We start from the raw sequence: 72089 nt of genomic DNA on the forward strand, positions 1-72089 counted from the left end.
AGGGGGCCGAATACTTTCGCAAGGCACTGTATTACACGTATGTTTTATCATTGTGAGGAACAGTAATATCAAGGAACAAGCATATGACATAAAGATACTGGATGGCTTCCATGTTACTATGGTGAGCACAGCTTTTATATTCTAGTGGAAGCTAGAGCTGTGTAGAAGTGTTTTTCCCCTCTTCTGTCAAATCTGCAGGCTGTTGTCAGCAAGTAACACAAGAACCAGTTTGGGGACATAGATTACATGTTACATTATTGCCATCTAGTGTTTGAAATTGTTCCGTTTTCTCCGTGATACTGGGGAATTATGGTTACAGCAGTTCATCCCATGTGATATACAGTGAACTTGACTTTTTCTGCATTTTTTTACTTTACAGCCTTATTCTAAACTTGATATTTTTAATCCCTCATCATTGCACACACAATACCCCATAATGACAAAGCAAAATCAGGTTTTTAGACATTTTTGCAAATGTATTGAAAATAAAAAACTGAAATATCACATTTACATATGTATTCAGACCCTTTACTAAGTCCTTTGTTGAAGCACCTTTGGCAGCGATTACAGCCTCGAGTCATCTCGGCTATGACGCTACAAGCTTGGCACACCTGTATTAGGGGAGTTTCTCCCATTCTTCTTTGCAGATCCTCTCAATCTATGTCAGGTTGGATGGGGAGCTTCGCTGCACAGCTATTTTCAGGTCTTTCTAGATGTTCGATCAGGTTCAAGTCTGGGCTCTGGCTGGGCAACTCAAGGACATTCAGAGACTTGCCCCAAAGCCACTCCTGCGTTGTCTTACCTGTGTGCTTAGGGTCGTTGTCCTGTTGGAAGGTGAACCTTCGCCCCAGTCTGAGGTCCTGAGTGCTCTGGAGCCGGTTTTCATCAAGGATCTCTCTGTACTTTGTTCCGTTCATCTTTCCCTCAATCCTGACTAGTTTCCCAGTCCCTGCCACTGAAAAACATCCCCACAGCATGATGCTGCCACCACCACGCTTCAATGTAGTGATGGTGCCAGGTTTCTTCCATTTACATTTACATTTAAGTCATTTCAGACGTGACGCTTGGCATTCAGGCCAAAGAGTTCAATCTTGGTTTCATCGGACCAGAGAATCTTGTTTCTCATGGTCTGAGAGTCCTTTAGGTGCCTTTTGGCAAACTCCAAGTGGGCTGTCATGTGGCTTTTAATGAGGAATTGCTTCTTTGTGGCCACTACCATAAAGGCCTGATTGTTTGAGTGCAACAGAGATGGTTATACTTCTGCAAGGTTCTCCCATCTCCACATAGGGCCTTTTTCAGAGTTACCATTGGGTTCTTGGTCACCTCTGTGACCAAGGCCCTTCTCCCCCGATTGCTCAGTTTGACTGGGCTGGGCCAGCTCTAGGAAGAGTCTTGGTGGTTCCAAACTTCTTCCATTTAAGAATAATGGAGGCCAGTGTGTTCTTGAGGACCTTCAATGCTGGAGAGATTTTTTGGTACCCTTCCCCAGATCTGTGCCTCGACACAATCCTGTCTCGGAGCTCTAAGACCATTTTCTTCGACCTCATGGCTTGTTTTTTGCTCTGACATGCGCTGTCAACTGTGGAACCTTATATAGTCAGGTGTGTGCCTTTCCAAATCATGAATTTACCACATGTGGACTCCAATCATGTTGTAGAAACATCTCAAGGATCATCAATGGAAACAGGATGCATAGCAAGTGTCTGAATACTTATGTAAATAAAAATACATTTAAAAAATATCTAAAAACCTATTTTCGCTTTGTCATTGTGGGGTATTATGTGTAGATTGATGAGGATTTGTATTTATTTAATCCATTTTAGAATAAGGCTGTAACATAACAAAATGATGAAAAAGTCAAGGGGTCTGAATACTTTTCTGAATGCACTGTAAATGTCACGATCGTCGTCCTCCTCATCTGAGGAGGAGTAGTTGGAAGGATCGGAGGACCAAAATGCAGCGTGGCATGCACTCATCGTGAATTTAATGAACAGAGAACACTTGAACAAACTATACACGAATAACGACCGTGAAGCTATACTAAGAACTGTGCTGACACAAGCAACTAACATAGACAATCGCCCACAACCCACAATGACAAAAACAGGCTAATAAATATGGTTCCCAATCAGAGACAACGACTAACACCTGCCTCTGATTGAGAACCATATCAGGCCAAACACAGAAACAGACAAACTAGACATCCAACATAGAATGCCCACTCAGATCACACCCTGACCAAACAAAACATAGAAACATACAAAGCAAACTATGGTCAGGGCGTGACAGTAATATACATTACTGTTCAAAGCTTGGAAAAGGGTTTTTTTGTCCATTGAAATGACAGCAAATTGATCAGAAATAAAGGATTATTGTAGCTGGAAATGGCTGATAATTAAAGAAATATCTACGTAGGCTTACAGAGGCCCATTACCAGCAATTGATTTTGGATCAGTAGGAGTGAGATTTTTGGAAAGAGGCGATTCCTGCTTTTCGGCCGACCCATACATTGTTTCAAGCTGGATAAAGGACCAACTGGGAATGGTCACATATTTGATAGTTTTGAGAAGTGGAATTGTTTCAATTTTTTGTGTTTCAGCCTCCCAGAGGAAGTGGGCGCTTCGAGTCATGCGGCTAGGGGCTCAACCTGTAGTGTGTTTTGCTATTCTGTGAGGGCTTATGTTCTGAACCTGCTTCACTGATTTAGGTGCTAAGGATTCAGACATGTTGCAGCAGTGTGTAAGAGATTCCACAATGTGAGATATTGCAGGAGGGCATAGTCAGAGGGAGTTTGCAGTTGGGATAGAGAGTGCACTGTGTCAACTGTGGGGGTGCCCATGCAGCTGTGGATCAGAAGAGCCCTGTGAGAGAAAGACAGGTTGAGATTGACAGAGTTTGAGTGGGACAGAACGTTTCCTATGCTGAGGCAGTGAAGAGAGTAGAGGATAACCCAAGGATGAGTGAGTCGACTGGGAGCCCTCACAGTGAATAGTCCTGTAGAGAGAGTTTTAGTAAGATTGGATTTCTTGCGTTTATAGAGTTGGTGATCAACTGCATTGCACTGATGGAGCGGAAATCATCAAGATAGATGTGGTAGTTGCAGCAGCAGATAAATATTTTGGTGTACGAGATTTTAGTGCAGATCTACAGAAAGTTTTGAGAGAAGGGGTTCCATCCTCCCAGGCCGACGGCTTGGTGTAGGATTGTTGAGGTCTAAGTAGTGGGATGGGGTGGAGGGTTTGGGGGCTAGTGTATAGGATGGCAGGTAGGTGGAAAATCTGGTGATGTTTCCTTGAGCAAGGCAAGGCACCCTGTTTGCTCTGGATAAGTGTGTCTGCTAAATGGCTGAAATGTAAATGTATATTAGGTGCAGGGTGAAATGGTGATGCAATTTAAGGTTTTCCCTTAATTTTTTTATTTTGTCACAATGTGGAATGCACATTCCGAAATGAGAAAGGAAGCAATACGCCCCCCAAAAACGTCTAGTCTACCGGAAATTCACATTTTTCTGTGTGTGTCATAAACAACTTTATATCGGAGGGCCTGCACATGCACAATGTGGTGCAATATGACAGACCCTATACGTATTTTTAAATGTTTATTTTTTATTATCACCCAATCAATACAGAAAGTACACGAGGGAACACAAGTATATATCGATTGTATACAATGGACAATCGAGCTAGGGGGGACAATATCACATTACATTTACACAAGGACCTTAAGGGACATACATACACTGACAATGCTAACAGCTTTTTTGTTAGTAGAGTATTTAACTGTCTTAAAATACAGTTCAATTTATTTTTGTAGGGTAAGAAAATGTGTTTTGTTGTTTGTAAATTTACATTTGTGTATATGAAGTTTGGCCAAAATAATAATTAAATGAATTACATAAAAACGTTTCAGCTTATTTCTATCATATGTAAAGAATCCAAGCTGTACATCTCTCCACAATAGTGTAAAATCTTCCTAAATGTGTTCAATTATAAATCTACTGATGTCTTGCCACGGTTTTCTTACATGAATACAATGCCAAAACAGATGCAGCACTGTTTCTGGGTGGTCATTACAAAAGGAGCAATTTGAGTTCATGTTTTCCTTAAACTTCTTCATATAGTGGTTAATATTTATGGATCATTTTAAAGGAAATTCCTTAATTTAGTTAACAAGTAGGTATGTGTGGCAACATCCTAACTTTTTTTCCAACAGATATCAATAAATCCATTCCAATTAGGCATGACATAAGGAAAAGCTACAACATCCTGCTGAAACAAGGTTCGTATCGCTCTACCGGAAATTCACAAGAAGAAGAAGTCTGTCTCTCACTGACGTCAATGCAGGACTAGGTTGCGCCATTTTGAAAGTACAACAGGGAGGGGGAAATTTTGCAAGCAAGCAGCCAGCTAAACAAGAGGCTTTGCAAGGTGTTCCAAGGGAGAGTTGCTGTTTGTCAAAGCACTGCTAAGCAAGATAAGTGACATGAGAAGTTGAAGAATAGTAGGGGGAAAGCCACACACTCTGTAGCTTTACGATTCACCTGTACTCATCGAGATTCTGCTTGTACACACCCTAGCACGGTAAACTGGAAAGATAAGCAAGGGCCCCAACCAAGGCAAGCCCTCCTCGACAGAGATTCCCTCTCCACCATGGCAGGTAAAGTTAGCAGGCTACTAGCAGGCTACTGTCGTTAGCTAACTATGACGCATAAATAAAATTGTCAAGTTAATCGCCCATAAAATCTATACTTTTTTTTTGTTGATGTAACGTTAGATTGTCCGCTTTTTTGATATTTAGAGATAATCTAGCTAACTAAGGTTAGCGTAGTACGTCTACGAGTTGGGAGTGTAAACGTTGCTCTGCATGTGTTGTCCAGCGATAGTGGAGGCTTCGGCTAGGTTAGCTAGCTAACTCTACCATCGACATTTAGATAGCTAATGTTACCTAACTTTATATCTGTGTTAGTTATCACTTCCACTCTGTATTGGAGCTAAAGTTAGCAAGCTAGGATGTCTATTTTGCTCAATAGTTCTCTTGATGATGTTTTATGGAAAGTACCTACAGTAGTCAGAAGATTATAAACAAAGCATGCTGATCAATACGATTCATATTATCTTTGACATCAGAACCATGATGATGCAGCTTTTGATTTTCAAAGCATTGCTGTTTGCGGTTCTAGGAGCTGGCGGCGGAGGCAATGATGTGCAGTGGTGTTTCTCTCAAGTCAAAGGAGCGATTGATGACGATGTGGCTGAAGGTATGACTGATGATTCAGACTCTAGACTGCTAACTAGCTAGTTGATGTAGTGTGCAGTTAGCAACGACAGCCACCGACTCACTTTCACCTCTCCTCTCAAAACATCATACCATAACTTCAATTAAAATCACGGAACACAACAAGCGCTTTTTAGAGACAGGCATCTATTAATGCATACAGACGTTTGCTCATTTGCATAGCTAGTTGATTTTGTTTAGTTCCTGCATTCACTTCAAGCATTTTAATCAATCTATGCATTGCCTGCACTTTGTTATCATGTACACACAGTGTCAGTCATTGAGTCTTAGTATGCCTATTTTGAAGTTGTTGACTGTTTTTGTGCTTGCCAGTTAACATTAGCTTGCTGTTATCAGCCAATGTCTAGCAGTTTCTTACTCGTGATAAAAAAAAAACAGATTTCCATAATTAAAAAAAAGTCATTATTGAATGATTTAATGTAACACATGAAACTTTAAACCTGGTAATCTATTCATGTTAACCTGTAAACAATTCATTTAGACAAAAGGTTTATTTGCTGAAATGTGTGCCTTTGCCCAGCTATTAAAAGGGACAGGTGGCTTTTTGAGACTGTTGAATTGAAGGTTTACGTTACCCACCAAACATGTCAAATAATAAAGGGATGTTAATTTTGCGATCAGATGTGATGGTGCATAATTGATTGTCTGGAAATGGTCAGTGGCCCAAAACGAAAGGTAAGATGATGTTGGGTGATTCTCATGACGGAGCTATAGTCTGTCATGCCATGCAGTTTTGGTCTGTAGCCTTCATCTCATGATGCAGGTTAGTAAAGCATTGGTAAAGAGCCCATGTTAACTGTTGTACTTTTCCACTTAAACTAATTAAGATACTGGGAACACTGGCACTTTTGCTTTTTAATTTGAGAGCTAGTAGCTTAATTGGGTTTAGTCTGCATAGACTGTGCGCTTAGTTGCACATATAGGGATCTGTGTATGTCTGTAGCTAGGTTTCCATCCAGTTGGCAACAGATTTTCATGTGAAATGTAAAAAATATGCATAAAAACAATATGAGCATTTTCCAGAGATGTTTCCATCAGATGTACTTGTTGTGGATAAAGGCTGTGCGTGATGATATAGTGCACCTAAATACAGTTGAAGTTGGAAGTTTACATACCCCTTAGCCAGATGCATTTAAACTCTGTTTTTCACACTTCCTGACATTTAATCCTAGTAAAAAATTCCCTGTCTTAGGTCACTTAGGATCCCCACTTTTATTTTAAGAATGTGAAATGTCAGAATAATAGTAGAGAAGAGTGATTTATTTCAGCTTTTATTTCTTTCATCACATTCCCAGTGGGTCAGAAGATTACATACACTCAATTAGCATTTGGTAGCATTGCCTTTAAATTGTTTATCTTGGGTCAAACGTTTTGGGTAGCCTTCCACAAGCTTCCCACAATAAGTTGGGTGAATTTTGGCCCATTCCTCCTGACAGAGCTGGTGTAACTGAGTCAGGTTTGTGGACCTCCTTGCTGGCACACACTTTTTTTAGCCTTCCACAAGCTTCCCACAATAAGTTGGGTGAATTTTGGCCCATTCATCCTGACAGAGCTGGTGTAACTGAGTCCGGTTCGTAGGACTTCTTGCTTTTCAGTTTTGCCCACAAATTCTCTATAGGATTGAGGTCAGGGCTTTGTGATGGCCATTCTAATAGCTTGAATTTGTTGTCCTTAAGCCATTTTTCCACAAATGTAGAAGTATACTTGGGGTATACTTTAACTAGCTGACTGATGTCTTGAGATTTTGCTTCAATATATCCACATAATTTCCCTTCCTAACAATGCATCTATTTTGTGAAGTGCACAAGTCCCTCCTGCAGCAAGTTTCCTCCATACATAACGATGGTCATTATGGCCAAACAGTTTTATTTTGTTTCATCAGTCCAGAGGACATTTCTCCAAAATGTATGATCTTTGTCCCCATATGCAGTTGTAAACCGTAGTCTGGCTTTTTTATGGCGGTTTAGGAGCAGTGGCTTCTTCCTTGCTGAGCAGCCTTTCAGGTGATGTCGATATAGGCCCTGTTTTACTGTGGATATAGATACTTTTGTACCCGTTTCCTCCAGCACCTTCACAAGGTCCTTTGCTGCTGTTCTGGGATTGATTTGCACTTTTTGCACCAAAGTACGTTCATTTCTAGGAGACAGAACGCATCTCCTTTCTGAGTGGTATGACTACTGCGTGGTCCCATGGTGTTTATACTTGCGTACTATTGTTTGTACAGACGAACGTGGTACCTTCAGGTGTTTGTAAATTGCTCCCAAGGATGAACCAGACTTGTGGAGGTCTACAATGATGTCAATTAGCCTATCAGAAGCTTCTAAAGCCATGACATGTTTTATTTTTTTCCCCAAGCTGTTGAAAGGCACAGTCAACTTAGTGTATGTAAACTTCTGACCCATTGGAATTGTGATACAGTGAAATAATCTAAACAATTGTTGGAAACATTACTTGTGTCATGCACAAAGTAGATGTCCTAACCGACTTGCCAAAACTATAGTTTGTTAACAAGAAATTTGTGGAGTGGTCGAAAAACGAGTTTTAATGACTCCAACCTAAGTGTATGTAAACTTCTGACTTCAACTGTATAACATTTATGGTTAAATTACCATGTACCTGTTTAAAAAGTACAAGTTCAATTGGTTTCCATCGCATTTTCAACTCTACTGATGGTTTTGTCACACACAATAAGTGCATTGTATAGAAAATGTGACCACTCTGGCCTTGGCACATGCGCTCTACGCTCACAGATGTATTCGGGTTTTACCTATGTGATGAGATTATAATAGACAAAAGAGAGTGTTTTTATTTGTCAAACAGCCAATCATCGATCCTCATGTCACCAGAATAAGACCCTCAATATTTATTGGAAAAGGAGCATCAAGGTGATCTCAGTGTACTTTCACCACCCTGTGAAGTTTGTTGTTTATTTAATCTGTAGCCTAATAAACTGCATGCTTTCCCAAGTCGTAGTTGGAGGACAACACAATATATCATCACGTGACTCAAAAGTTTGCTTCGATATGTTAGTTATGTCGACATTTGTGCATAAGTGTTTCCACTGCCGTTTCTCTCATAATTACATTTACAGACACACAAAAGTCCTATCTTGTCTAGTGTGTTTTGTCGACATTTGGAACATTTTCCAACAAATTAGCAGTTTCCATCAGGCCTGTCACTTTTTCCTGACGTGTACTTTACTCGCATAAAAAGGTTGGATGGAAACCTGGTTGCTGTGTGCCTGTCCCTTTAAGTTCATCTAAACAGACTTTCAGACATGCGAAAGGCTGCAAGACTCAGACAGTGGCAATGTGGGACACGCAACCGTTTTCATGCTGCTGCAAAATATAGTTTATTCTGCTTGTTTCCTTTCCCCTTTGTCTGTTCCTATTGGAACTGTGTGGAGACAGTGTGTGGCTGTGACAGGAGCTGAGTCAAGCACTTTTCCATAGCACTCCTGTTGTGTTGGGGATAGCACTACCCTACACTCAGGCTTGTGCCAACCTCAGTCATAAGGGAGAGATTGTTGAGCTAAAGGCAGCGGGATGAGAATTCTATGGAAGAGGTTAGCTGCCGATGCTATGTTTGTTTTACGTTTTTCCCTCTGGTGTGGTTAAGTAGGTCTATACCTTGCTTTCCACAGCTTCTCAAAATCACATTTAGGCTACTAATATTACTCTCTGTAGTGAAATCAGTGTTGGGCACTAGATGCATTGCTAAATGGAGAGCCCCCCCCCCCAAAAAAAAACATGACAAATGTTGATACATCTATTATTTTGCAATAAGCAATTTAACCTACTACTTGTCATGTTATTTGTAACAGCTGACATCATATCCACTGTGGAATTCAACCACTCTGGGGAGCTACTAGCCACTGGGGACAAGGGGGGCCGCGTTGTGATCTTTCAGCAGGAGCTAGAGGTAAGTAAAGGATCCTGCTCAACACAGTCCACTAAAATCAATTACTTGACTGAATCTTGTCTCAGAATATGTTATGCATGTTGTCATTGAGTAGAGCAAGAACCAGCCACAGTGCCGTGGGGAGTACAATGTTTACAGCACCTTCCAGAGCCACGAGCCCGAGTTCGACTACCTGAAGAGCCTTGAGATCGAGGAGAAGATCAACAAGATCCGGTGGCTGCCTCAGAAGAACGCTGCACAGTTCCTCTTGTCCACAAATGGTCAGCAGAGCAGTGTGTGCATGTAGCCTTATCCTCCCCAGCCCTTCCTCTGGTGAAGATGGGGAAACTCTAGATAAGCGGTTTTATTAATTTGATTCATTTGTATGATTTGAATAGGAGAGGGATCAACAGAAATATTTAGCTTGTGCAGAAGCAGTGTGACATACATGTGCGTTGTCTTGCAGATAAAACTATAAAGCTGTGGAAAATCAGTGAACGGGACAAGCGACCAGAGGGGTACAACCTCAAGGAAGAGGATGGGCGCTACAGAGACCCCACTACCGTCACAACACTACGGGTGTGTAGACCTTCACGTACCCACTACCTATACCCTACACACTCAGAGACCCCAACACTGACACAACTAAGAGTGTGTAGACTCACCCTATACACCTAATCCTATACACACACACACAACTCATACTACAGAACCTGCTAAATCTCTTCTTCACCATAGGTCCCAGTGTTTCAGCCGATGGACCTGATGGTTGAGGCCAGCCCCAGGCGAGTGTTTGCTAATGCACACACCTACCACATCAACTCCATCTCGGTCAACAGTGACTGTGAGACCTACTTGTCTGCTGATGACCTTCGCATCAATCTCTGGAACCTAGAGATCACTGACCGCAGCTTTAGTATCCTCTGTTTGGTCATCATCACTTTTCCTTTCAGTCTGTCTGATGAACACAGTGTCTGATGAAGGTGATCTTAATCGATCTCAATTTCCTGCTGTCTGATTTATTTTAAAAAATCTGTGTGTGTGTGTAGACTTTGTCTTGGATAGTACTGTAATCAATTTCACTGAGACAGTTCAATAAAGCACAATTCAAGTAATTTGTGGGATAGGGTAGTTCAGGAGCCCCCTTATCTGTGGTGGTGTTATTTTTGCCCTTGACCTCACTGACCTCCTCAGACATTGTGGACATCAAGCCAGTCAACATGGAGGAGCTGACAGAGGTGATTACAGCAGCAGAGTTCCATCCAAACCAGTGCAACACATTTGTCTACAGTAGCAGCAAGGGCACCATCCGCCTCTGTGACATGAGAGCATCAGCTCTCTGTGACCAGCACTCCAAACGTAAGTGGCATCTGACAGTGGAGTCAAAGATTTTAGTTTCAGACAGAAGAATGCTGTGCCCTGTGTGGAGATGACTAGGTAAAGTGACTAAAATGGTATATTGATTGAAATGACTACTACATGTACCCAGTTTTCCGGAGACAGGTTAAAAGTACTGAGAAGCCCAGAAATTTCAGAGACCTTGGAAGCAGATGTTTCAAGAGTCCATTCCTGTCATTGACTACTCAATCAATCAAATGTATTTATAAAGCCCTCACATCAGCTGATTTCACAAAGTGCTGAACAGAAATCTAGCCAATGAACTGACTAAGTGAGCACACTTCTCCTTGTCTCATTCAGTGTTTGAAGAGCCTGAAGATCCAAGCAATCGTTCATTCTTCTCTGAGATTATCTCTTCCATCTCTGATGTCAAGTTCAGCCACAGTGGGCGCTACATGATGACCCGGGACTACCTGTCCGTCAAAATCTGGGACCTCAACATGGAGTCCCGTCCAGTAGAGACTTATCAGGTCAGCTGGTGTCTGTGTGGTGGGAGATGGTGGCATCATGGATGTTGCGTCCAAAATTCTATTTGCTTGTCAAATCTCTAAACTTTAGTTTTATATATATATATATATATATCTCAAAGTCTTCCAGTAGGGGGAGATATAGTGTATACATGTGTCCTTTACGTGTACACCTGTCCTGTATTGGCCTTTGTTGTATTTGATGGTTTTCAAGCAAGGATACATTCAGTTGATTATTGTATCATTTGTTATCATTTGACATTCGATGGTATGCTTATATTAGACTGATCCAATATATTTTCTGTGCAAATATAATGTACTGTTTTCAGTGTCTCGATAAACTATAATTTCCTCCCAACAGGTCCATGAATACCTCAGGAGTAAACTGTGCTCACTCTATGAGAACGACTGCATCTTTGATAAGTTTGAGTGCTGCTGGAATGGAAACGACAGGTGAGAGTCAAGTTTAGCAATAGGTTTAGAATTGTGAATAGCTGTCTGACATTGATCATGAAGTTGATGCTGTATGATACATTATATCAGGGATGGGCAACTCCAGTCCTCTGGGGCTGGAGTGGTGCCCCCCCCCCTAACAGATACAGCTTATTTTAAAAAAGCATTCTAAACTGAAGATCATGATTAGTTGTTTATAGGAGTCTGGTGTGTTAGCGGTGGCAATCAATCAGGCCCCTGAGGACTGAAGTTGCCCATCCCTGCATTAGATCAATGTTAGACATTGAGGACACATTAAAGAGTAATAGTTGTATTTATTACTATGTTGTACATAGTAATGTTATGTTCCATTTGGCCTACAGAAGAAAGGCTGTAGATACTGTAAGATACAGTACATGGGGATATCCCCTCATCTGAACTGAGCGACACAGGCCTTATCAAAGGCTTCCTTTATCGCTGTCCAGCAGAACTCAAGGCTCACCCTTGCATTTTCATGTGACTCCGCCTACAGTTTGATAAACGGCATTGGCACTTGGATTGGAACCGGTTGCTATGGTCAAGATTACATGAAAATTGAGCTATTTGGCATTGAAAAACAGACACATATGCAGAAAAGTACCTCATAGCTACAGCAAATTATGGTGGTGGAAATGGTTAATTGACTACAAAATCAACATATTTGCAATGGCCATCTGTCTCCGGACTTGAAAAATCTGTACTTTGAATTGAAGAGGGCAGTCCATAGCAGCAGACAAAGTATATCAATGATCTGAAAAGATTGTGTATGGAATGATTGTTTAAGATCCCTCCCAACATGTTCTCCAATCTCAACATTTTAGAAAAAGGCTGTGCCATTATCCTCTCACGGGGAGGGTGTTAGACTACTGAAAACATGGGTGCCAATAGTTTTGACCTGTATCTTTTTGACTTTTAAAAAATTACTTGTTAAACAATATCTCTTTCTCTGAGCTATTGTATTAGTATAAAAAATATGGAATTTCCCCCATTTTGCATACCGTATAGGTCTGTTTATTTTTAAAATTATTTTTGCTTATCTTTATCAAGGGTGCCAATAATTATGGACCTGACTCTACATTTATTTTTATTTAACTAGGCAAGTCAGTTAAGAACATATTCTTATTTACAATGACGGCCTAGGAACAGTGGGGTAACTGCCTTGTTCAGGGGCAGAACATCAGATTTTTTCCTTGTCAGCTCGGGGATTCGAACTAGAAACCTTTTAGTTACTGGCCCAATGCTCTAACCACTAGGCTACCTGTCGCCACAATACAGTTGAATTTTGTACGGTCTTAATGTGCCTGAGATAAATAAGTGTTTTGATTCTGTGATTGAAAGACTGATGTGAAACCACTGTCAGTCTGCCACTACCTCAGTTTCATTCCCCACCCTTGTCCTCCTCAGTGTTGTGATGACGGGCTCATACAACAACTTCTTCAGGATGTTTGACCGAGGATACCGGCAGGATGTGACTCTGGAGGCGTCTCGGGAAAGCAGTAAGCCTCGTTCTGTGCTCAAGCCCCGCAAGGTGTGCACAGGTGGGAAGCGCAAGAAGGACGAGATCAGTGTAGACAGCCTGGACTTTAACAAGAAGATCCTCCATACGGCCTGGCACCCTCAGGACAACATCATCGCCGTGGCCACCACTAACAACCTCTATATATTTCAGGACAAACTGTAACAAATATTTAATGAACCCTTCATATCCCAGATCCCACTTTAGCCTCGCTACTCTGGTCCCCAACATCTCAACTGGAGAAGTGCAGCAAAACACCTCTGTTTTGATGGCTTTCTTAGTCTTATTTCCTGTTCAGGGGGCTCCAACAGTACCACACTTCTTCTGCCACATTGCAACTGTTGTCCACTACATCCCAAAGGGAACACTTTTTTAACACTAGTCTTTGAGATATTGATATGTTGCTAATTTAACGGTTTTGGTGCCACAAGCATTTTTTATATATACAAGCAGTTTTTTCTTTTGATAGGAAGTTGTTCCCTCCATCGTTGACACAGATCACAACATTGCTATTCTTCACTGACCAAATTGACAAGCTGACAGCTCTCAATTTTTGTCCCAGGCCATTTGTCAAATTTCCAAGTTTGCTCACCCTCTTTAACATACAATACACACTTACTCTAAACATTGATTTAGACACGTATACACACACACAATAGCTCAACTCAGTTGGTGGGCTGGGTTGGGGTCTGGGGGTAATTTCGAGACAACTATGTAGAATATAGTTAGCCAGTCTGAGACTACAGACGAGGGTTAACCGTCTGGTAAGCACAGTGCCCTTCTCCAGAGGTAGCCTACAGTTTGAAGCCATTGCTTTTCCAAGTAAACGGTAGTGGGCAGAGGCATTGCAGCCTAATCTCCTTCTTGCACTTAGAGTGCCACCATGTACAGCTCAGCACAGAGGCTCCAATTGCAGGAGAAAGACAGGCCTGCCTTGGCTGACCTGCATGACTTGTCCGTTTTTAAATGTAAGCGCGGCACCCATTTGTACCTCTGCTGCTCAGTTCCATGCATGCGTCTTGACTTATGCTTCTTGTGAATTTTTTAGTTTTCCCTCTGGATCAAGTTTTTTGTTTTTTTTAATGATGTTTTGTACTTCAGATAAAGAATAATCACTATAATTAGTTTATTTTTGTATGAATTAAGAAGACAGAAATATTGATTGATATCCTTTAATCCCTTCGCACTACTTGGTGTAGTCTGATCACTGTTGTCTATTAAGCTGTAGGTTTTGGACTGGTCTATGGACTGAAGGATTACTTGGACTGGTGAAAGTTATTGTGACTTACTGTGTTAAATTCACGTGGGCTGCGGGTTTGAAGATGGAGTGCATATTAATGTGCCATTAAGAAAGGCTTTATGCATGTTGGATGTCCAAATAAGTATTTTCAGGTATGTGTCACTGTGGAATCATAATGGTCATTCGTTTTTGTATTTGGGTTACTGTAACCGATATTGACTGGAATGGATTTGGGTGCTTCTGAGTTTAAGCTAGTTAATTTGCGCTAATTGTTTTAACTCCGGTGTGGATCTGTGTGCATCTGTTTGTTTGCCATGGCTGTGTTTTCAAAGAAATTGCACTGAGTAAAAGATCATTTTATTATTAATAGCCCATTGTACATTGAGAATGGGAAAGGCATTATCTGTTTGCTTCAGTTTGACTGAAGAAATGCTCTTAACCGCACGTTCACTGAGTATCAGGTTTATTGACTAGACAGGGTTGCTGACTTGAAATATTTTATGAAACAATATTTTCTCTCTTTGATTGTGCGTAAGTTCTTTATGCAGGAAACAAACAAAATTGTTAAGTGAGTTGTGTTAGTGGGTATCATTGGATGGAATTACTGGGTAATGTCAGCTCAGGGCATTGGAGACAGTATTTCAAATAAACGGCATTTCCAGCGTTTGTACTGTATTTAGTCAATGTGGCATTCTTTGTTGATATTTTGGGAGGTAAAGTATTTTTTCTTCTGTCTGTAGCACATGGCTACGTGAATACTTGATTGACGAGATACCAATTGTGAGCCATTTGATCGTAATAAGTTAGCATTAAGAGTATCAATTGAGTCTCATTTACTAGTAAGGCTACCAATAAGCACTATTGCAGACTGCAATAAAGGTAATTAGCTCTACTGGTGTTGTGAGGGTCACTTCCTCATGTCCTTGTTGAATACTTAGATTTTCTTATGTTTGTTTTGTGGACAGTTTATAATGGCTGTCACTTATAATAGCTGTTGTGAAAATGTGTCATGACATGAGGAACAAGAGTAGCCTACTACTAGCCTAATGTTTAGGTATGGTTAAGATGTAAAATGCTCAATAGGAGAAGCAACACGTGATACCCCTAACCCCATACCGCCATTACTGTCTTGGCATTAGAACATCACGGCTCAGTTACGGTACAAATGTAATTGTTGCCACAGATCGGCTCTTATTTGATATATATATATATATATATATATATATATACACATACATACAAATATACATACATACAGTTGAAGTTGGAAGTTTACATACACCTTAGCCAAATACATTTCAACTCGGTTTTTCACAATTCCTGACATTTAATCCTAGTAAAAATTCCCTGTCTTAGGTCAGTTAGGATCACCACTTTATTTTAAGAATTTGAAATGTGAGAATAATAGTATAAAGTGATTTATTTCTGTCTTTCATCACATTCCCAGTGGGTCAGAAGTTTACATACATTCAATTAGTATTTGGTAGCATTGCCTTTTCAATTGTTTAACTTGGGTCAATCGTTTCGGGTAGCCTTCCACAAGCTTCCCACAATAAATTTGGGTGAATTTTGGCCCATTCCTCCTGGCAGAGCTGGTTTAACTGAGTCAGGTTTGTTGTAGGCCTCCTTGCTTGCACACACTTTTTCAGTTCTGTCCACGGATTTTCTACAGGATTGAGGTCGGGGCTTTGTGATGGCCACTCCAATACCTTGAATTTGTATTCCTTACTCTGTTTTGCCACAACTTTGGAAGTATGATTAGTCATTGTCCATTTGGAAGACCCATTTGTGACCAAGTTTTAACTTCCTGACTGATGTCTTGATGTTGCTTCAATATAGTCCCTCCTGCAGCAAAACACCCACACATGATGCTGCCACCCCCATGCTTCACGGTTGGGATGGTGTTCTTCAGCTTGTAAGGCTCCCCCTTTTTCCTCCAAACATAACAATGGTCATTATGGCCAAGCAGTTCTATTTTTGTTTCATCAGACCAGAGGACATTTCACCAAAAAGTATGATCTTTGTCTCCATGTGCAGTTGCAAACCGTATGTCGATATAGGACTCGTGGATATAGTTGCTTTTGTACCTGTTTCCTCCAGCATTTTCACAAGGTCCTTTGCTGCTGTTCTGAGATTGATTTGCACTTTTCGCACCAGAATACATTAATCTCTAGTTAATCTCTAGGAGACAGAACGCCTCTCTTTCCTGAGTGGTTTGACAGCTGCGTGGTCCCATGGTGTTTGTACATATGCGTACTATTGTTTTTGCAGCTGGACGTGGTCTGAGGTCTTAGCTGATTTGCTTTTGATTTTCCCATAATGTCAAGCAAAGAGGCACTGAGTTTGAAGGTAGGCCTAGAAATACATCCACAGGTACACCTCCAATTGACTCAAATGATGTCAATTAGCCTATCTGAAGCTTCTAAAGCCATGACAACATTTTATGGAATTTTCCAAGCTGTTTAAAGGCACAGTCAACTTAGTGTATAAACTTCTGACCCCTGGAATTATGATAGTGAAATGTCTGTAAAAAAAATTAGAAAATTTACTTGTCATGTACAAAGTAGATGTCCTAACCGACTTGCCAAAACTATAGTTTGTTAACAAGAAATTTGTGGACTGGTTGAAAAACAAGTTTAAATGACTCCAACCTAAGTATGTAATCTTCTGACTTCAACTGTATATCTCTGCTGTCAGTTTAGACTAAAACAATACTTGGAGACACCTGAACAAAATAAAATAATACTTTCCTCCACATACTCCTGTCTTCACAACTCTTGTCTAAAGCCACAAAATGTCATGCAGAAGGACCTAATTGCCTTTTTCATAGCAGAGGAAATTGGTTAAAGTACGTTTCCTGAAGTGATTGGCGGCTTGTCAGGCAGGAGAATGCCCAGGGGAACTTAAATATAATGTATTCACAGGACTCACAACAGAATGCACTTTTTATTTTTGTGAATTTCTTTTATTTGTATGTTTTGTTTTGAGGGACTCTTGATAAAGATTGGGAAATTCTGGGTGATTTAAAAGAAAAAGGAACACAGCGGTTTTAAAGGTTCACAGTATAGGTCTGTTTGCATTTGTCAAACAGAATAAAATACAGTTTAGGTTAATGAGTAATAAAGAATGAATAAAATAATTGTAATACGTTTCTGACTTCTTTTAGTGAGTTGACTTGTATTTGTATAATGTTCTCATATAGGAAAGGGTCTTGTCATTACATACACAAGCACCATTTGAAAATTGAGAAAATAAAGCAAGAGGAGACCATTTAAATGCGAAATACAAGGAATACACATCACAAACAAATGTTTATTTGCGTTGGTGCATATTTTGCACAACAAATTAAAGTTCTTGAAATAATTTGGTGACGTCTCTTCTCAGGTGAGCCAATCATATATGATACGCCTGCGCGCGCGGTCGCTTGCGTGTCATGTTGACAAACGCTAAAGACGGAGCTGGCAACATGTCCGCCACTGCTGCTGCTCAGCAAAACAATAACGAGGAGCCTAGCCTAAACGGTAAGTATCACCGACAACCTTTTCGAACAATCAAGAGTTTTGAATACATGTCCAACAAATGTGCTTGCTTTTCATGGTAAATATTTTTAACAAAACATCGCAAAAGTTGCCTCCTAGGTTAGAATTTTTTTCTGCTTCCTTAGGGCGGGAGGAGCTCTTAATTATGTTTAAACGTCATCCTTATTGCTCCAATTGATTTACTTTGAATGTTTGAGTGACAGGATTTCAATCAACCATGGAAGGATACCACTGAACGAGTTTGTCTTGGGGCGGGATAAATCCATATCAAAACATGTCTGAAAAGAAAATGATAAATTAAATGTGTCGAATCAGAACAAATTCCCTGTTTTAAATAATGTAATGTGTTTACATAACTCCAGCTACTCATCAGCTTTTATGGTTTGAGTTGCACACATTCAGTGCATTGTCGATTTTCTGAATCCACACACAGGCGAATGGAATGCACTCACTAGACAACGTTTTTGCCATGCGAAACACACTTCTAGACGTTTGCATACAGCATGTCTACGTATGTGCGTTTTCCTGCAGAGAACGTGTGCATATAATATTTTTTTTAAATCCAAGAGGTGGGACCAATTCGCTATTATTCGAGTCACAAGCAAGTCACAAATCGAGTTCCAATTAGAACGGGTCAAATACAAGTCTTGCATTCTAAGGGCAAGTCCAGTTGTCTCAAGTTTTTTTAAATGTAAATTCTCAAGTCAATAAAAAATGTACTATACAGGCAATGAATTGTTCAAATACAATTGTATTTGTCACATGCGCCGAATACAACCTTACAGTGAAATGCCTACTTACAAGCCCTTAACCGACAATACAGTTTTAAGAAAGGGGGGGGGGTCTAATTATTAAGGAGCAACAATACAATAACAGTAGCAAGGCTATATACAGGGGGTTCCGGGACAATATGCTGGGGCACCGGTTTGTCGCGGTAATTGATTTAATATGTACGTGTTTAGTAGAGGTAAAGTGACTATGCATCGATAATAAACAGAGTAGCAGCAGCGTAAAAATGTGGGGTGGGGTCAATGCAAATAGTCCGGATAGCCATTTGATTAACTGTTCAAGAGTCTTATGGCTTGGGGTTGAAGCTGTTATTAAGAAGCATTTTTGGCCTAGAGTGGCTGGAGTCCTTGGGGTCTTCTGGTATAGAGGTCCTGGGTGGCAGCAAGCTTGACCCCAGTGATGTACTGGGCCGTTCACACTACCCCCTGGTGCCTTGCGTCGGAGGCTGAGCAGTTGCCATACCAGGCGGTGATGCAACCAGTCTAGATGCTCTCTGGTGCAGCTGTTGAACTTTTTTGAGGATCTGAGCAAACATGCCAAATATTTTCAGTCTCCTGAGTGTGAATAGGTGTTGTTGTGCCCTCTTCACGACTGTCCTTGTCTATTTGAGACAACCATACAGCCATTTTCATTATTACATTTACATTTACATTTAAGTCATTTAGCAGACGCTCTTATCCAGAGCGACTTACAAACACATTTTTGATTGTTGTTCATTTTTACTACAAATTAAAATGTGAGCTTCGTAGGTAAATGCTCAATTTCAAGCACTTTTGACATAACAAAATACCAGTAGGCCTATGCTAGTAATTGTTGCTTGATGCCCCATTGCTGGTGAGTTTGCAAGGTAAACAGTTCATATTCTTGATCACCGAACAATTTTGGGATCTGCATATTCATTTATGGCAATCCTATCTCCATACAATTTGATGTTTACGCTGCACCCGGTCCTATTGCTGTAAAGTAAATCAGCAATCTGTTTGCTAGCGCAAGGATTTTCTAACTTTTTGACCCCCACAAAGGCGTAGTTCAAAGCTTACGCACAACCACTGCACAGATGTAGCCTGTCATTACAGCCATAAATAGTGATGCAATTTTCAAACAACAAGATTTCGAAATTAACAGTTTTACACCCGCATTTTGAGATGAGTCATTCAAGTAAGCAGTCAATATCAACTAGGGATATCATGTCACGTTGACCACGTTTAAATGCACACATTATTCCAGATAGTAGCTCATATCCCGCTTAAGGTCTAATACTGTATAAGCTGTTTACATACATGCACCTTTTGATATCCCGCTCACTGAGTATCCCTCTAACCACAAATAAACAGAATATTCCTAATTTAAGTTCATTTGGGTTAAATCGAATAATAACTGATATATGGACACTGACTGTAGGCCTATAACATCTCACATGTAGTCTAATATATTTTCTTGCAGTAAAATGATAAAATAAATGTTAATTTTGTCTCAGGAACAGGAGTGGAGAAATGTGATTTATTTCAGCATCTCTTGAGAGAATGTGTGTGTAATATTATCTTTGACACTGTTCTGCAAGCAGACAATTTCAACCTTAAAATATGCACCCAGTACGAAACAGAAGTTTTATTAGAAATGTTTTTCTCCTTAAAACTGGTCAAACTGATGACATTTCTCACAGGACCAATCGTTCCACTGTTTTTTTTTAATTACATTTTTATTCATTTACCCTTTTATTTGGCAAGTCAATTAAGAAGAAATTGATATTTACAATGACGGCCAAACCCTCCCCTAGCTGGGCCAATTGTGCGCCACTCTATGGGACTCTCGATCACGGCAAGTTGTGATAGTCTGGGATTGAACCTGGGTCTGTAGTGATGCAGTGTCTTAGACTGCTGTGCCACTCGGGAGCTCAAACGTGATTGTTTTTGAGTTATTGCTTTTTCTCACCGGTCCCTAAACGAAACAGACAACTTCACTGGTGTTAACTAGCTTACTAATGCATTTATTATATCGTTGTAAGACATTATTCTGGTAAGCACTACTTTATTTAGTCTTCTGGGGCAACAAGTTATAATAGAAGAAAAGCTGCGTGTATCAAACTATAGTTGATAAACAAATGTAAGTTATAAGTTCTTATAGCCTTTTGCCTTATCCTCCTCCTCCTCTGTTCCTCTGGTGATGTAGAGGTTAACCCAGGCCCTGCAGCCCTCAGCACCACTTCCATTCCCCAGGCGCTCTCATTTGTTGACTTCTCTAACCATAAAAGCCTTGGTTTCATGCATGTTAACATTAGAAGCCTCCTCCCTAAGTTTGTTTTATTCAATGCTTTAGCACACACCGCCGACCCTGATGTCCTAGCCGTATCTGAATCCTGGCTTATGAAGGCCACCAAAAATCCTGAAATTTCCATCCCCAACTACAACATTTTCCGACAAGATAGAACTGCCAAGGGGGCCGGAGTTACAATCTACTGAAGAGAGAGCCTGCAGAGTTCAGTCATGCTATCCAGGTCTGTGCCCAAACAATTCGAGCTTCTACTTTTGCCGCTTGTTATAGACCCCCTTCAGCACCCAGCTGTGCCCTGGACACCATATGTGAATTGATTGCCCCCCATCTATCTTCAGAGTTCGTACTGTTAGGTGACCTAAACTGGGATATGCTTAACATCCCGGCCGTCCTACAATCTAAGCTAGATGCCCTCAATCTCACACAAATTATTAAGGAGCCTACCAGGTAAGCCCTATATCTGTAACCATGGGCACCCTCTTAGATATCATCCTGACCAACTTGCCCTCTAAATGCACCTCTGCTGTCTTCAACCCCGATCACTGCCTCATTGCCTGTGTGAATGATGGGTCTGCGGTCAAATAACCACACCTCATCATTGTCAAACGCTCCCTAAAACACTTCAGCGAGCAGGTCTTTCTAATCGACCTGGCCTGGGTATCCTGGAAGGATATTGACCTCATCCCGTCAGTAGAGGATGCCTGGTTTCTCTTTAAAAGTGCTTTCCTCTCCATCTTAAATAAGCATGCCCCAGTCAAAAAAATGTAGACTTAAGAAAAGATACTGCCCTTGGTTCACCCCAGACTTGACTGCCCTTGACCAGCACAAAAACATCCTGTGGCGTTCTGCATTAGCATCAAATAGCTCCTGTGATATGCAACTTTTCAGGGAAGTCAGGAATCAATATAGTCAGTTAGGAAAGCTAAGGTTAGCTTTTTCAAACAGAAATTTGAATCCTGTACCACTAATTCCAAAAAGTTTTTGGTCACTAACGTCCATGGAGAATAAGAGCACCTCCTCCCAGCTGCCCACTGCACTGAGGCTAGGAAACACTGTCATCGCCGATAAATCTACGATAATGGATTATTTCAATAAGCATTTTCTACAGTTGGGCATGCTTTCCACCTGGCTACCCCTACCCCGGCCAGCAGCTCAGCACCCTCTGCAGCAACAAGCCACCCCCCCCCCCCCCAATTTCTCCTTCACCCAAATCCAGACAGCTGATGTTCTGAAAGAGCTGCAAAATCTGGATCCCTACAAATCAGCTGTGCTAAATAATCTGGACCCTCACTTTCTAAAATTATCCACTGAAATTGTTGCAACCTCTATTACTAGCCTGTTCAACCTCTTTTGCATCGTCTGATATCCCGAAAGATTGGAAAGATGCCGCTGTCATCCCCCTCTTCAGAAGGGAAAAAAATAGACCCAAACTGTTATAGACCTATATCCATCCTGCCCTGCCTTTCTAAAATCTTTGAAAGCCAAGTTAACAAACAGATCAACGACCATTTTGAATCCCACCGTACCTTCTCCACTATGCAATCTGGTTTCCAAGCTGGTCATGGGTGCACCTCAGCCATGCTCAAGGTCCTAAACGATATCATAACCGCCATCGATAAGAGACAGTACTGTGCAGTTTTCTTCATTGACCTTGCCATGGCTTTCGAATGTGTTAACCTGTGTTAACAAACCTCCAGACGAGCTTCAATTCCATACAACTCTCCTTCCATGGCCTCCAACTGCTTTTAAATGCTAGTAAAACTAAATGCATGCTCTTAAACCGATTGCTGCCTGCCCGACTAGCATCACACCTCTGGATGGTTCTGACTTAGAATATGTGGACAACTACAAATACCTAGGTGTCTGGTTAGACTGTAAACTCTCATTCCAGACTCACATTAAGCATCTCCAATCCAAAATTAAATCTATAATCGGCTTCCTATTTCGCAACAAAGCCTCCTTCACTCATGCTGCCAAATATACCCTTGTAAAACTGATCATCCTACCAATCCTTGACTTCGGCGATGTCATTTACAAAATAGCCTCCAACACTCTACTTGGCAAATTGGATGCAGTCTATCACAGTGCCATCCGTTTTGTCACCAGAGCCCCATATACTACCCACCACTGCGGCCTGTATGCTCTCGTTGGCTGGCCCTCGCTACATATTCTTCGCCAAACCCACTGGCTCCAGGTCATCTATAAGTCTTTGCTAGGTCAAGCCCCGCCTTATCTCAGCTCACTGGTCACGATAGAAACACCCACCCGTAGCACGGACTCCAGCAAGTATATTTCACTGTTCATCCCCAAAGCCAACACATCCTTTGGCCGCCTTTCTTTCCAGTTCTCTGCTGCCAATGACTGGATTGTATTGCAAAAAGTTAGTGAGGGAGATAGGTCTCTCACTTCAGTGACTTTTGCATCAGCTGTCAGAGCAGCTTGGGGGGCTTGGCCACTGTACCTGTAGACAGCCGATCTGTGAATAGCACACCCACCTACCTCATCCCGATATTGTTATTTATACTCTTGCTCTTTTGCACCCAAGTATCTCTACTTGCACATCACCATCTACACATCTATCACTCGTGTTAATGCTAAATTGTAATTATTTTGCCTCTATGGCCTATTTATTGCCTTACCTCCCTACTCTTCTACATTTGCATACACTGTACATAGATTTTTCTATTGTGTTATACAAACGTACAGTCAATATGTGCCACTCTGTTGTTTTTGTTGCACTGCTTTGCTTTATCTTGGCATGGTCACAGTTGTAAATGAAAACTTGTTCTCAACTGGCCTACCTGGTTGAATAAAGGTGAAATAAAATAAAATAAATCAGAAACTTATCTAAATTATGGGTGAATGTAGCAATTATGCTCTGCGGTTCAGTACGGAGTATCAGCAAACTGAATTATGGTGGATTGAACTGCGCAGGTAGGTAGTTATTTTTTAAGTGATTTGTTTGACAATCAGATGAAAACATCACACAACACTCATAAAATGCAAAACTCAGCATGCACAGACAGTGTAAAGCAACAGTAAACATGATAAAATGTTCACATGCCACAGTATCCCATCTAAGATCAACATATCCCAGGCATCTTATCCGGGTTCTCATAACCGGGATACAAGCTTCTTTTTTTAAAGGATATGATGTTTACATGTGTCCACTCAAAAGCAGAATACTTGAGATCCCGAATAATAATGGGATATTGGTTTGCATGTTAACATGGTCATTGTCACTTCTCTGGAGTCCAGAGCAAGCAGGATCATACTTGTAAGAAGCGGATGTTGCAGGATTGAGTGGAAAGCATGATCTGTCTTTAGCCATTTTTCTTCCTCACAAATATCTTAATTAGTTTGCCAGAATGCTACATCTTCATATCAAAATAATTTGAAGGGCGTGTGATGTTACAGCTATCTTTAGATGTAATATAGCCAGTACCACCACTGAGGTGTATAATTAACCCACCCAAACTAGGCCTATCTGAAATATGATCAATTAAATCACCAGGTAGCCTATTGTTGCGACAAAGATGTGTCTGTGGCAGATTGCTAAATGGTACTTAATATGGATTAATGTAGGGAGGCTACATTAATGGCAGGCAAAACCGGAGAAAATTAAAGTACTTTCTGGTCACTAATCTGAATATGTGTGCCCGCCTTTGCGCGCCAATGCTGATGATTGGTCAACAGTCAAGATGCACAACTTTTTGGTTCTGAAGCACAGATTAGATGATTTTGAAACAAGAATTTAGTGACCAGGTTGAATAAGCGAAGGTATAAATATAAAATACAAATGGTAGGCTCCACTCACAACCCACCCAAAACCTTTTCACTGAGCAAGCTCACCTGATCTGTGTTGACTGATAGTTTGCTGGTCCAATTAGAGGGCCAAGTGTGTGTTTCACTTTTTTTCCTTTTTTTTTTGCAAGTGTGATACTGTGGCTGCATGGAGAGTAATTCACGGAGACTCTATGCCACAAAGTAAGTGACAAAACATTATAAAACCTGGCCAGATAAGTCTCCAGTCAAATAAGAGTCCCGAGCATTAAGGCTCCAAGTTATTATTATTTTTTATATCATGTTGAGTCTCAAGTCATCAAATTTGTGGCTCAAGTCAAGACTCAAGTCCAAGTCATGCGACTCGTCCACACCTATCAATTGCCCATAATACTTAGTGATAGGTTACTGTGTCATCATACCTTATCCTTACAAGGCTTTCTCATAATAAGATTGATACTAGATAGGCTTCTCAATGTCTCAATCTAATCAGTAATAAAAATGTTAGGTTTTTTTTTTGGTAGGGGTGGTAAATCTGTTTAGGTAGGAACTGTCAAAAGTAAACCTTGCAGATAACGCAATAGGTATATTGTCTACTTCCACCCACAATGACTGCTACTGTATGCTGAACAGTCAATATTGACATGGCCATCAGATGCAGTTTCTAAACTGCCCACACAGTCCACGTTGGAGGAAAAAGCACAAGATTAAGATGGTATAGGTTTGTATTATCGGTGTCCTTGTATAGTACTTTCTGTTCCTTTTTGTCCCTTTTTATACAGTATGGAGATGCAGAATGGGTTTCTGGTAGAATGCACAGGGAAAGTCCTAGAAGAGGTTTAGTTAGTTGAATGTTGCTCAGGCGTAACTGGCTAAATAGTCAGGCCCTGGATTTGATGGCCCTGGATTCGATGCTTAGCTTGGTTGCAGAGATTGCATAACTCTCCTCCCTCCTACCCGTACATGGGAGCAGTTTGGATTCCATTCAGGCAGCCTGCTGTTAGAGGCAGTAGCACTATCATTATGAAATGTAGGCTATCATCTGGATAGTGTTTATTTATAGAGAAGCAATCAAATGAAGCAAAATGATGAATAAGAGGCATACTTTTTCAGATGATGGATAGACATAACATCTCTATGCTATGTCTATGTTTTATAGAATATGCACATTATGTAAGGGCCTAGATTGGCAATGGAACCACATAACCTCACTGACAGTGGCATTCAGGCCACCCCTACTAACCTTGTCCCCAGGCTCGAATTAGAGGGAGAGCTGGCTGGTGGATGAGATTACCCCATTACAAGTCCAATTGATGTCCCCAAGAGAGGAAGTCAGGAATGTTTTGCTTAATAGCCGTGGGTGCTTTTTTATGACTGTGAGCAAAGACTGAGAGCATGCTTTGTTCCAGTTTCGGCTTAAAGCATACTAGACTTTGAGTCCAGTGCCTTTTTCTAAACTGAAATCTACGGAAGTCTGCTATACTATATATACAAAAGTATGTGGACACCCTTTCAAATAAGTGGATTTGGCTTTTCAGCCACACCTGTTGCATGGCATACAGCCATGCAATCTCCATAGACAAACATTGTACTGCCAATGGCTTTACTGAAGTGCTCAGTGGCTTTCAACGTGGCACCGTCCTATGCCACCTTTCCAACAAGTCAGTTAATCAGATTTCTGCCCTGCTAGAGCTTCCCCGGGCAACTGTAAGTGCTGTTATTGTGAAGTTGAAACATCTAAGAGCAACAAAGGCTTACTCGCGAAGTGGTAGGCCACACAAGCTCACAGCTGGACCACTGAGTGCTGAAGCACATAAAAATCGTCTGTCCTCAGTTGCAACACTCACTACAGAGTTACAAACTGCCTTTGGAAGCAACGTCAGCACAACAACTGTTCGTTGGGAGCTTCATGAAATGGGTTTCCATGGCCAGGCAGCCGCAAACAAGCCCAAGTTCACCATGTGCAATGCCAAGCGTTGGCTGTAGTGGTGTAAAGCTTGCCGCCATTGGACTCTGGAGCAGTGGAAATGCCTTCTCTGGAGTGATGTTTCACTCATCACCATCTGGTAGTCCGAAGGATGAATCTGGGTTTGGTGGATGCCAGGAGAACACTACCTGTCCGAATGCATAGTGCCAACTGTAAAGTTTGACGAATGCCCTTTCCTGTTTCAGCATGACAATTCTCCTGTGCACAAAGCAAGGCCCAAACAGAAATGGTTTGTCAAGATTGGTTGTGGAAGAACTTGACTAGCCTGCACAGAGCCCTGACCTCAATCCCATCGAACACCTTTGGGAGGAATTGGAATGATGATGATGAACCAGGCCTAATCGCCCAACATCAGTGCCCACCTTTACTAATGCTCTTGTGGCTAAATGGAAGCAAGTCCGTGCAGCAATGTTCCAACATCTAGTGGAAAGCTTTCCCAGAATAGTGGAGGCTGTTATAGCAGAAAAGGGGGGAACAACTCTCTATATTAATGCCCATGATTTTGGAATGAGATGTTTGCACAGGTGTCCACATACTTTTGGTCATGTAATGTATGTTTGTTTTTGTTAATGAAGGCAATCATTTCAGTAACATGCACATGTAACCTTAGGTCTACAAAGATACTCTATTGGTGTCCTTAACATCTAAAACCCATGCATGCATGCATGTCTATTTTCTGTTTTACAAAATGATTCTACTTTCATGTATATGGAGTTAGGCCTAATCCTCGGCAGCATAGGGTGGCCATCCACTGACTCTCCTTGTTAACATGCAATGCTGTATGTTCCATACAGTGACTTCATTACACATACTGTGAGTGGCTGAGACAAACAAGGCCAGAACAATCACAGACATGTCTCATGCATCTGAGATAAAAGGGATGCATTCCTCTGCCAGGGGCTCTCTGCTCTAGACTAAGATGAAATGTAAATGTCTGGATCTCTCTTCGGGCTCAGTGAGTCTTTGTGTCATGATGATTTCTCTCTTTGTTGACTTTGTAGCTAATTGAAAGCACTTACAGCAGCTATTTGGTGTTTTCCCCAAGTACCACTGCCTTCATTCTCCAGCTTGCTCATTTGAATTACAATAGTAGCTGCAAGTTCTCTTCTCAAAATGCAATGTTTTTGGTGATGGTGCAGTAAGCCATGCATCGAATTTGAGAACGTCACTTCATCTTTACCATTAGACTTATGTCACTAACATTTGTACTAATACACATACTTCCTCTAAACCCCACTGCCATCTTTGTTTTCAGGGTCATGGGTGGAGCTGGAGATGAATGGAAACAACAGGAAACAGGCCCTGCTGCCAAACTCCACCACACCCTCTCCTGCCCCGGGGAACGGGAATGAGGGGGAGAGTCAGGCCCCTCAGGCCCTGGAGGTGGTGTCAGAGGAGGTGGAGGAGAGTCTGACAGCGGCGCTGGAGCATGTGCCCTCATCCTCCTCTATCCACAATGGAGACATGGAGAAGATCCTGCTGGACGCCCAGCACGAGTCCAGCCAGAGCAGCTCCTCCTGCGACAGGTAAGGGAGTGTCATGTTTTTAGTGTACTCCCTAAACTCTGTCCTCCATGTTGAGGTGTTTGTATAATTTGTGTATTCATTTCCTCCTGTGTTACACCTCAGTCCTCACAGACCTCCCAGTCCAGATCAGGATGACGGCCAAATCACCTTTGATGTGGAGATGTCCAGTCGGAGAGGGAGCCAGGTAGAACAACCCAGCCTGCCCTCATGTCTCTCTTCCTCCATCCATGCCCCTGTCTACACTGTTACACTATAGGCATACAGTAATTCTCTGTTCACATGTGCTCTCTCTCTCCCCCATCTGCAGTTAGAGGAGGAAGGTCCAGAGAAAAACGAAGAGGATATCATGATGAACAAAGTTGCAGATTGGTCCAGTCGGCCTGAAAACGTTCCACCCAAGTAAGGAGACACACGGCACACTCTAACACAGTGTTGGGCAAACTACGATCCGGCCCGCGAGCCCATTCAATCCAGCCGGAGGGAGATATAAAGTATAAACATAGAAAATGTAGAAATTACATTTTCCTAATAAATATATATATATATTTCTTTAGATATCTGCTCTTTTTCTTCCCCAGCAAAAAACTGTACGGCCCTTTCAAAATCCCTATGTGGCCTTTAAAGTTTTCCCACCCCTGTTCTAACACAAAACTGCTAGCCTAAATCATAGCAAAAATAGACACATGCCAATTTTCTGTGGGATAACAATGCAATTTGTTTCAAGATGGTGAACATGTTCAGTGATTTTTTTTGTGTTTTATTTTTGTAGGGAGTTCCACTTCCGTCACCCCAGACGCTCAGTATCCCTAAGCATGAGAAATAGTGCAGCCATGAAGAAAGGGGGTATCTTCTCTGCTGACTTCCTCAAAGTCTTCATCCCTTCCTTACTGCTGTCTCACATTCTTGCCCTTGGCATTGGGTGAGTGACTGTTCCATCTTACACAACTAGCAAATCAAATGGATATGTGAGTATTTGTAGATTGTCTGCTGTTAAATCATTGTCATTAGTGCTGAGCGATTAGTGTTCGATTATACGTTTTTTTGATTTTGCCCTATCACAATAAAACAATTCAAAGTCCCATGGTAGTGACTGCCCATTACTACTTATTAACCATAATTTTTCACGTTACGTTAGTTTTATTTGATAACTTGAAATTATATAATAAAGTCATATTTCTCTAGAGCTTCTGCATATGCTGTCTGACAAAATCACTTTTGTATTTCTTAAATAAGGCATACTTTTACGACTGCTGAATACCAAACTATCAATCACTTAGATCATGTCTTTTCAGGTAGACATACCTTTGCAAAGCAACAGCTGCTCTCTATATTCCCACACGATCGTGTATTCTTCTGCCTCTTCTGTAGCAGGCATAAGAGACTGGACAAGGTAGATAGATGCGCAATGGATTACGGTCAATGTAGTTGATTACCATGTTTTTGCACTAAACAATGTGGAATATTGGCCTGTCGGAAACTACAACTCCCTACTACATCACACAGTTCAGGCTAGGTCTGATTTATCTTTAGAGAAAATGTTCAATGTGCGCATTGAGCTCACAGAAGGAAAAACGGAATAAAATGAACCATCGTCACTCAATTAGCTGTTTAAAAAAACTGTCAGTTAATCGCTCAGCATTGTCATGCTGTACTTATTGTCTCCTTAGGGTTTACATTGGGAAGAGACTCCCCACGCCTTCCACCAGCTCTTTCTAAACCCAAAGTGAAGCAGTACCTGGAAGTCGCATCAAAATTATCCTGTTGACTAGTTGTTACAATGTCTTCATGTGCTTAAATGTCCTCTTTTCCTCTGCATCCATTGTATGTCTAGCTATCTCCTTTCAACTGTTTTTTCCCCCTTTTTAGTTATTTGTACCACTATCTGACAATGACTTACCCAAGTGTTTTGATGTAGCGTGCTTTTGGAGGGTTCATAATTCTGAAATGACTGGGAACCTTTTACCTTTTGACACAGATTGGCTTTGAACGGTAATGACCACTAGCAGCACATAATAGTTCACAGCACCTACCTGAATCTGAGTGTTGTACTTCTGGACAAAATTATTCCTCAAAAGCTGTTTATACTGTACTGCACAAACACTGTGACTGGTATTGGATGGCACAGGGCCTGGAGGTTTGGGAATTTCTCTTAGATTTCTACACAGATTACTTGGCTTAGACCTAGAGATTGTGCTTTGAGAAATCAAGAATTCCTCTACTGCTCCCTACTCCAAGTCAGTAAATTTCATGGTGACTTTTACCTGAACCAAAATAAGCTACATATCTGCAGTACGTCTTTCAATTGGCATTGAGAATTGCAGTAACTGTGAATCAAGTGGTATTGTTGTTCGGATTTGTTATTTTATTACATGGTTTGGAATAATATTCAGCCCAGACTTATCAATTCAGGAGAAGTGTGCTTGTAATTCCAGCCTATTCTAGTTATACCTAATTTGTGTCATTTAGTAGCCCCAAATAATTATCTGAAGGTGGTCTCTTGGTGAAAGGGTGTGAATAGTGAATCTAGTAGCTACTGCAGATTTCCATTGATTAACAGGAAAACATCCCAGTAGATAGATGCAGAAAGAATAGTACATCTAAATGCAGTACAGGGTAAAGTACGGGGTAAGGGAAAGTTTGAATGAAGACTTTATGTACAGTAGTTGATACCAATATATACAACCTGCCTGTTGTTCAACAACTCGTGTGTCAATGCCACACATGCTTTTGTTTTTCATATCTAATTTATTTTCTCCAAGCTGATTCTATAAACCTTTTGAATGTAAGTTTTCCTGTGTGGTAACACGCCCTCAGTGTATAGGTCCAGCCACCATACAGAGTAGGGTGTATTGGTGGAATGATGTTATAACTGGCCACAAATAATTCAGTTTTGTTTCCTTTTGGTACACAAAATGACTACTGCATAGTGCCAAATATAGATTTATTTTAATCTCAGCACTTTCATTACAAAGGTAACATGCACAGTGATTTGTCAACTATTGGATAAGTTTAACTAACACAAACAGTTTCATGCACTCATATCTCCAGTCCTGATAAGTCACCTACCTGGTTTTGACATGTCCTCCGGTGAACATTTTGTGTATGCATGAAATATGTTTCCATTCCCCATAGGCATACATTTCCATAAAGCAGACCATATGTAAGTAATGATTTTTGGATAAATCTTTAACAATGATCTATTTGGTACTGAAATAATTTTATGTAATCTGATAAAAGGACCCTTTTTCTTTTTTTTGCAATAGTAAAAGCTTCTTTCTTTTCATACACTAAGTAATTATTCTCACATAGCGTGCGATAGGAACTCCTGAGAAAGTATCTTTACAAAACCAGCACTCCACCCCTGCTTGGTTATTTAGTTTTTTTTTACTTTGGGGGGGGGGGTGTGAGTGGACAATGGGGATAGATGTGATGATTGTAGGAGGGTTATTTTTTTTGAGTGGGATTGTTTTGTGCCTCTGTTCTTGGTTTGTGCCAACTCAAAGTAACTCCCATTGCATGCATGCCTTTAGCTTGTAATTGACATTGATTAACTTATTATCATTCATGAGATGCCAAAGGCTGTCATAGCTTTCATTTAATATTGTCAAGTCCATCCTGTATCTAACACAGAAGTATGTGCATTATCATTGGTTTCATTTTTTTTCTTTGATAATACAAAATACAAACTGAAAGATGCTTGGTCCTTTCCCTTGAACATGTTTTGTTTGTGATATTGATTCTTGTAGCAAGACCCTTCAGCCTTGTTTGATAGTTTTTCCAATTTGACAAAAATCTGACATTAAAATGAGAAATTAACCGCAATTCACTCCAATGTGGTTTTTGAATGGTGACAACGGATATAACAGAAATGCATTGTAAAACATTGTCAACAGAAGAGGAAGGTGGGTGATGGATTAGTGTCAAGTACTCTTATCTTGATGCATGAAAAGTAGAAAGAATAGGCAGTGGCAGAGGTGTTTCATATTAATTGGCAGATGTTTATTGAACCTAGACAGCGACTGGGTAGATGTAACAGTACCGTCTCTCCATATTTTCAAACAGTGATGCACTAAATCAATAATATGGTCAAATGAACCACTTTACATTGATCGGAATATCTGTGAAAAGGTTGTAGATTATTGTTGCAAGCAAGGTTTATTGCTGTTATTTCTGACTTGAATAATTTAAACAATGTCAAGTCAACCCTTTTACCAAGTTACTTAACAGTTGAGGTTTAGGGGAAATATTGTGTAAATAGAAAAGTACTATATTAAGATGTCTGTCCTCTTAGCCTCAGCATGCTGTCTCTAAATGAATGCTTAAATTTTTCTCTGTGTATGCCGAAACACTGTTTTGTAAGGAACAGATCCCTCTTGGTTCATCCCATTAATTCATGTTTTTATTATACTCTGAGGGATAAATACCTCTTTTAACCCATGGCAACAGAGGAGAGATTTGGGGATTTCAGACATCTTGATTGGCTTACAGCAGTTGTTCTGATGTTGAAAGAAGTGGTACAGTGCATTCGGAAAATATTCAGACCCCCTCGACTTTTTCCACATTTTGTTACGTTACAGCCTTATTCTAAAATGGATTAAAGTCTTGGGTGTGATTCTACAAGCTTGGCACACCTGTATTTGGGGAGTTTCTCCCATTCTTCTCTGCAGATCCTTTCCAACTCTATCAGATTGGATGGGGAGAGTCGCTGCACAGTCTGAGGGCTCTGGAGGAGGCTTTCAAGGATCTCTGTATTTTGCTCCATTCATCCTTCCATTGATCCTGACTAGTCACCCAGTCCCTGCCGCTGAAAAACATCCCCACAGCATGATGCTGCCGCCATTTCCACACCTACTCAGTCTAGACTGGCATACAGGGGTTGTATCTATAATAATTAATGGTTCAAAAGATAATTATAATGCAGTGTGTGTTTTGAGAAAAATATTTTATCTGAGAAAAGATCTTGCTTATTTCAGGTTTATTACCAGTTCATACCAATGTAATGTCACCACTTGCACTGCTATAATAAACAAATGCAGGGTAATTGGTGAAATATGGAACGCCAGTTCATGCGCTCATGTCAATCGACTTTGCTTGTCCTTTCTAATTTAAGGAAGTTGCATTGTTTCAGGCAAGTCAAATAAGCATCAGTGTCACTCCCAGCCTCCCATCCATCCTCCACACTTGGCCTGCAGCAGGTGAGTGAAGAGGCAGGGTGGGGCATTGCGCATGCACGGTGACCGTGGCTCTCATCACCGTTTATCTTATCGCTTGGTGACTGCTGGACAGGCTTGGCGCAGCATTGGAACGTGAGGAAAGGCTGTCAGACCTTTTAAGTTCGTTCAGCAAACCTAGTTGGAACGGATTGAGCTATTTCACGAATTTAGTCAGGCGATAGCCGGAGACACAATTTTGTCTGGGCGTCGACTGGTCTCAACGCATCCGAGCATCCATCCCTTTCATTGCTAGCGGTCTAGCTAACATCAGTGAGTTGACAGCCATAATCGAGGACGCTGACAACTCGCCGCTAAGATGTCCGGATACCAGGGAAAGAAAAATATACCTCGCATTACAGTGAGTAGTGTTTTAAATGCTCATAATTTAACAATATTGTGTCAAATCTATACCTATGAATAAACTAGCCGTAGGGATTAGACAGCTAGACTGTGCTAACTGTAGTTATCACGCTATCTGAGAAGGATGGGGGGGGGGGGCATTCATACTAGTGCAATGTCACCACTTGCTTTGCAATAATCATCAAAGGCAGGGTAATTGGTCATAATTGGAACTCCAGTTCATGCGCTCATGTCATTGGAATAATCGTCAAGACGCTTATCTTATTGTGTGCATGCTATTTTTTTTTAGCCATTCCATATCCTACCATGTTAGACGATTTAGCCCACCCGACAGGATCAGGAACAAGAATGGATGATTGGGACAAATCTTTTATATTTTCCATCCATATATTCAGATTGATTCTAATATACTTGTAATGCCTTATTGGTAATACTGTAGCTATAGACTATGGGGATACCACAATATAAATTAAAATATGGGGAAAATCTCAGCAACAATAATACAATGTTTTTTGGGGAATATATATTCATTTATTGAATACATCTGTATTTGTCACAACAATTTGTCTTATCAACCCAAGACAGCAAAGGGTTGATTTGCCATGATGACATTTAGGGAGGGGGTCATAACCTTAGTAGTTAAAAGGGCAAAAACCTTTAATGAAGTAGGTCATTGTATTAAATCCATCCTTGCTGTAAACTGTTTTTATAAATTTAACTAGGCAAGTCAGTTAAGAACAAATTCTTATTTACAATTAGAGCCTAGGAACAGTGGGTTAACTGCCTTTTACAGGGAAAGAATGACATATTATTACCTTGTCAGCTCGGGGATTTGATCTAGCTACCTTTTGGTTACTGGCCCAACGCTCTATCCACTAGGCTACCTGCTGTGAAGGCCTAGCTTTTGTCTGTATGCTGCCATACTCTACATGCAGTAATGACATTTAGGCATTGAATGTCTTTAATCAAATAACACAAACCACACATTTGCGTGCGTTCCTGTCAAAAATATATGAATTATTGAAATAAAATGGTTCTAGAGATCTGTTCCTTTTTGTTTCTGCAAGGGCAACATGGAAGGGAACTGGGATTGGGGGGAGGTATTTTCAGGCAGCTGTCGGCTCTCCCTCACAACTGGAGCAGACTTATCTAAGCACCTGACATCTCAGGCATTGCATACAGACGGTTCAATCGGTGTGATGTGGCTTTAAAATGGGGACAGAGCAATGTGATGTTTTCCCATCAACTGTTCCAGTGGCACCACCTCATTGTGGTGTGGCTGACTCACATCACATAGGGTTTAGGCCTTGGCCCTGTTACTTGCACACTCCTCTCTCAGCCCACCAAATGCAAAGATAGAAGTTATGGGATGCTGCTAATGTACATGGCATTGACAGAGTGGCTCTGACTGCATGTGTGGGTATGGATGTGGGTTTGTGGCCCCTGAGTTTAGATTGTTTTGTGGCCCCCACCCCCATCAAAGTTGCCCATCCCTGACCTAGACCAATTGACCAATGTTTGGTGTAGCCTAAATATTTCCAAGAGAGTGTTTGGTACAGAATCATTTCTGTGTCACAAAGATTACTCATCCATCCACAGAGCCCATCCAGCTCAGCATTTAACTGGGCTCACTGTACACAGGGCAGGAGGATGCCTTCTTATGGGCAGGATACCTCCTATGGGCAGGTGGGACAGTAGCGTCCCACCTGGCTAACATCCTGTGAAATTGCCGGAGCGCAATTCAACATCAAAATAAGGCTTAACTTCTTGTTAATCCAGCCGCTTGTGTCAGATTTCAAAAAGGCTTTTACGGGGAAAGCACACCATGCGATTATCTGAGGACAGCGCCCCGCATACAAAAAACATTAACAACATTTTTCAACCAGGCAGGTGCGACACGAAAGTCAGAAATAGCAATATAATAAATGCCTTACCTTTGAAGATCTTCTTCTGTTGGAACTCCAAAAGGTCCCAGCTACATCACAAAGGGTCCTTTTGTTTAATCGATAAAGTCCTTTATATCCATAAAAACTCAGTTTAGCTGGCTCGCTTCATTCAATAATCCACCGGTTTCCCTCCTTCAAAATGCATATAATATTAATCCCAAACGTTACCAATAAACTTATCCAAACAAGTCAAACAACGTTTATAATCAAACCTCAGGTACCCTAATACGTAAATAAACAATACAATTTAAGACAGAGAATAGTATGTTCATTACCGGAGATAAATAACAATGTGCTTTCATCCACTCGCATGGAAACACTACGGCCAAAATGGGAGCCACTTAGAAAAACTACAACTTCTAGTTCATTTTTCCAAAAACCAGCCTAAAACTCTTTCTAAAGACAGTTGACATCTAGTGGAAGCCCTAGGAACTGCAATCTGGGAAGACTTCGCCTCATAATAAACATGAAAGCCATTGGAAACAGTGGTAGGCTGAATTTTTAAAACATTTTTATGCTTTGTCCTCAGGGTTTTGTCTGCCATATCAGTTCTGTTATACTCTCAGACATAGTTTTAACAGTTTTAGATACTTTAGAGTGTTTTCTATCCAACTCTACCAATTATATGCATATCCTCTGCTTCTGGGCCTGAGTAACAAGCAGTTTACTTTGGGCACGCTTTTCATCCAGATGTGAAAATACTGCCCCCTACCCTTACCTGACTAGTCATAATGCATTAGTGTGGCCTACTATAAATGCCATTAAGTGCAATAGTTGCATTTAATTTCCCTCTCACTTCATCACTGTGTCAAGCGTTTGCACAGCATGGAGTTCTCAGATTATCCACAATTATAGCATAGGCTTATTGTTAACAAGTTGTCCATGAAATAAATACATTCTATGCTTGCCCTTGAGGTTGTCAGTCTCAGAGATACTGTATGTATAGAAATAGGCCTAGTTCATTTAACCTCCGCTGGTGCTGTTAGGGGGATAGAGACTCATGAAGTCATTCTGTTTGTGAGGTATTTATAAAGAGATCCAGTGGCAAGACATAAAAACACAGTAAGTCAGTGTTTTGCATAGTTGTGTAAATCTCATTGCATAACACATTACTGATTATGTTCTGTACTCAATGTTTCCATCTTGTGAATACCCAGTGGAATCAATCATGAATGTTTGCATTGATTGCATCCTTGTTTTAGGTGCTGATTCCATCTTATTTCCTAATAGGCCTATAATAAAGATATTACTATGAATTAGAGGTCGACTGATTAATCGGAAAGGCCGATTAATTAGGGCCGATTTCAAGTTTTCATAACAATCGGTAATTGGCATTTTTGGACACCGATTGTGGCCGATTACATTGCACTCCACAAGGAGACTGCATGGCAGGTTGACTACCTGATACGTGAGTGCAGCAAGAATCCAAGGTAAGTTGCTAGCTAGCATTAAACTTATCTTATAAAAAACAATCTTAACAATCACTAGTTAACTACACATGGTTGATGATATTACTAGTTTATCTAGCTTGTCCTGCATTGCATATAATCCATGCGGTGCCTGTTCATTTCTCATCGAATCACAGCCTATTTCACAAACGGGTGTTGATTTAACAAGCGCATTCGCGAAACAAGCGCATTCGCGAAACAAGCACTGTCGTTGCACCAATGTGTCCCTAACCATAAACATCAATGCCTTTCTTTAAAATCAATACACAAGTATATATTTTTAAACCTGCACATTTAGTTAATATTGCCTGCTAACATGAAATTATTTTAACTAGGGAAATTGTGTCACTTCTCTTGCGTTCCGTGCAAGCAGTCAGGGTATATGCAGCAGTTTGGGCAGCCTGGCTCGTTGTGAACTGTGTGAAGACCATTTATTTATTCCTAACAAAGGAATTCATTTGCCAGAATTGTACATAATTATCACATAACATTGAAGGTTGTGCAATGTAACAGCAATATTTAGACTTAGGGATGCCACCCGTTAGATAAAATAAGGAACGGTTCCGTATTTCACTGAAAGAATTAACGTTTTTTTTTTCTCGAAATGACCGTTTCTGGATTTGACCACATTAATGACCTACGGCTCGTGTTTTTGTGTGTTATAATTAAGTCTGATTTGATATTTGATGGAGCAGTCTGACTGAGTGGTGGTAGGCAGCATCAGGCTCGTAAGCATTCATTCAAACAGCACTTTCGTGCGTTTGTCAGCAGCTCTTCGCTGTGCTTCAAGCATTGAGCTGTTTATGACTTCAAGCCTATCAACTCCCGAGATTAGGCTGGTGTAACCGATGTGAAATGGCTAGCTAGTTAGCGGGGTGCGCGCTAATAGCGTTACAATCGGTGACTTCACTAGCTCGGAGACCTTGAAGTAGTTGTTCCCCTTTCTCTGCAAGGGCAGCGGCTTTTGTGGAGTGATGGGTAACGATGCTTCGAGGATGGCTGTTGTCGATGTGTTCCTGGTTCGAGCCCAGGTAGCGGCGAGGAGAGGGATGGAAGCTATACTGTTACACTGGCAATACTATAGTGCCTATAAGAACATTCAATAGTCAAAGGTATATGAAATACAAATGGTATAGAGAGAAATAGTCCTATAATTCCTATAATAACTACAACCTACAACTTCTTACCTGGGAATATTGAAGACTCATGTTAAAAGGACCACCAGCTTTCATATGTTCTCATGTTCTGAACAAGGAACTTAAACGTTAGCTTTTTTACATGGCATATATTGCAATTTTACTTTCTTCTCCAACACTTTGTTTTTGCATTAATTTGAACCAAATTGAACATGTTTCATTATTTATTTAAGGCTAAATTGATTTTATTTATGTATTATGTTAAAATAAAAGTGTTCATTCATTATTGTTGTAACTGCCATTATTACAAATATATATATATATATATATGTATATATATATATATGTATATGTATATGTATATATATGTATATGTATATGTATATATATATATATATATATATGTGTATATATATATATTTTAAATCAGCTGATTAATCGATATTGACTTTTTTTGTTCTTCCAATAATCGATATTGGTATCGGCGTTGAACAACCATAATCGGTTGACCTCTACTATGGATGGTGAACAGATAAATGATAAGTAAGACAAGATCACTCATGGTTTATCATAGACATATGAAACAGGATATTGGAACCAATTTGCCTTATTCCCTGCACTCAGGCCTATTATTTTCCTTTATCTGGTTGAGTGCATAAATGTGGTCTAATCTGAAGTCAACTGACCCATTTGAAGATAATAGACTGTTAGATCATGCTGGAAGAATGCAGTTTTGTGAGGCCTGTTCAGTCTTCTGTGCGATCACCACAACTATTAGTGGTAGGCTATAGGTCACTGTCTGATTGTCAAAGCGCTCAGGTCAGTGTGCTAGGATACTAACACTCTACATCTTGTGACTGCTGTATGGTCTGGAGAGAGGATGAGCCTCTATCGGCCTCATTAAGGTAGCTACTCAGCCCACACTCCCTGAGGAAGGCCAGATGAGAAGGCCTGATGAGAAGTAGGCCAGCCCGAGCCAACAGTAGAATGCTCTCCTCAGATGGAAATGGGATTATTTGTCCTACACTTAAGTGGATGCTCCTGGTCTTCCATAGAGCCATGCTCTACTCTACACAGCTCTGCATCTCAGACTGAACTAGGCTACCCCTCAAGATCTGAGCTGTTTGTGATCAGGGTGGAATATGTCATGACTTAACACATAAAGCCTTATTCTATATGAAATATATGGCCAATAGCCTAGTAAAAATGGAGAAGCCAAGTGTTGTCTTAGTAGTGGTTGCTTTAATAAGGCCTTTCTGTTGGGCATTAGCCTAATCTTTGTTCTCATTTTTACATTTCAGTCATTTAGCAAGCGCTCTTATCCATCGCGACTTAGTATTGAGTGCATATTTTTTGTAAATGTTCTGTCCTCACATGATATTACCAAACATTAGGAACACCTTCCTAATATTGAGTTGCACTCCATTTGCCCTCAGAACAGCTTCAATTCGTCGGGGCATGAACTCTGCAATTTGTCTAAAGCGTTCCCCAGGGATGCTGGCCCATGTTGTCTCTAATGCTTCCCACAGTTGTGTCAAGTTGGCTGGATGTCCTTTGGGTGGTGGACCATTCTCGATACACACAGGAAACTGTTGAGTGTGAAAACCCAGCAGCATTGCAGTTCTTGACACAAACCAGTGGCACTTACTACCATACCCTTTTTTATTTTATTTATTTTATTTCACCTTTATTTAACCAGGTAGGCTAGTTGAGAACAAGTTCTCATTTGCAACTGCGACCTGGCCAAGATAAAAGCCTGTTCAAAAGGTACTTAAATCTGTCTTGCCCATTCACCCTATTAACAGCAAACATACACAATCCATGTCTCAATTGTCTCAAGGCTTAAAAATCCTTCTTTAACCTGGCTCCTCACCTTCATCTACACTAATTGAAGTGGATTTAACAAGTGACATCAATAAGGGATCATAGCTTTCACCTGGATTCACCTTGTCAGTCTGTCATGGAAAGAGCAGGTGTTCTTAATGTTTTGTATACTCAGTGTAGAGACATTCTGAGTAGGTGTCGGAATTCCCCTTAACTGCATCGCTAGTTTGACAGAGAAAGAAACAGCTCTTGTTGCTTAAGAAGATAACTTTGCAGAAGGATCACAAAAATAAAGAAAATTGTGGCCTTAAGCCTGTGTCCTTTTTGTTTGAATTTTTCCATTTAGATAAAACACTTAATATATTGTTGAATACAATTGGGTGTTACTTTGTTTCTGATTTACCTCTGCTTATGCATTGTTGGTTGGGGTTTCTTGGCAGACAAGACAATGGCCATGTCTTGTCCAAGCCCTAGTGCTGTTTTATACAGGAATGCATACTACGGACTCTCTCCTTGTGTGGAGCTTTTTAGTCCCTTGTGGTATGCCTCTGATGTGCTTCTATTCAGTTAGGTTTTGTTGATGCTCTCCTGGATGGATGTGCTGGGGTTGAGTATTGGCTATCTTACCTTTCATGACAAATTTGTCCAATATGAAGTATGCTTTTTAAATCTATCATCAATGGGTTGTGGTGCTCACTGCTGTTAACACAATTAAGTCACAAATTACATTCCGTCTCTTCTCACAGAGTGATCGTCTCCTTATCAAATGTGGAAAGATTGTAAATGATGACCAGTCTTTCCTTGCTGACATCTATATCGAGGATGGAGTCATCAAGTAAGTCTTATTAGTTTGAGCGCCATTGTTGGCACTTTTGTTGGCTATATACACTGCTCAAAAAAATAAAGGGAACACTTAAACAACACAATGTAACTCCAAGTCCATCACACTTCTGTGAAATCAAACTGTCCACTTAGGAAGCAACACTGATTGCAATACATTGCACATGCTGTTGTGCAAATGGAATAGACAACAGGTGGAAATTATAGGCAATTAGCAAGACACCCCCAATAAAGGAGTAGTTCTGCAGGTGGTGACCACAGACCACTTCTCAGTTCCTATGCTTCCTGGCTGATGTTTTGGTCACTTTTGAATGCTGGCGGGGCTTTCACTCTAGTGGTAGTCTACAACCCACACAAGTGGCTCAGGTAGTGCAGCTCATCCAGGATGGAACATCAATGCGAGCTGTGGCAAGAAGGTTTGCTGTGTCTGTCAGCGTAGTGTCCAGAGCATGGAGGCGCTACCAGGAGACAGGCCAGTACATCAGGAGACATGGAGGATGCAAGACAATGCTAGACCTCATGTGGCTGGAGTGTGTCAGCAGTTCCTGCAAGAGGAAGGCATTGATGCTATGGACTGGCCCGCCCGTTCCCCAGACCTGAATCCAATTGAGTACATCTGGGGCATCATGTCTCGCTCCATCTACCAACAGACTGTCCAGGAGTTGGCGGATGCTTTAGTCCAGGTCTGGGAGGAGATCCCTCAGGAGACCATCCGCCACCTCATCAGGAGCATGCCCAGGCGTTGTAGGGAGGTCAAACAGGCACATGGAGGCCACACACACTACTGAGCCTCATTTAGACTTGTTTTAAGGACATTACATCAAAGTTGGATCAGCCTGTAGTGTGGTTTTCCACTAATTTTGAGTGTCACTGCAAATCCAGACCTCCATGGGTTGATAAATTTGATTTCCATTGATAATTTTTGTGTGATTTTGTTGTCAGCACATTCAACTATGGCAAAAAATAAAAAAATATTTAATAAGAATATTTCATTCATTCAGATCTAGGATGTGTTATTTTAGTGTTCCCTTTATTTTTTTGAGCAGTGTATATATATATGGGGAATTTTTTAAATCTTATTTTGTAATGACTTATTATTTCTGGTCTCTCCCTCTCTTAATACATTTCTTCTCCTCAGGCAAATTGGAGAGAACCTGATAGTTCCTGGTGGGGTGAAGATCATTGATGCCCATGGACGCATGGTGATGCCCGGGGGCATAGATGTGCACACACGCTTCCAGATGCCAGATAGGGGCATGGTGTCAGCAGATGACTTCTACCAGGGCACCCGTGCTGCTTTGGCTGGGGGAACCACCATGATAGGTATGTACTAATGAAATGCTTCATCCCCAATGATACACTTTACAGACACCCCTAGATTCTGAAATACCGATATCAACCAGCCAAAATATTTGTTACTAATTTACCCTTTGCAGATGTTCATGTTGCCTCATGGTTTTGAACATTATGCCTTCTGTAAAACGTGATAATGTTACTGCTAATGTGGTTTCAATGACAATGGTCTGTGTGTGTGTGTGTGTGTGTGTGTGTGTGTGTGTGTGTGTGTGTGTGTGTGTGTGTGTGTGTGTCTGTCTGTCTGTCTGTCTGTCTGTCTGTCTGTCTGTCTGTCTGTCTGTCTGTCTGTCTGTCTGTCTGTCTGTCTGTCTGTCTGTCTGTCTGTCTGTCTGTCTGTCTGTCTGTCTGTCTGTCTGTCTGTCTGTCTGTCTGTCTGTCTGTCTGTCTGTCTGTCTGTCTGTCTGTCTGTCTGTCTGTCTGTCTGTCTGTCTGTCTGTCTGTCTGTCTGTCTGTCTGTCTGTCTGTCTGTCTGTCTGTCTGTCTGTCTGTCTGTCTGTCTGTCTGTCTGTCTGTCTGTCTGTCTGTCTGTCTGTCTGTCTGTCTGTCTGTCTGTCTGTCTGTCTGTCTGTCTGTCTGTCTGTCTGTCTGTCTGTCTGTCTGTCTGTCTGTCTGTCTGTCTGTCTGTCTGTCTGTCTGTCTGTCTGTCTGTCTGTCTGTCTGTCTGTCTGTCTGTCTGTCTGTCTGTCTGTCTGTCTGTGTCTGTCTGTCTGTCTGTCTGTCTGTCTGTCTGTCTGTCTGTCTGTCTGTCTGTCTGTCTGTCTGTCTGTCTGTCTGTCTGTCTGTCTGTCTGTCTGTCTGTCTGTCTGTCTGTCTGTCTGTCTGTCTGTCTGTCTGTCTGTCTGTCTGTCTGTCTGTCTGTCTGTCTGTCTGTCTGTCTGTCTGTCTGTCTGTCTGTCTGTCTGTCTGTCTGTCTGTCTGTCTGTCTGTCTGTCTGTCTGTCTGTCTGTCTGTCTGTCTGTCTGTCTGTCTGTCTGTCTGTCTGTCTGTCTGTCTGTCTGTCTGTCTGTCTGTCTGTCTGTCTGTCTGTCTGTCTGTCTGTCTGTCTGTCTGTCTGTCTGTCTGTCTGTCTGTCTGTCTGTCTGTCTGTCTGTCTGTCTGTCTGTCTGTCTGTCTGTCTGTCTGTCTGTCTGTCTGTCTGTCTGTCTGTCTGTCTGTCTGTCTGTCTGTCTGTCTGTCTGTCTGTCTGTCTGTCTGTCTGTCTGTCTGTCTGTCTGTCTGTCTGTCTGTCTGTCTGTCTGTCTGTCTGTCTGTCTGTCTGTCTGTCTGTCTGTCTGTCTGTCTGTCTGTCTGTCTGTCTGTCTGTCTGTCTGTCTGTCTGTCTGTCTGTCTGTCTGTCTGTCTGTCTGTCTGTCTGTCTGTCTGTCTGTCTGTCTGTCTGTCTGTCTGTCTGTCTGTCTGTCTGTCTGTCTGTCTGTCTGTCTGTCTGTCTGTCTGTCTGTCTGTGGTCTGGTCTGGTCTGGTCTGGTCTGGTCTGGTCTGTAGTTGATCATGTGGTTCCAGAACCTGGTGTGAGCCTGGTGGCAGCGTTCAACCAGTGGAGGGAATGGGCCGACAGCAAGTCCTGCTGTGACTACTCCCTGCATGTGGACATCACTAACTGGCACAAGGGCATGCAGGAGGAGATGGAGAGCCTGGTGAAGGACCACGGTACGCAACTAACACAATTACACAAACCATTGTCACCCATTCACTCATGTCAGTTGGGGTGGGGGAGCTATGATTTCTACTAAGACTCTCCTTGTGGTGTATTTCCTTCCTGTGACTGTCCTTTCCTCTCCCTTTGCTAACCCTTTGTCTATTGCTACTATTTCTCATAAGTTTTTTATCTTTAGGTGTCAACTCTTTCCTGGTCTATTTGGCTTATAAGGATGTTTTCCAACTTTCCGACTCCCAGGTACGATTTGAAGCATTTCAGATTGGTATGATTTACTGGCGACGGATGGAGGAGTCAACATTTGTGGAGGCTTGTGCATGCATTTAAAGTTGTGATTGCATTGCACTTTGCGTAAATGCATTGCATTAAATTATATTCTGTATGATCTTGCTTGGTAACACTTTAGTTGACATCCAGCGTCATAACCATGTCATAATGTCATAACCTGTTATAATATGTTCAGAAACACTGTCATGACAACTATATTTAGATTTATCATGATATATATTGTGTTATTTTATGGCTGGTTATGACACCTACATAAGAGTGTAAAAACCCTCAAAACCTACCACACAAAGCAAAAACATTCCATTACACCATAGTCTGTGTCAACAGTATCTTTATGTTATCTATTTTTTTGTTGTTGACCATATTAAATTATCATTGTAAATGTGTACACATTGATGTCAGACATGCAGCTTACCCCAATGCTCTGTTGCTGATGACTGCGATGAATGCAGGAACAGATTTCAGGCGCAGGACAAGACACCCTCTTTGTGACTGATGACTGATATAAGGGTGTGTACGAGATACAAGCCAGATAGGCCTATGATTATTAAGGTCATAATGCTTTTTGACAGTGTAATAAAGTGTATTTTCTTAGTCCAAGTAAAGTGACACAGTATGGTCATAAAGTTATTTAAAATATGATGAATAAAGCATGACTATAAATAATTTATTACAAGGATTTAAGAAACAAACTTTAAAACGAAAGGGAACTTCTTGGCAGGGAAAAAAAATAGTTTGAATAAATGTGGGTTTTGACACTTATGTAAGTGTCATAATCAGCCATAAAATAATGCAATATGTGTCACAACAGGTGTAAATATGGGTTATGACAAGTTATGTCAGCTGTTATGACATTAGTTAATGGTTATGACCATGTTATGGCACTGCGTGTCAAGTAAAGTGTTACCCATTGCTTAGAAACTCTTTGAAGGCTGAAACCTAATTTGAGATTAGTATGTGTAAAAAGTAGTTGATGTCAATGGGGGATTTGCATGGATTTATGCGGAACACTGCTCCAACAATTATGAAATTATTGAAGACTTCTTCACCACCTCTGGAATATCTACTGCTATCTGACTGCTAGATAAAAGATGGTCTTACTGTGGGGTGATTGATCTCTCTCACGTTGCTCATGTATTTCTGGGAAAGCTTTGTTAATGGCACTGTATTGAGTTTTCCCACTCAGCACAGGCCGGTTAGTGGTTAGGACTGCCACTGGGGATGACTCTTGTAACACGTGCTGAAAGATTGCCTGACAGTTTCCTGTGGCCTATTGCAGCTGTCAATTCCTAGTTGATTGCCATGTGAAATCTGAGTTGAACCATGTGATCAACCTAAAGAAGTAGAGTAAATTAATTAATCTATGCATTAATCTTAACATTCTCATCCAACATGTCTTGCTCTGACAAAGATCTCCACTAAAGCTTGGACCACCAAAAAACACATAAATGTAAATGTCCTCATTGCTAAAACCCCTTGTTCCCTGGCCTGTGTTGAAAGGATGCTTTCCTCTTCCTGTAGATGTACGAGGTGTTCAATGTCATCAGAAACTTGGGAGCAATCGCTCAGGTGCACGCAGAGAACGGGGACATCATTGACGAGGTAACAGAACTTCTAATAAATCCTATCACCTTGTCCCAGTTTGCTGTCTCCACAGGCCAAGCCATTAAAGCTGTTGTCTGATGTGTTTGCAGGAGCAGCGTAAGATCCTGGAGCTGGGCATCACTGGCCCTGAGGGTCACGTGCTGAGCCGCCCGGAGGAGGTAACTACGACCTCTGGCCAAGTGCTGTGCTTCTATTAGTCTTCCACTTGAAGTGTTCCTTTGGTTGTTTTACATGGAAAGCAAGAAAGTGGCTATATGATGTTACAGGAGAATGTAGCTTTTTTACAACCAAATTTCCATTTTTAATGTAAATCTCATGTTATAGATGGGTCCAAATGGAAGCCCTGAAGCCCTTGGCAAAATAAAATAAGAACTTAGACTCTATTAATTATCTTGTTTGAACAAGTTATATGAATGTTGTTTTGTCTAATTAGACCTAATTTGTTATGCAGTTTGTCAGACCGTGTAATGGTTGCTGCATTATTAATTTATGTTTTTTTATTGGCATTCAACAGCAGCCCTGCTTTAGCCTGAGCATGTAAGTGGGCGAGGAGCAGAGCGTAATTTGAGCAGATTTAAAAAATGGTGTGTACCTTCTCCCGCTTCAATTTCGCTCTGCCCTGCCTAGCATTTTCTGTTTCCTTTATCACTGTCCTTTTAATTAGGTCTAGTTGGTTGTAATTATTTAGTCTACCCCACCCAGAGTAGCCTATATCTAGTTTATATTCTACTTTAACATTAGGATATGTAGTTTCTATTTTAAATGACTAAATGTATTCAGGGATGTTTTAGGTAGGTAAGCCATAGGTGACTGTAAAACATATTTTAGTTTTTCTTGGAATAGGAACACCATAATATAAATAAATCAATTTAATTAATCTAAAATATCAGAAATAAACCTTAAATAATAAAGGCTAGTATCAGCTTCTTTTCATAAATAAAAGGGAATAAATCATCTCAAACTGCAGCAGTCAAATGATTTGCGCACAGAAGCAAAAGCCAATAAGCTTCACATGCGCATTAAGCATGGGAAATGCGCTTTACAAATTAAATCGTATTGTTATTATTATTATTATAAAGACAGGTGAGAGAATGAAAACAAGTAGGCCCTCAGGTCATGACACAATACTGTCATCTGCAGGAAGATAATGAGATTTCAACATACAATAGGGACCGGCACAGTGTCCAGTAGGACAGTGTCACAAGGCTACATAGTCATATGCCTACACTTCACTGCTGGAGAGAATACACTAGAGAACGAGCGATGTGGATTTTTTTTAGGGCTGATTCCGCTACCAATTTTTGCCGGTAAAGTAGGCCGATATTTTATATAATTAAATTTAAATGTTGATGACAAAATCATTTTATTTGGAAGGTAAATCTCTTAATTAACTAGGTAAATCAAGATGCCATACAATAGGCTTACTCACAGTACAGGTGAATGCATATTCAATAGGAGTGTGTGCATGCATTGAGTTATTGAGCTTGTTTTGACTGATTGGTGGAGTCTGATGCTTCAGAATACAAACAAATAGGTTTGCCTTTCATTTGGGACTGATATTATCCTACTGATCAACAACATTCTCATAGAAGCATCACTACAGCATGTCACTCCTGTATGGAAGGACATCATAATGGCACTGCTGTTAGTTTGAGAATATAAAATCACATTCAATGTATATGGGTCCAACATAACGTCAGGATTTGTGATCACAGATGTTTATGAAACTATAATTTGTCATTTTCAGTGATCAGGATTCTTTATTATTTTAGCTGTCAGGCCGCATCTTGAAACAACTCAGCTGCCAGGACGAAACTCGAAACAGCTCATTTGGCCAGTTCAGCTCTCTGTCAAGAAATACATTTACATTACATTTAAGTCATTTAGCAGACGCTCTTATCCAGAGCGACTTACAAATTGGATCGGGTTATAACGTGATCCTACTGCTACGATTGGATGAGCGACTGTAACTTAGTTCCCATCTCCTCATCCCGTGTTGCCAATTGCAGCTAGATTTAACAAGTTTTCAGACCCCTCCAGTGACTTTTATTGACAAAAGAGTATAGCGACAAATGTAGCTAATTATTAAGGCTGCCTCAGCGACTTTTGTTAGATTTTTTATCGACTTCCCTGTTTGTGCCCGATCGGCTGAGTGTGTGTACACCCCATCACTTGTGCCCGATCTCCGGCCTCTTCGTTCCGCCCCTCCCCCACCTCTCGGTAATCTCCCCGCTACAGCAGCGAGTGAGGTAATTCAAAAAATATATATACATCTTTATTTCACCTTTATTTAACCAGGTAGGCCAGTTGAGTACAAGTTCTCATTTAAAACTGCGACCTGATCAAGATAGAGCAAAGTTGGGTGGGCTATTTACGGATGGGCTATGCTCCGACAGCTGATTAACGTTAGTGAGGGTGATATGAGTCTCCAGCTTCAGTGACTTTTGCAATTCGTTCCAGTCATTGGCAGCAGCGAACTGGAAGGAAAGGCAGCCAAAGGAGGAATGGCTTTGGGGGTGCCCAGTGAAATATACTTGCTGGAGCATGTGCTACGGGTGGGTGCTGCTATGGTGACCAGTGACCAGTAAGGCAGGGTTTTACCTAGCAAAGACTGGATGACCTGGAGCTAGTGGGTTTGACGACGAATATGAAGCGAGGGCCAGCTAGCGAGAGCATACAGGTCGCAGTGGTGGGTAGTATATGGGGCTTTGCTGACAAAATGGATGGCACTGTGATAGACTACATCCAATTTGCTGAGTAGAGTGTTGGAGGCTATTTTGTAAATGACATCGCCAAAGTCAAGGATCGGTAGGATGATCAGTTTTATGAGAATATATATATATATTTTTTTCACCTTTATTTAACCTGGTAGGCAAATTGAGAACAAGTTCTCATTTACAATTGTGACCTGGCCAAGATAAAGCAAAGCAGTTCGACAGATACAATGACACAGAGTTACACATGGAGTAAAACAAACATACAGTCAATAATACAGTATAAACAAGTATATACAATGTGAGCAAATTAGGTGAGAAGGGAGGTAAAGGCAAAAAAAGAACATGGTGGCAAAGTAAATACAATATAGCACGTAAAACACTGGAATGGTAGTTTTGCAATGGAAGAATGTGCAAAGTAGAAATAAAAAATAATGGGGTGCAAAGGAGCAAAATAAATACATTAATTAAATACAGTTGGGAAAGAGGTAGTTGTTTGGGCTAAATTATAGGTGGGCTATGTACAGGTGTAGTAATCTGTAAGATGCTCTGACAGTTGGTGCTTAAAGCTAGTGAGGGAGATAAGTGTTTCCAGTTTCAGAGATTTTTGTAGTTCGTTCCAGTCATTGGCAGCAGAGAACTGGAAGGAGAGGCGGCCAAAGAAAGAATTGGTTTTGGGGGTGACTAGAGAGATATACCTGCTGGAGCGTGTGCTACAGGTGGGAGATGCTATGGTGACCAGCGAGCTGAGATAAGGGGGGACTTTACCTAGCAGGGTCTTGTAGATGACATGGAGCCAGTGGGTTTGGCGACGAGTATGAAGCGAGTGCCAGCCAACGAGAGTGTACAGGTCGCAATGGTGGGTAGTATATGGGGCTTTGGTGATGTTTGGCAGCATGAGTGAAGGATGCTTTGTTGCGAATTAGGAAGCTGATTCTAGATTTAATTTTGGATTGGAGATGCTTAATGTGAGTCTGGAAGGAGAGTTTACAGTCTAACCAGACACCTAGGTATTTGTAGTTGTCCACATGTTCTAAGTCAGAACCGTCCAGAGTAGTGATGCTGGACGGGCGGGCAGGTGCGGGCAGTGATCGCTTGAAGAGCATGCATTTAGTTTTACTTGAATTTAAGAGCAGTTGGAGGCCACAGGAGGAGTGTTGTAGGGCGCTGAAGCTCGTCTGGGAGTTCAGTTTGGATACTGTGTCCAAAGAAGGGCCAGAAGTATACAGAATGGTGTCGTCTGCATAGAGGTGGATCAGAGAATCACCAGCAGCAAGAGCGACATCATTGAATGTATACAGAGAAAAGAGCCGGCCCGAGAATTGAACCCTGTGGCACCCCCATAGAGACTGCCAGAAGTCCGGACAGCACGCCTCTGATTTGACACACTGTTTGAGAAGTAGTTGCTGAACCAGGTGAGGCAGTCATTTGAGAAACCAAGGCTGTTGAGTCTGCCGATAAGAATGCGGTGATTGACAGAGTCAAAAGCCTTGATAATCCTTAAGATGTTTCTACAACTTGATTGGAGCACACCTGTGGTAAATTTAGTTGATTGGGTGTTTTGAAAAGGCACACACCTGTTTACATAAGGTACCACAGTTGACAGCACATGTCAGAGCAAAAACCAAGACAGAGCTTCCTAGATCTGGCCGCCCAGCCAAACTGAGCGATTGGGGGTGAAGGGCCTTGGTCAGGGAGGTGACCAAGAAACCGATAAACACTGACAGAGAGATGGGAGAACCTTCCAGGAGGATAACCATCTCTGCAGCACTCCACCAAGCAGGCCTTTATGGTAGAGTGGCCAGACGGAAGCCACTCCTCAGTAAAAGGCACATGACAGCCCACTTTTGTGAGTTTGCCAAAAGGCACCTAAAGGACTCTCAGACCATGAGAAACAAGATTCTCTGGTCTGATGAAACAAAGATTGAACTCTTTGGCCTGAATGCCAAGCGTCACGTCTGGAGGAAACCTGGCACCAACCCTACAGTGAAGCATGGTGGTGGCAGCAACATGCAGTGTGGATGTTTTTCAGTGGCAGGGACTGGGAGACTAGTCAGGATTGAGGGAAAGATTAGCGGAGTACTATCCCTACGATGAAGCATGGTGGTGGCAGCATCATGCTATGGGAATGTTTTTCATTGGAGGCGACTGGGAGATTTGCCAGGATCAAGGGAAAGATTAACAGAGCAGTCCCTGCCACTGAAAGTACAGAGAGATCCTTGATAAAAACCTGCTCCAGGGCGCTCAAGACGTCAGACTGGGCTGAATGTTCACCTTCCAACAGGACAACGACCCTAAGCACATGGCGCCAATAGATAGGGCCGCCATGCTTCCAGCCCCTAGGCAACTTTTTAGTATTTTGTTTTTTTATGTGTTGTTTCTTACATTATTTGCCCAGATTTGTTTTGTGTGATTACAGACAGCCGGGAAGAACTTTTGCATATCAGAGCGGCGGTAACTCACCAGCATTACGACCAGGAATATGACTTTACCGAATTGGATCCTTTGTTCTTATCCCCCAGGGCAATTAAACTGATTCCAGAGGCTGATCCAAAACACCGCCGGCGGAGAAGAGGTATTTGGAGTGGACTTCTAGGCGCACACAACACCCGCATCCGAGTATATTGCTCGCTAATGTTCAGTCTTTGGATATTGAAGTTGATGAGCTCAGGGCGAAGATTTCCTTCCAGAGAGACATCAAGGATTGTAACATACGCTGTTTCACAGAAACATGGCTTTCTCTGGATATACTGTCTGATGGGTTCTCAATTCATCGTGCTGACAGCAATAAATATCTCCGCGACGAAGAAGGCCGGGGTATATGTTTCATGATTAACTACTCATGGTGTGATTGTGATAGCATACAGACACTCAAGTCCTTTTGTTCACTCAGCCTAGAATACCTCACAATCAAATGATGGCCGAATTACCTCCCAAGAGAATTATCTTTGGTTATAGTCACAGCCGTGTATACTCCCTTTCAAGCCGATATCACAACAGCCCATAAAATAACTTCGCTGGACTTTATGCAAACTGGAAACCACATATCATGAGGCCGCATTTATTGAAGCTGGGGATTTTAACAAAGCACATTTGAGGATAATGCTACCGAACTTCTGTCAACACCTTGACTGCAGTACTTGCGCTGCTAAAACACTTACCCATTGCTACTTCAACTTCCTTCAGCAAATCTGATCATGACTCCGGTTTGCTCCTCCCTTCCTCTAGGCAGAAACTCAAACAGGATGTACTCGTGCTAAGGACTATTCAACGCTGGTCTGACCATTTGTAATTCATGCTTCAAGATTATTTTTGATCACTGGGACTGGGATATGTTCCGGGTAGCATCTGAGAATGACATTGATGATTACATTGATACGGTAACTGAGTTTATCAGGAAGTGTATAGGAGATGTTGTACCCACTGTGACTATTAAAACCTACCCTAACTAGAAGCCGTGGATAGATGGCAGCATTCGCGCAAAACTGAATGTGCGAACATGGCAGAATACAAACAGGGTAGTTATTCCCTCCATAAGGCAATCAAACAGACAAAACGTCAGTGTAGAGACAAAGTGGAGTCACAATTCAATGGCTCAGACACGAGACGTATGTGGCAGGGTCTACAGACAATCACGGACTACAAAGGGAAAACCAGCCACGTCGTGGACACCAATGTCTTGCTTCTGGACAAGCTAAACACCTTTTTTGCCCGCTTTGAGGATAACACAGTGCCACTGACACGGCCTGCTACCAAGGACTGTGGGCTCTCCTTCTCCGTGGCCAACGTGAGTAAGACATTGAATTGAATAAGCGTATTAACTCTCGCAAGGCTGCCGGCCCAGACGGCGTCCCTAGCCGCGTCCTCAGAGCATGCGCAGACCAGCTGACTGGAGTGTTTACGGACATATTCAATCTCTCCCTATCCCAGTCTGCTATCCCCACATGTTTCAAGATGGCCACCATTGTTCCTGTATCCAAGAAAGCAAAGGTAACAGAACTAAATTTCTATCACCCCGTAGCACTCACCTCTCATCATTAAGTGCTTTGAGAGACTAGTCAAGGATCATATCACCTTTACCTTACCTGGAACATTAGACCCCCTTCAATTTGCTTACTGCCCCAATAGATCCACAGACGATGCAATCGTCATCGCACTTCACACTGCCCTATCCCATCTGGATAAGAGGAATACCTATGTAAGAATGCTGTTCATTGACTATAGCTCAGCATTCAACACCATAGTACCCTCCGAGCTCATCATTAAGCTTTGGGCCCTGGGTCTGAACCCTGCCCTGTGCAACTAGGTCCTGGTCTTCCTGATGGGCCGCCACTAGGTGGTGAAGGTAGGAAACAACACCTCCACTTCGCTGATCTTCAACACTGGGGCCCCACAAGGGTGCGTGCTCTGCCCCCTCCTGTACTCCCTGTTTACCCATGACTCCATGGCCACGTACACCTCCAACTCAATCACCAAGTTTTCAGATGACACAACAGTAGTAGGCCTGATTACCAACAATCACGAGACAGCCTACAGGGAGGTGAGGGTCATGATTGGCTCCTTTATTTTTTTGACGTTTGAGTGAGAGGTTATTTTCCTGGCACCACACTATCCTATTCTACTGTATCTTAGTCTATGCCGCTCTGACATTGCTCATCCAAATATGTATATATTCTTAATTTCATTCCTTTACTTCGATTTGTGTGTATTGTTGTAAAATGGTTAGATATTGCTTGTCAGATATAACTGCACTGTTGGAGCTAGAAACACAAGCATTTCACTACACCTGCAATAACATCTGTTAAACACGTGTATGTGACCAATAAATTTGATTTTGATTTGATGACAATGCAGGAGTGGCTTCGGGACAAGTCCCTGAATGTCCTTGAGTGGCCCAGCCAGAGCCTGTATTTGACCCCGATCGAACATCTCTGGAGAGCCATTAAAATAGCTGTGCAGCGACGCTCCCCATCCAACCTGACAGAGCTTGAAAGGATCTGCAGAGAAGAATAGGAGAAACTCCCTAAATACAGGTGTGCCAAGCTTGTAGCGTCATACCCAAGAAGACTTGAGGCTGTAATCGCTGCCAAAGGTGCTTCAACAAAGTACTGTGTAAAGGGTTTGAATACTTAAATAATTGAATATTTCAGTTTTTTCAATGTAATCAATTTTAGAATAAGGGTGTAACGTAACAAAATGTGGATAAATTCATGGGGATGAATACCTTCCGAATGCACTGTATTTTGTAAATATTTTCTCTAAATTGTTCACAAAAATGTATTGCACCATACTGGCCATTTACTTGTTTTCTTTCTCCAATTAAAATAATAATAATAATGCATAATAGACACTAAGAAATAAAAAAATAAAAAATTGAAATAGTAACCATTTATTTTTTAATTGGAGGCTTCTCATATATATTCCATTCTCATTTCTCTTCTTTATATATATGCCATTTAGCAGACGCTTTTATCCAAAGCGACTTACAGTCATGTGTGCATACATTCTACGTATGGGTGGTCCAGGGGATCGAACCCACTACCCTGGCGTTACAAGCGCCATGCTCTACCAACTGAGCTACAGAAGTAATAATTAAGCTTTTACCTGTGTATTTTTCTTTCTTTCTTTTATAATAATAATAATAGTGATAATAATGATATTTAATTCGTAGAGTGAATATCCAATGCTCATATGAAGCTTATTGGTGCTTGCTTCTGTGCGCAAATCATTTGACTGCTGCAGTTTTCTATTGTTTATTCTCATTTTAAAAAGAAGCTGATACTGGCCATTAGTTATATTTTTCTGATATTTCTGCTTTATTAAATTGATTTATATTATGGGGTGTCTATTCCTATTCCAATTACATTTTACAGTAGCTTATGTATTGCCCACCTAAAACAGCCTTAATATATTTGAAGTCCTTCAAAATAGAAACTACAGAAAGTAGAATATTAAATAGATTTACTGTGGGTGGGGTAGACTAAATAATTACAACAGAGTAGCCCTAATTAAAAGAATAGTGATAAAGACACAAAAACAATGCTAGGCAGAGCAGGCCCAGAGTTTGAGAGAAGCGTGAGAGAAGGCTACAGTGACACTGGAGCAGGAGAGAAGGCCAACACCATAAAATTGTGTCATTCCGAACTTTATCCGCAACATTATATTCCATTTTATTGCGACTCGAGCTATACCTCTCCGTTCGTTCTAGCAGCAGGTTACACAGTGAATGGAAATGCTGGATGGGGGAAAAGCTTGAGTCGCAATGAAATGGAATATACCATTGCTGATAAAGTTCAGAATTACACGATTTAATGTGTACAACATCTAAAGACCTGCATGACTATACTGGGAGCGTTTGCGTTTTCTAAAATGACTTATTTTAGTGTTTTTAGAGCCTTTGTTCATGCTTTTTCGGAACCCCTGTACTCCACAACAAGGAAGAGAAAGTGAATCGCTGGTTGCAGTATATAAAAAATATAAAAAGTTAAATTGCAAAAATAAGTGTCTGGATTTTTCTATGACATGCTATTTAGAGATTTGGTTGTTAAAAAGCAAACTTTAACAGAACTCACTACAGAAGTAACTGAACAGCGAATGTGAGAGTCAAGTCTTGAGTTTTCTTTTCCTAAGCTTGCTTCTTCCAGAATGCCTACTCAGCATTTTAGTAAATGCTGCAGCAGTGAAGAAGTCCGTAACTCAACATGAAGGTCACTGAGTCTGGTCTGAACTCCCTTTCTCTGTGTCTGTCTCTGTTGTGTAGGTGGAGGCAGAAGCAGTCAACCGGTCAGTCACTGTGGCCAATCAGACCAACTGCCCCCTCTACATCACCAAGGTGATGAGCAAGAGTGCTGCTGATGTCATCGCCCTGGCCAGGAAAAAGGGTAATAGTAAAGAGAAAGAAGTGTGGTGATGGACTACTGTAACATGTTTTCTATTGATTGCTCTCTGTGGTTTGTGTATCGTAACTACTGTTTAATAACAGTAATGTGTGTGCTTACATTTGTCCTATTTCACACGTGCGAATTGGAAATTCTTTTTTTGCATACCTCATTGCCCCTGAGAAACCCCTGGAGAGTGTGGTCAGAGCCAAGGATCAGCCATTATTGACGGCGATCCTGAAGCAATAAGGGTTAAGAGGGAACATTGACAGATTTTTCACCTAATCGGCTCAGGGATTTAAACCAGCAACCTTTCGGTTACTGGCTCAGCAGTCCTAACTGCTAGGCTACCCGTCCGTTTTAAGGTACACTAAATGTCAAATCGCATATAAATGATTCCCCTTGTAAATCAGTCCTGCTTTGGAGACAGGGCACACGCCCTCTGACCTGGTGTTTTGCTGTGTTCTGTGGTACTCTAGGTGCTGTGGTGTATGGAGAGCCTATCTCTGCCAGCCTGGGCACGGACGGAACCCACTACTGGAGTAAGAACTGGGCCAAGGCAGCTGCCTTCGTCACCTCCCCACCCCTCAGCCCTGACCCCACCACCCCTGATTATCTCAACTCACTGCTCTCCTGGTAGGTGCTCCATTTACTCTATGTACCTCTACTTAACACAGATATATGCAGTAATCCATGTGTTACTTACACACATCCTCCACCAGAAGGTGATATGTCATTCTAGCCTCCTGGGGCTTCATTTATTAAAGGTTTTGAAAAACGTCCAGTTTTCCCGCAAAGGTTGGTATTTATCGATTTTGAAAAGTGTGTGTGTATCTCCACGCAAATACCTTGATGTTTCTACTTTTTAAGACTTGAACATTAATTCCCCCCGTGCCCATTCTCTCAGACAGTCTTTGCCACTCTTCACACTTTACTATTCAGTTGATTTAAATAGTAAAGAAAAACAATCCAGATGACTATGCTAAAGTCCCTAAGAGGAGATTGCATAGCATCTAATATGTTTATTTAAATGTTATTATATAGGCCTAAATCATAATCAAATTGCAGGACATGTCTCTCTTTTTCTGACATAACTGGTTTGAATTCTTCCCATTACACAACAAATAGTAGGCTACCATTTATCAATCGCTATTTCAATAGCCAAGCATGCTCAAAAGTAAATAGGCCGTTAATCTCGACAGTAAGTGACAGTACGGGTAGGCTACAGTATTGTTGTGAGATAGGATTAGGAGCGCGACATCGTAGCCAAGCCTATTTTTAATTTCAGATGCTATACCAGGGGTATCAAACATAAGGCCCGCGTGGGGGTCCAACCCGGCCCGCCGGTGGTTTTAGTACAAACAATAACAACGTTTTATACATTTTTGGCGTGGAGAACGAACTCGGTATACTTTAAGATGACTAATCCAATCAAAACTGTGTCGAAAATGATAATGGACCAACATTCATACAGTTTCTTGACTGTTTCCAGCTCACTAATAATCACAGAAATGAAAACTAGACAGTCAGGGAGAATTTTTTTAAAGAAATGTACGCACAGCTGATAAATGAGGCCCATGGAAAGTCATATTACTCAAGACAAAACATGCAAACGTAAGACCTATGAGTGGAGTGTCTCATTCTCTCTCTCCCTCCATCCTTTGTTCCTCTCCAGTGGTGACCTGCAGGTGACTGGTAGTGCTCATTGCACGTTCCACACCTCTCAGCGTGCTGTGGGCAAAGACAACTTCACCCTCATCCCAGAAGGCACCAACGGCACTGAGGAGAGACTCTCCCTCATCTGGGACAAGTGTGTGGTAAGGCACATTCTACTGACCTTTTTCTGCTGGTTTTCCTACAATCAAACATACCACAATCAAACATGCTTCTTTCAAATTGATCGATATAGATTTTGTAGAATTAACAATTAACAATGAATTTACTTTTCCAGTTTGTGCTGCAGTCATTCATGTCATCAAGGGGTTCTCAGTTGTTCAAGTGAACAGTTGCAGCTGTCTTGTTATTCAGGAAGTGACCATGACTTTTCTTCTTATTCCCTTAGGTGACTGGAAAAATGGACGAGAACCAGTTTGTGGCTGTGACCAGCACCAACGCAGCTAAGATCTTCAACCTGTACCCCCGTAAGGGCCGCATTGCAGTGGGCTCTGACGCCGACCTGGTCCTCTGGGACCCAGACGTCAGCAAGATCATCTCTGCCAAGAGTCACAACCTGGTGAGCCTGGCCAACCCACACTGTACTAACCATATCATAACCGTGGTGTTTATACATGGTTTTAGTCGCACCTACTGTATGTAGGACTCAGTTTGGATCAAACAATTCTTCCACATTTTCATATGAAACATTGAAGCCTTTTTTCCCTACGAAGCGTTGAGACAAACCATTAAGTAAAATCTACTGACCTGAAATGACTTGTTAGAGAACAGCTCATGCAGACAGGGCCTGAGTTATCCCTCAATGAGTCACCGCTTTCAGCACTACTTTCTCCTGATGATGTCAGCTGAATGCCACAGTTACCATGCTGGCACAATTCATTGAATATATAAGGGCCTAGACTAAAGTTCATATGGAAAAAGGCCTCAAATCTTTGAAATGTTTTTTGGGGTTTGCAATGTGCATGTGAAAGTAGAGTAAGTGCTGTCTTTCTCTGTGATTTGCCCTCTTGTACTTTGTCAGTGTATTTGAAACTCTTCTCATCAGAGCTCTTCTTTTGCAGGCTGTGGAGTATAATATCTTCGAAGGCACCGAGGTGCGTGGAGCTCCCCTGGTGGTGGTGAGCCAGGGCAAAATAGTGTTGGAAGAGGGCAACCTCCATACCACTGAGGGCTGTGGGCGCTATGTGAGCCGCAAGCCCTTTCCTGACCATGTCTACAGGAGGATAAAGGCTCGCAGCAGGGTGAGTCTATAGTGCAGTGAAACTGACATTGAATAGAATAAAGATTGTTGATTGTTTACCATTCTCACTGACAGTGATGAACTTGAACAGCCGAACTGATGCTGTTATCTCGTCTGTCTTTCTGTCCTCCCAGCTGACGGAGCTGAGTGGGGTCCCCAGGGGTCTCTATGACGGGCCAGTGTGTGAGAATGTGACACCTAAGGTCATGACCCCGGTCACCTCGGTGAAGACCTCTCCAACCAAGCTGCAGCAGCAGCAGCAACAGCAGCAGCAGGCTCCCCAGCCCGTCCGTAACCTGCACCAGTCTGGCTTCAGCTTGTCTGGTCAGTACAGCTGAACGTTTCTCTCACAGCTCCACATGGAATATCAGTAGGAATAGCATAATACTAAGATGTGTAAGCACAAAAGTATTATAATTTGGCCTGAAATTGTACCATATTGGGTTTGGCAGATGCCTGGAGAACAGTACCTGCCCCAATGCATAGTGCCAACTGCAAAGTTTGGTGGAGGAGGAATAACGGTCTGGGGCTGGTTTTCATGGTTCAGGCAAGGCCCCTTAGTTGCAGTGAAGGGAAATCTTAATGCTACAGCATGCAATGATATTCTAGACTATTCTGTGCTTCAACTTTGTGGCAGCATGACAACGCCCCCATGCACAAAGCAAGGTCCATATAAAAATGGTTTGTCGAGATCAGTGTGGAAGAACTTGACTTGCCTACACAGAGCCCTGACCTCAACCCCATCAAACCCATTTGGGATGAATTGGAACGCAGAGTGCGAGCCAGGCCTAATCGCCCAACATCAGTGCCCGACCTCACCGATGCTCATGTGGCTGAATGGAAGGAAGTCCCTGGAACAATGTTCCAACATCTAGTGGAAAGCCTTCACATAAGAGTGGAGGCTGTTACAGCAGCAAAGGGGGGACCAACTCCATATTAATGTCTATGATTTTGAATTGAGATGTTCGACGAGCAGGCGTCCACATACTTTTGGTCATGTAGTGTAATTGACTTTTTTAAATCTTCTCTCTCATGCCTAGGTGCGCAAGTTGATGATAACATTCCCCGCCGCAACACCCAGCGCATTGCGGCGCCCCCTGGTGGTAGGTCCAACATCACCAGCCTGGGTTAAGCTCTACTGTCAGCTGAGCTAGGGAGGAAAGGAGAGGAGTGGAGCAGGAGGATCCACCTCAGCTCCCAGACCAACCATCACAACCAACAAAGCTTCATCTATTGTGGTCCCGTCTCCCTGACTTAACTACAAGCTGGTGGTCAAAAACACTCCATCCATCTTCATCCATACTTAACTGCTCTGCCACCTCATTCAAAGAAGAAAAAAAAAAAATAGCACTCAATGTTTTGTTTTGTATTACCTACATGCCATATGCAATCTTTTCATTTTTTTAAGGAAGAGTCAAGTGAATTTAGAGAGTTCTTGATGTTTTTCTGTATATACACTGAGTGTACAAAACATTAGGAACACCTTCCTAATATTGAGTTACACCCCCTTTTGCCCTCAGAACAACCTCGATTTGTTGGGAAATGGACTCTACAAGGTGTCAAAAGCATTCCACAGGGATGCTGGCCCATGTTGACTCCAATGCTTCCTACAGTTGTGTCAAGTTGGATTGATGTCCATTGGGTGGTGGACCTTTCTTGATACACACAGGAAACTGTTGAGTGTGAAAAAGTACACCTGGCACTTACTACCATACCCAGTTCAAAGGCACTTTTGTCTTGCCCATTCACCCCATTAACAGCAAAAATACACAATCCATGTCTCAATTGTCTCAAGGCTTAGAAATCCTTCTTTAACATGGCTCCTCACCTTCATCTACACTAATTGAAGTGGATTTAACAAGTCACATCAATAAGGGATCATAGCTTTCACCATGCCAGTCTGTCATGGAAAGAGCAGGTGTTCCTAATGCATTGTTAACTTTTATATATATATATATATACACACACACACACACACAATTTAAGTTTAGTCTTTGATTACATTTTGGCTTTCAAATGTACAAGAGGAGCTGTGGATTGTGGTCTTGTGGCATTTGATGTATCTACCCTCTTAGAAAAAAGGTTTTCAAAAGGGTTCTGTGGTTGTCCTCATTGGAGAACCCTTTTTGGTTCCATTTAGAACCATCTTTCTAGAACCGAAAGGGTTCTAGCCAAAAAGAGTTATCCTATAGGAACAGCCAAATAACACTTAGGTCCTTTTTTTTTAACATCGTACTATTTAAGGGCATTCTTGGTTTGACACCAAACAAGAAGAATCACTTCTGATTCCAAGAAGTGAGCCATTGCATTAGATCACTGTCAAAGACACATGCCATATTTAACTATAGTACATTGGTTATTGTTTTTCTTCCATCCTATAAGTAAATGGAAGGTTTCACAAATGTTTTTACATTTGAGGCTGTAAAATAGTGTTGTTGAATGAACTCGGATTACGTTTTTACCTCACTAAGTCAGTTTGCAGTATTTGTATGATTTTAAAACAGCTGTGAGTTCTAGTTATTGTCCTTCCATAGCCTGTCTTTCTGGTCAGTATTACAACAGAACTTTCAGCTGAACAAATTAAATTCTATCTTCCTTTGCTGCACTTTTTGTATTGTTGTAATGTTTTTGTTGTTAATATTATACATTTTTGATCGTGTCTAGAGCTAAAACATTACTGTAATCTGAAATATTGACTCTTAGATCTTAGCTTGTCTGCTGATGGAATGCGCAGAAGTCAAAGGAGATGGTTAAACCATTCATCTCCTCACTCCCCTCAGTCTGAACACCTTTGACACAAAGCATGCACAATACATGGCAGCAGGGAGAACCTTCACCCCCCCCCCCCCCCCAAAAAAACTGCCGAGACATTGCCTCTTTTTCCTCCATTTTCTTCTCCTTTCACGAGCTGTCTGAAGTTAAAGGTCGCCGAGACACCAGGCTTCCTATAATCACACTGCTGTTTATTTTCTTATGACACTGACAGCCATGCTTGATAGAAGGTTGCCCCTAACAACCTCTCTGCACCAGGTGCTATTTGATCAATGCTGTGTATGTGCAGATGGTGGTGCCTACTTTTTCCACTCAACCACAGCAATTGAAGCTTTGTGAAACTACTTTACGGGGTAGCGGAGTCAGCTATTACATGACACGGGTCTTCGTTTTCTATCTGCTAAAGTGCAAAAGGTGAATCTGTGGAAATGCAATGTTGATTTGTATTTGATATGTTTGTTTTTGTTGTTTTTTCAGAATGTTTGTTCAATATCACTTGCCTGCCTATTCTATAAAGTATTGATTGATAGTATGCTTTAAGAACCATGTATTTATGAAAAATACCTGTTAAGCACTGTCAGTGACCAAGCTAGTACATGTAGTGCTTTGAGATCCAGTGAAAAAAAGCTATGATAATGAAATCCATTATTTACACTAATGATGTGGTTTGACTCCTGTCCTTCTGGTTGGAGTCACTAGAATAGCACCTCCTCTTAGCCCTGTGAGTGTTGACGATGGGAGCCACTTTTAACAGGTGCTCGCTCCATCATCACTCGCGTTACACTCTTACCTATTCACATTAGACCTTACTGTTAGTGCCACGCATCAGAGTATGAACAATGTTACACTAGACCACAAGCCAATGTTTATTAACCACTCACTCGACACTGTGAACGATACAGTAGGGACATTTACAGTAGGCTCCTCATTTCTCTGACCAGTTCTCTGTATACTGTACAAGTATTGTATTCTTCCCTCCTCCTTGCCTTGTCAGGTATAGGTTGTTATGCCAAGCTATGTGTTGTAAGTAAATTGCCGGTGGGGAGGTTTCCTATAGTGTTTGTTTTTTTATTTCTGATTTTTAGCACTGTCGTTGCCCTCCCATCTTGTGATGAACTGTTGATCATGTATGTTTTGGGATTTTGAAATACTTATTCCTGACGACGTTGAATACTATCAGTGTTGACTTAAATGGTTTTAAACATAAAGATGAAAAATAAAACAATTGATGTGTCTCTAATAACAATTGTGCTACTAGATACTGTTTTAGTTTTGGTAGTCATAATACTGTACATGCATACCGGTAAATAAACACAATAAATATGTATCAATTCATTATTTCAGGATTCTCATGTTCCCATTGTAATAACTACTATTTCAATTCAATGTTAGATTTAATCCAGTAAGTATAAATCACTGTTTTAAATCTTAAGGTGAATAGTCAATGTTTTTTCACTGTAGTAGTTTGCTGTTCATTAGATTTGTCTTGAATGGCGAAGATGCTTGAAGATGACGACCCCCATGTACTTTACCACAAACAACTCATGGCATTAGCACAGCATCCATGATCCCAATCTTAGCTCCAAGACGGCAGGAATAAAAAAATAAAAAGTCAATTGTGCTGATTTATAGGCACATTGAACCATGTCGTGCTACGTAGTTTGAAAAGTCTATGGATAGTGTTCAAAACAAAATCGCATATCTGATTTCCTCCGTCTTTATGCGCCGTCACCATTATTTTGATAGTTCAGGTACTTTAATTATACACTGAGTGTATTAAACATTAGGAACACCTCTTTCCATGACAGACTGACCAGGTGAATCCAGGAATAAGCTCCCTCGTTGATGTCAGTTGTTAAATCCACTTCAATCAGTGTAGATGTAGGGGCAGGTTAAATAGGGATTTTTTTAAGCCTTGAGACAATTGAGATATGGATTGTGTACGTCTGCCATTCAGAGTGTGAATGGCCAAGACAAATGATTTAAGTGCCTTTGAACGGGGTACGGTAGTACGTGCCAGGCGCACCGGATTGAGTATGTCAAGAACTGCAACACAGTTTCCGATGTGTGTCAAGAATGGTCCATTACCCAATGGACATCCAGCCAACTTGACACAACTGTGGGAAGCATTGGAGTCAACATGGGCCAGCATCCCCTTGGAACGCTTTCGACACCTTGCCCTGACGAATTGACGCTGTTCTGGGGGCAAAAGGGGGGTGCAACTCAATATTAGGAAGGTGTTCCTAATGTTTTGTACACTCAGTGTATGTATTTGCTAATAACCTCAGATCTTGGAGTCGCAGAAATTATGGAGATTTTCTTTATTGTAGGCCACAGGCAAGCACACTAGGTGGAGACAGTCTGCTTTGTATGATCAGGGTTGGCTCTTTCTGCCTTTCTCCAGGCTCCTTTCCTATGAGAGAGACAGTGATGAGAAAGATGGGGGTTATGAATCCTAGCAACATGGGGAATTAGTCCACCAGAAGCATCATGATTTTCCTGAACCATGCCCCATGGTATCTAAGCAGTTGTCCAATTATGACTGAATCTAGTTATGACTTGCCTTGTTAAATTAAGGTTCAATAAAATAAATATGAGGGCACACTAACTGATAGTGGAGAGGAGAAGGGAGAGCATTGGGTTGAAAACAAACAGTGTAGAAGAACTCTAGAAGAAGCTCCGGGGGAATCCTTTACAGGAGCATGTTGAGTCATCATCAGTGTCTTCACTCTTAGAAAGAAATGTGCTATCTAGAACCAAAAAGGTTTGTTCAGCTGTCCCCATAGGAGATCCCTTTGAAGACCCCTTTTGGTTCCAGGTAGAACTCTTTCCTCTGTGGAATGGGGACACCCTTTATTCTGAAAGTGTTCCTACAAAACAGTGAGAATATGACAGTCACTAATAGGGAGCTATTATCATGATTATGTTCCCATTCTGCTCACTCTCTCTGAGTCTCTCTCTGAGAGAAAATGAATGAGCAGCATCTTTGCCCTTGTGGGAACTTTGTATCAACGTATTTCGATGGAAGTCTAGCCTTCATATGTCACCAGCATGTCCCATTGGGCTTAGTCAATAACAAAGTCAGTCATTGCAACAGAATATTTTGTATTTTTCCACTCTGATCCCTTTTCAGCTAAAGCTCTATTGCATTTCAAAGACTAGATTAGAACATTAAAATAGAGTAGCAGGGGAGTGTAGCATAGAGAGACGTAGTATCTTTCTCAGTTGTTCTTCTAAAAAAAAAAATTTGACTGACGATACTGGTGGGTTTCACCTCCATGACTAATTTATCTTTCTTTAGAAACTACAGCCCAAGCATCTACCTGGGACGGTGTCTACTCGGTACTGATAGTAATCCCACAATCTCCACCCGGCACAGCCAGAAGAGGACTGGCCACCCCAAAAAAGCCTGGTTCCTCTCTAGGTTCTGGCCTTTCTAGGGAGTTTTTCCTAGCCACTGTGCTTCTACACCTGCATTGCTTGCTGTTTTGGGTTTTAGGCTGGGTTTCTATACAGCACTTTGAGATATCAGCTGATGTAAGAAGGGCTTTTTAAATAAATTTGATAGTACGTTTTTACAGAACCCACAACTTTTCTATGATGTTATTACATGATCTGAAAAAAGTTACTGTGTGCTTGTAATAATACTAATGCAGGTGTAATTGAATTGGACTTCCCTTTGTGTCTCTTGTCTCTTTCTCTCCCTCATTCATCCCCCCCCATACTCCCGATCACTCATCAATACTATCTGTGGTTTGATGACCAGAGCCAATAGCCTCTCGATGATGTCAGTACTGAGACAGTATGACTCACAGAGGGGCACAGCCATGTCAGCCAATGTCAAGTATTTCTGGCCACTCCCCTCAAGAAAGCATGTCCACTTGGCTACCAAGACTTGCTGGAGATACGTTGTATCAGAGGGGTTACATTTTATATTTCATCTTTATTTAACCAGGTAGGCCAGTTGAGAACAAGTTCTCATTTACATCTACGACCTGGCCAAGATAAAGCAAAGCAGTGTGATACAAACAACAACAACACACATGGAATTAACAAACGTAGTTAATAACACAATATAAAAAAATATATATACAGTGTGCAAATGGCGTAAGATTAGGAGGTAAGGCAATAAATAGGCCGTAGTGGTGAAAATGACATTTTAGCAATTAAACACTGGAGTGATAGGTGTGCAGAAGATGAATGTGCAAGTAGAGATACTGGGGTGCAAAGGAGCAAAAAAAAATATATATATGGGGATGAGTTAGATGGATGGGCTATTTACAGATGGGCTATTTACAGGTGCAATGATCTGTGAGCTGCTCTGACAGCTGATGTTTAAAGTTAGTGAGGGAGATGAGTCTCCATCTTCAGTGATTTTTGCCATTTGTTCCAGTCATTGGCAGCAGAGAACTGGAAGGAAAGGCGGCCAAAGGAGGAATAGGCTTTGGGGGTGACCAGTGAAATTAACATGCTGGAGCGCGTGCTGCGGGTGGGTGCTGCTATGGTGACCAGTGAGCTGAGATAAGGCAGGGCTTTGCCTAGCAAAGAATTATAGATGACCTGGAGCCAGTGGGTTTGGCGACAAATATGAAGCGAGGGCCAGCCAACGAGAGCATACAGGTCACAGTGGTGGGTAGAATATGGGGCTTTGATGACAAAACAGATGGCACTGTGATAAATTGCATCCAATTTGCCAAGTAGAGTTTGAGGCTATTTTGTAAATGACATCGCCGAAGTCAAGTATCGGTAGGATGATCAGTTTTACGAGGGTATGTTTGGCAGAATGAGTGAAGGATGCTTTGTTGCGAAATAGGAAACCGATTCTAGATTTAATTTTGGATTGGAGATGCTTAATATGAGTCTGGAAGAAGAGTTTACAGTCTAACCAGACACCTAGGTATTTGTAATTGTCCACATATTCTAAGTCAGAACCGTCCAGAGTAGTGATGCTGGACGGGCGGGCAGGTGCGGGCAGCAATCGGTTGAAGAGCATGCATAGTTTTACTTGCATTTAGTTTTACTTGCATTTAAGAGCAGTTCGCGGAAGGAGAGTTCTATGGCATTGAAGCTCATCTGGAGGTTAGTTAACACAGTGTCCAATGAAGGGTCAGAAGTATACAGAATGGTGTCGTCTGCATAGAGGTGGATCAGAGAATCACCAGCAGCAAGAGTGACCATTGATGTATACAGAGAAAAGAGTCGACCCGAGAATTGAACCCTGTGGCACCCCCATAGAGACTGCCAGAGGTCCGGACAACAGGCCCTCCGATTTGACACACTGAACTCGGTCTGCGAAGTAGTTGGTGAACCGGGCGAGGCAGTCATTTGAGAAACCAAGGCTGTTGAGTCTGCCGATAAGAATGTGGTGATTGACAGTCGAAAGCCTTGGCCAGGTCCATGAATACGGCTGCAAAGTATTGTCTTTTATCGATGGTGGTTATGATATAATTTAGGACCTTGTGCGAAGTGGAGGTGCCCCCATGACCAGCTCGGAAACCAGACTGCATAGCGGAGAAGATACTGTGGGATTCAAAATAGTTGGTGATCTGTTTGTTAACTTGGCTTTCAAAGACCTTAGAAAGGCAGGGTAGGATAGATAGAAGTCTGCAACAGTTTGTTTCTAGAGTGTCTCCCCCTTTGAAGAGGGGGGATGACCACGGCAGCTTTCCAATCTTTGGGGATCTCAGACAATACGAAAGTCAATACTATCTGCTCTCCATATCCTGTTCACTACTCGTTGTTTTTCCTTGACATAAGTCACAGATAAGCCGATGCAAAGACTATTATGCCCACACTATGGCCAGTGCATATCTATGCAATCATTTATATTTCTGTGCTTGTGCGTCGAAGTGCATATGGATGCAATCTACAAATAGCTCATTTCTTACTTGTTCATGGTGGATTTAGAGGTTTAGGGAGCAGTTATGAGGTCAAAACCCATGAAACGATCCCTCAGAAATCCACAGGAAGAAGTTAATCTTCTATCTGGCAGAGGAAAGGGGTATCGTGGGAATGTTGGAGTACAAAGTATTATCGTCCATGCGTGTTTATGAAACGTGTGTTCATGAAATTACTGAGAATGAAAGAAAAACTGAGAATCTCTTATTCTTTTTATTGGAGTACGTGACATGGAATGACAGTATCCTCCTGGGTTCCTGCCTGCTTTAGACACTGTCATATACACTATTCTCACAACAGGAAAAGAGTTTGGTAAATGGTAAGACACTGGGAGAAAAGTAATCATTTTGAACAACATATGAGGTTACCTGTAATGGCTTTCTTCCTCTTCTGAGGAGCTGTTCCTATTCCCCAATCATCATTTAGTCTTCCCACAGATCCTTTCCCCTGATTAGAGAGGACCAATGTGTATCAGCGTTTTGTGCCTTCATAAGTGTGAGCCATAACGTTTATTTACAGACAAATCTAGAGGATTTCAGTTATTCCGTTTTGAGAAACAGTACCTGCATGAATGGCAACAACGCTGTTTACACAAGATCCACACAGGAAAACGTGGAGAACAGGTTTCCCACTGGACAGTTCCAGAGTCTACGTCTCGTGCCACCTGTTACTCCCTGGCCTGCCGAGCCTCCAGAAAGGGTTAATAACCCACCCAGCAGCCCACTGAGTGCCGCTCCTTCTCACGCAGTGTGAGATTGTGTTCTCTCTCCAACCCCACACATACTCTAGAGAGAGATGATTCATTTCAATCATGGGGAGCTATCTGGGAGGCAACTAACAGATTCCAGAACCTGACTCAGTTTTTGATAGGGCCCTGGCTTCCTTATGCCAAGAACGGTCCATAACGGATTATTCCATTGAGTACTCTTGCTGCCTGAGTGCTCGCTCGTTTTTCTCCACGCAGCGGTTAAGGATGAGATTCTTTGAGGTTCTCAGATGTCTTTGAACTTATGCCACCGGGCTCGTGGAAGAGAGAAACGCAACCACTCTGGCTTTGAGACTGAGCCCATGCAGCTTCCAAATCTGCACCATTGGTCCAGAACTTTAAAGAGGAGGAGAGGGAACAGAGATCACCACTTTGAGACTTGCTGGGAGGGGAGTAAGGAGAGGGAACAGAGGATGCCTTTATTGCGGAGTTGCTGGACATTTTGTTATTTCATGTCCAGTAAGAGGCCAGAGCCCATCATAAGCGGAACTGGTGAACTACTCAGGTCCCTTCATCTAGATGTCGGTCCATTGACTTACATGCAGTGCCTTGATTGACTCTGGGGCTGAGGGTTGTTTCATGGACGAAGCATGGGTTCGGAAACATAACATTCCTTTCAGACCATTAGACAAGCCTACGCCCATGTTTGCCTTAGATGGTAGTCATCTTCCCAGTATCAAATTTGAGACACTACCTTTAACTCTCACAGTATCTGGTAACCACAGTGAGACTATTTCTTTTTTGATTTTCCGTTCACCGTTTACACCTGTTGTTTTGGGTCATCCCTGGCTAGTATGTCATAATCCTTCTATTAATTGGTCTAGTAATTCTATCCTATCCTGGAACGTTTCTTGTCATGTGAAGTGTTTAATGTCTGCCATCCCTCCCGTTTCTTCTCTCCCTACTTCTCAGGAGGAACCTGGCGATTTGACAGGAGTGCCGGAGGAATATCATGATCTGCGCACGGTCTTCAGTCGGTCCCGAGCCAACTCCCTTCCTCCTCACCGGTCGTATGATTGTAGTATTGATCTCCTTCCAGGGACCACGCCTCCTCGAGGTAGACTATACTCTCTGTCGGCTCCCGAACGTAAGGCTCTCGAGGATTATTTGTCTGTGTCTCTTGACGCCGGTACCATAGTGCCTTCTTCTTCTCCGGCCGGGGCGGGGTTCTTTTTTGTTAAGAAGAAGGACAGTACGTGGATTATCGAGGGCTGAATGACATAACGGTTAAGAATCGTTATCCGCTTCCCCCTTATGTCATCAGCCTTCGAGATTCTGCAGGGAGCCAGGTGCTTTACTAAGTTGGACCTTCGTAACGCTTACCATCTCGTGCGCATCAGAGAGGGGGACGAGTGGAAAACGGCGTTTAACACCGTTAGGGCATTTTGAGTACCGGGTTCTGCCTCGGTCTCGCCAATGCGCCAGCTGTTTTTCAGGCATTAGTTAATGATGTTCTGAGAGACATGCTGAACATTTTTGTTTTTGTCTATCTTGACGATATCCTGATTTTTTCTCCGTCACTCGAGATTCATGTTCAGCACGTTCGACGTGTTCTACAGCGCCTTTTAGAGAATTGTCTCTACGTAAAGGCTGAGAAGTGCTCTTTTCATGTCTCCTCCGTTACTTTTCTCGGTTCCGTTATTTCCGCTGAAGGCATTCAGATGGATTCCGCTAAGGTCCAAGCTGTCAGTGATTGGCCCGTTCCAAGGTCACGTGTCGAGTTGCAGCGCTTTTTAGGTTTCGCTAATTTCTATCGGCGTTTCATTCGTAATTTCGGTCAAGTTGCTGCCCCTCTCACAGCTCTTACTTCTGTCAAGACGTGTTTTAAGTGGTCCGGTTCCGCCCAGGGAGCTTTTGATCTTCTAAAAGAACGTTTACGTCCGCTCCTAAAGACAATTTATTGTCGAGGTTGACGCTTCAGAGGAAGGCGTGGGAGCCATTCTATCCCAGCTTCCAGTCTGACGATAAGGTTCATCCTTGCGCTTATTTTTCTCATCGCCTGTCGCCATCTGAGCGCAACTATGATGTGGGTAACCGTGAACTGCTCGCCATCCGCTTAGCCCTAGGCGAATGGCGACAGTGGTTGGAGGGAAATAACCGTTCCTTTGTCGTTTGGACAGACCATAAGAACCTTGAGTACATCCGTTCTGCCAAACGACTTAATGCCCGTCAAGCTCGTTGGGCGTTGTTTTTCGCTCGTTTCGAGTTTGTGATTTCTTACCCCAAGCAAGAACACCAAGCCTGATGCCTTATCCCGTCTGTTTAGTTCTTCTGTGGCTTCTACTGATCTCGAGGGGATTCTTCCTTATGGGCGTGTTGTCGGGTTGACAGTCTGGGAATTGAAAGACAGGTTAAGCAAGCACTCACGCACACTGCGTCGCCGCGCGCTTGTCCTAGTAACCTCCTTTTCGTTCCTGTTTCCACTCGTCTGGCTGTTCTTCAGTGGGCTCACTCTGCCAAGTTAGCTGGTCATCCCGGTGTTCGAGGTACTCTTGCGTCTATTCGCCAGCGTTTTTGGTGGCCGACTCAGGAGCGTGACACGCGCCGTTTCGTGGCTGCGTGTTCAGACTGCGCGCAGAAGAAGTCTGGTAATTTTTTTTTCTGCTTCTGCTCCTGGTCTTGCTGGGTCTCAGTCTGTTCCCTGCCATCGCATCTCTCCTGTTCTTGTCCCTGCCCTTGCTGTGTCTCAGTCTGTCCCTAGTTCTCATTTTTTTTTTAGAGTAGTACCCTAGTTTCCCTTTTTATCGTTTTTCGTTACGGTCCTGAGGAGAGGAGTTGGGTTCTTCTCGGGACGTGCTGAACCGTTTGATCTATGATTTCCTCCGTTGCTGCCAGTGTTCCTCCTCGAGAGCGCCAGGAGGCGCTCGGTGAGTGGGGGTACTGTCATGTTTGTCATTTATTATCATGTCTTGTCCCTGTGCTCCCCATGCTATTCGTTTCCCTCTGCTGGTCTTATTTGGTTCTTTCCCTCCTATCCCTCTCTCTCCCCCCTCCCTCTCTCACTCTCTCGCTCTCTCTTCTCTCTATCGTTCCGTTCCTGCTCCCAGCTGTTCCTATTCCCCTAATCATCATTTAGTCTTCCCACACCTGTTCCCGATCCTTTCCCCTGATTAGAGTCCCTATTTATTCCTTTGTGTTCCGTTCCTGTGCCGTCGGTTCCTTGCATTGTATTCACCATGCTGTGATTGCGTTTCGCCCTGTCCTGTCGTGTTTTTTGCCGTGATTGTGTATCACCCTGTCCTGTCGTGTTTTGTGCCTTCATCAGACGCTGCGTGTGAGCAGGTGTTTCAGTCGACTACGGCCTGCGCCTACCCGAAGCGACCTGCAGTCTGTGGCCGCTTCTCCAGTTGTTTTCCCCTCTACAAATCTAGAGGATTTCAGTTATTCCGTTTTGAGCATTAATAAACTCTGTTTCTGTTAAGTCGCGTTTGGGTCCTCTTTCACCTGCATGACACTGGGTTTCACTTTTGAGTTGTGGGTCTGAACTCAAAACCCCAACATAGAAAAACACACATAGACTGCCCACCCCAACTCACGCCCTGACCATAATAAATAAAGACAAAACAAAGGAAATAAAGGTCAGAACGTGACATTACCATCAATAACCTATGTACAGACTTGACCTGTTAAAACTTGTAAACATTACCCAAGGAACAAACAATTTGGCTCTTTCATGAAATACCTTCACAAACCTCAGTATCTTCTCAGGAATATCTGGAATAAATAATACATATGGAACTAAAGTGTAGGTCCCAGTAAAATGACGGATCTCCCTGTGAAAAAGGAGGGGGAAATAGTTTGCTCTTAGCATAGTAATTTGGACTGTTTTTCTTTACTATTTAAATCAACTGAATAGTAAAGTGTGAAGAGTGGCAAAGACTGTCTGAGAGAATGGGCACGGGGGGAATTCATGTTCAAGTCTTAAAAAGTAGAAACATCTCAAGGTAAAACCTTGGTTTAGTGTACAAAAACAAACTTTTCTTCAGTCATTAATTCAAATCCACTGGCATTGTGTAACTACAGTCAGAATATTACAAATATTATAATATTTCCACCATCTCCTCCAGCTATTATTACTATTCCATCCTTGTAAAGTCCACTGGGCAGAGACATGTATTCACTATTCGCTTCAGTTTCCTTTAATAGTGCTGGACCTTGAGGGTGGATCATTGTTAGGGTTAAGAGTGAGGAGCTACAGTACATTCATACCAGAGACGATCCAAATCACTTATTTTCTCTGGTTATACAGCCTCTCCATTTTCACACAAAGACAGCTGGTGGATCTTAATGATGGG

General features: G+C 41.9%; 4 protein-coding genes across 4 annotated transcripts in view; 3 read left to right on the top strand and 1 right to left on the bottom strand.

Moving 5' to 3' along the window:
- The first annotated feature begins 4318 nt into the window (after nt 1-4318).
- LOC124034351 (serine/threonine-protein phosphatase 2A 55 kDa regulatory subunit B alpha isoform) lies at nt 4319-15532 on the top strand. The gene is made up of 10 exons (XM_046347435.1): nt 4319-4656; nt 5180-5257; nt 9119-9216; nt 9311-9476; nt 9662-9774; nt 9934-10111; nt 10390-10554; nt 10894-11063; nt 11422-11513; nt 12936-15532. The coding sequence occupies exons 1-10, from the start codon at nt 4650-4652 to the stop codon at nt 13210-13212; spliced, it is 1344 nt and encodes a 447-aa protein (XP_046203391.1). The 5' UTR covers nt 4319-4649; the 3' UTR covers nt 13213-15532.
- Nucleotides 15533-17656: 2124 nt separating this feature from the next.
- LOC124034352 (BCL2/adenovirus E1B 19 kDa protein-interacting protein 3-like) lies at nt 17657-32004 on the top strand. Its single transcript, XM_046347436.1, has 6 exons — nt 17657-17808; nt 27912-28182; nt 28285-28366; nt 28490-28581; nt 28952-29101; nt 29850-32004. Exons 1-6 carry the CDS (start codon nt 17721-17723, stop codon nt 29896-29898), a joined length of 732 nt encoding a protein of 243 aa, XP_046203392.1. The 5' UTR covers nt 17657-17720; the 3' UTR covers nt 29899-32004.
- A 1413-nt stretch (nt 32005-33417) lies between these two features.
- Nucleotides 33418-59931, top strand: LOC124033330 (dihydropyrimidinase-related protein 2-like). Its single transcript, XM_046345323.1, has 14 exons — nt 33418-33753; nt 40856-40944; nt 42088-42272; nt 43788-43952; nt 44138-44199; nt 45769-45849; nt 45942-46010; nt 55327-55447; nt 55924-56080; nt 57120-57261; nt 57507-57677; nt 58180-58359; nt 58493-58682; nt 59399-59931. Exons 1-14 carry the CDS (start codon nt 33712-33714, stop codon nt 59488-59490), a joined length of 1746 nt encoding a protein of 581 aa, XP_046201279.1. The 5' UTR covers nt 33418-33711; the 3' UTR covers nt 59491-59931.
- Nucleotides 59932-71285: 11354 nt separating this feature from the next.
- The window catches only part of LOC124033331 (alpha-1A adrenergic receptor-like), a 21169-nt gene continuing 20365 nt past the window's right edge, over nt 71286-72089 (bottom strand). The window contains exon 3 of the mRNA XM_046345325.1: nt 71286-72089. This exon is cut by the window's right edge and continues 485 nt beyond it. Within this exon, the coding sequence (XP_046201281.1) occupies nt 72036-72089 (54 nt within the window). The 3' untranslated portion in view covers nt 71286-72035.

Source organism: Oncorhynchus gorbuscha, linkage group LG04, assembly GCF_021184085.1.
Source record: "Oncorhynchus gorbuscha isolate QuinsamMale2020 ecotype Even-year linkage group LG04, OgorEven_v1.0, whole genome shotgun sequence".
In the NCBI taxonomy this organism is placed as follows: Eukaryota; Metazoa; Chordata; class Actinopteri; order Salmoniformes; family Salmonidae; genus Oncorhynchus; species Oncorhynchus gorbuscha.

Coding starts and splice junctions, on each gene's coding strand:
- LOC124034351 (XM_046347435.1), top strand. Junction 9,477..9,661: donor GTTCCTCTTGTCCACAAATG/GTCAGCAGAGCA, acceptor GTTGTCTTGCAG/ATAAAACTATAAAGCTGTGG. Junction 11,064..11,421: donor GTCCAGTAGAGACTTATCAG/GTCAGCTGGTGT, acceptor TCCTCCCAACAG/GTCCATGAATACCTCAGGAG.
- LOC124034352 (XM_046347436.1), top strand. CDS start 17,721: ATGTTGACAAACGCTAAAGACGGAGCTGGCAACATGTCCGCCACTGCT. Junction 17,809..27,911: donor CGAGGAGCCTAGCCTAAACG/GTAAGTATCACC, acceptor CTTTGTTTTCAG/GGTCATGGGTGGAGCTGGAG. Junction 28,367..28,489: donor CCAGTCGGAGAGGGAGCCAG/GTAGAACAACCC, acceptor CCCCATCTGCAG/TTAGAGGAGGAAGGTCCAGA.
- LOC124033330 (XM_046345323.1), top strand. CDS start 33,712: ATGTCCGGATACCAGGGAAAGAAAAATATACCTCGCATTACA. Junction 45,850..45,941: donor ACGGGGACATCATTGACGAG/GTAACAGAACTT, acceptor ATGTGTTTGCAG/GAGCAGCGTAAGATCCTGGA. Junction 57,262..57,506: donor TCATCTGGGACAAGTGTGTG/GTAAGGCACATT, acceptor TTATTCCCTTAG/GTGACTGGAAAAATGGACGA.